At 41.8% G+C, this 72,089-nt stretch overlaps 2 protein-coding genes across 2 annotated transcripts; both read left to right on the top strand.

Annotated features, from left to right (window-relative positions):
* Positions 1-18,977: 18,977 nt before the first annotated feature.
* Positions 18,978-32,167, top strand: LOC124805742 (oxytocin-neurophysin 1-like). Its single transcript, XM_047266311.1, has 3 exons — positions 18,978-19,082; positions 24,866-25,070; positions 32,058-32,167. The coding sequence occupies exons 1-3, from the start codon at positions 18,978-18,980 to the stop codon at positions 32,165-32,167; spliced, it is 420 nt and encodes a 139-aa protein (XP_047122267.1).
* Positions 32,168-56,499: 24,332 nt separating this feature from the next.
* On the top strand, positions 56,500-69,916 carry LOC124805741 (oxytocin-neurophysin 1-like). Its single transcript, XM_047266310.1, has 3 exons — positions 56,500-56,604; positions 62,515-62,719; positions 69,783-69,916. Exons 1-3 carry the CDS (start codon positions 56,500-56,502, stop codon positions 69,893-69,895), a joined length of 423 nt encoding a protein of 140 aa, XP_047122266.1. The 3' UTR covers positions 69,896-69,916.
* Positions 69,917-72,089: the final 2,173 nt, after the last annotated feature.

Here is a 72,089-nt window from a genome sequence, read left to right as displayed (position 1 = left end):
CGTTTATAGCTCACAAGTTTCCACCACATCTAGATCTACATGATTAGGCTGTACCTAATGTATTTTTATGTCTTATCCTTTGAAACTATTAACTACAGATAAACTAATGATAATTATGAAATATTTCGTCGAAATTACGTTACAGACCGAACAAACATGATACAGAGAAATCAATACACCAGAATATTCGCAGGTGTATGCACTGTAACTATTCGTGGCATATTTTTCACATGCTTTTCAAGTCTTCCCAAATTTCGTTTTTGACTGTGTTACGGTGACTCAAAAATGGGTCTCGGCCCGAAACTATTCATCGAGTGAATAAAAAAATTAAAAATTTCAACTCCGGAGTGGTTTGTCGTCATACAGAGAAGGTTTATAAGTTAATGCGCAGTTCTATAAATCCCCCATAGTTATATGTAATCTAGAGGCGCCATGAGTATCCTGGAAAGTTACGTAATGTTCCTTATCGATGAGTATTGACAATTTGCTATTTCATATATATCTATAGTTTTATGTATGTATTGTCATGCTGTAGATGTAGGTATGCTACGTAAACTTTGTTAATAACTTGTTTAGTATTATTTGGATATTTCAATGAGAGGTTGCAAAATAAGTGCAATAGTTTTCTCTGTAATCTAGTATATTATGCATATGTGTACTTAGCTTTAAATTTGAACAGTGGCCGTTACTGGAATGTCTGTCTTGAATTCAGTAGTGTGTTATGTCACAGAAACCATTTAAGCACGAATTATAGGATATGTCGTCAGAAGGCCTTTGTCATTGTCTGTCTTTCGGAGCCTTTTGTCAGAGGTCAGTACTGGTGAGTCTGATGAGGAGTTCGTGGCTGATCAGTGAAATAAACTTTTTGTTTTACATTCCTGTTCTGAAAGTTCCGTAATTACAATGGTATCTAATAAGTGAATTCGCGTAATACATTAATTATCATAAAATTTGTTATTCCATTTGGTTACTAGTAGGTCACGATTGTCCAATATACGTTCGCAACATTTTGCATTTACAAATAAAGCCATAATTAAGAAAATTTAGGTTAGCATTGTTATCTTTCAGTATTTTATATATTATGATGTATATCCTATGTAAAAGTCTTATTTATTGTATACGCCAGTTTCAGCATAAAATAAGCAAGGTTTTGTGGATAGTTACTCATAAAAATGTTAAACTTTGAATTGTTAATTTAATAAATTTGCACTGTAGTTTTGCTGACTTGATTGTTAGAAAAACGTATAAATAGGAGGAGCATTAGGCTCAAGAATGGACAGTTGGAGACAGTTTTGAGACGCAACCACTGTCGCACTTCTAAGCAGTAATGTAATTATGTAATGCAGTCTTTCGACTATGTAGCCTGTTATGTGGAGTGAGCTCCCACTAAGAAGAAATAGTGCAGCTTGTCATAAATAAACCTCTACAAAACGACTTGGTACCTGGATTATTTCGTGGAATTCACGTAACTTGATACAGTTAGCAGATGAAATGGACCGAGGCAACGACTATTTCAGCAGCAGCAGCAGCAGCAGCAGCACGAAGCTGATTATTCCGAGCTACAGCGAACTACGATACGTACAAGAAATCAACTGAACTATATATGTGTCACTGCAGAACTAATTACTAAAGTGTAAACTGTTCTAGCAGTAAACATTTGCATTTCTATGAAAGTAATTCTTTGAGTGATGGAGTCCAATGTGATAAGTAACAGACACCCCCATGATCACACGTTTCTTGACATCTGTGGAACACAAGAATAACAACAAATTTTTGAGGTTTTTTGTTTAACTCAAATAATCTCTTTTCGATGTTGAAAATTTTCGCCACAGCACAATTTCACTGTCTCCCCAAGTAACAATAGTCTGGTTACAGCAGCTGCGAGCCATAGACTTTAACACTTCAATGGACTATAACTGTTTGTTGCAGTTGATATTTGTATTCTTTTGTTGAGAACTTGTACTTTTTCACAGTGGTTATTCAGGAGAACGAGTTTCAATTCTTGTCATAACTGATAGTGAGAAACTTTGCTTTCTGACTCTGAATCTATTCTGGTAACTATCGTGAATTACTGTGCGGTTTAAATAACTTTGCTCGCTAGTGTTTCTCTGATTAATGCTCTACTCAAACTTCATAATTAAATAGTGCTTGTTTTTATTTTGAATCTGCAGTTCATGTGAGCCACAATCCACATATCTGTGAATAGTATGTTGTAAACATTTATTTGGTTTAAACTATAACTATCTGGCTTCATCAGCATCATTAATCTTACGGGACTTATCCAGTCATATTGTTATTTACTTACATTTTTCGCTGAATTTTTCTTTACTAAAAATTGTTTAGGAATTAGTTCTATGTTACACGATCGGGTTTTAAAACGACGGAGCACCACCAGCTTCTCAGATACCACAACGAGTCAAGCCAACAAATTAGGTAGTGCGTTACTCACACCGATAGCGGCATATAAAACTAAGCTGCCGGTGCATTCGTAAGGGGATGTCCTACGTGTTTTACTTTGGTTCCTGGCGCTCAACACACGAAGAGACAAGCAGTCAGTCTTCAGTGATGCAGTGGAGTTAACGGCTAGTGTGCACGATAAGCAGTTAATTTAGTGCAGTAAAATATGGAGACATCGAGTTGTTGCATTCACAAAAGTAAGTCGTCTCAGATATGAACCTGCCGCGGATGCACGATTTTTTCGAGTCCAGATCTATGTCGTAACTGTTTGCACCACAAATCCAGCGAGAATTGTAGCCAAGAAATGTAACACGACGAGCAGTAGATGTATGTTTCACACGAGACGTTGACACAACTTAATTAATTATTGTTTAATTGTTTGTTAAGATACCGTAATGTGTTAACTGCTCACTGCTTACACGTCTATGTTTCGGTTAAGCAGGCGAAAACGTTTTTGTTTTATGGTTACACGTGTGAGGGGAGAAATGGTTACATTAGGAAAAGTTCATGTTAATTAGTTATGGACAACATCCCTGTCAAGATGAGTTGCTATAACATGTGTTCGTATTACTTGAAGCTAATTAGTTCCATTCTTTCAAGTAATTATGCATAGTACGTGTTGTTAAATAAAAAAAATTATTGGCAGTATAAATGTTTGTTCAGCAATATTAATGTGACGTAAAAGAAGAGACAGAGGAAATGCCTTCAGCCTATAGAAAAGTGATTATTTAGTTTATTAAGTTTTGCTCATCTACTGAGATAATCGCTTTTCCGTATATCGTGGTTAATTTGAGTTGTAGGAACTGTGTTTGCTTGCTTCAGTTTATTATTAAAGTCAAGAAATTAAATTTCAGGAAAATTCTTGTTAATGATTTTGGATGAATATACAGAAATAACTCTCAGCTTTTGTCATTCAGGACTATCGATCATGTTATTTAGCAAATAGTATGTTTTTTCGGGTGAAAAAAATCAAAAGATAGGGTTATACTATTCCTGCTCCTACTACTGAAGACACGCACTGTGGTTTATTGGATGTTTCGAAGTAATTGCAGCAACGCCTCAGACAAGAAGTGCAGTGTATGTCAAAAGTGGTTAGGAAAAAGACCCATTTAAGCAGCTACTAAGCTCTTCGAAATAATACGATTGCCTTAATAATAGTCCAAACAATTCGAGATCACGGTTAGACGTTATACAAATCTAAAATTACTAAAAGCTTTGTCATTGATGACATATTTGAATGTTTAGCATTACATAAATGTAACTAGCTCATTCAACTGTAAAAGCATGGCATTTCACTCAAGAGCTAAACTTCGTTCTAAATTAAATAATTTGTTTCGTGGAAGCTCTGATTTCTCTTACTCTTTACACCCAATATCCGTGAGGGTCAATAAAATGTTTTCGCATTCGGAGGAGAAAGTTAGTGATTGAAACGTCTAAAAAGATCTTCCTGCATCGAGAAATGCCTTTGTTTTAACGATTCCCACACCAACTCGTTTATCATCATCTGTGACACTTTCCCTATTTCTCGATAGTGCGAAGCGAGCTGCCCTTACTTGAACCTTTTCGTTGTCGTCCGATGGTTCTGTCTGGTAGGGAGCTCACAGTACACAGCAGTACTCCAGAAGACGAGGGACAAGGGTTGTGTAAGCAGTGCCTTTAGTAGGTTTGTTTCAGTTCCTAAGTGTTCTACCAAATAAAGCCGTCTTTGGTTCGCACAATTTCTATATTATGGCTCAATTTAGTTTGAAATAGTGACCCCAAGGTACTTATTGAATCTACAACTTATAAATGTTTTTATTCATCACCTAAGTAAAATATGATGCTTATTATTCTCCTGGAGAATCCCACACCTTCTTTTATTTCCGGTTGAATGCCACTTTATTGCAACACACACATACATTGTCTAAATCATTTTGCTATTACTTTGGACCTTCTGATACATCTACAAGAGTGTAAATAACAGACTCATCTGCAAACAATCTAAATAGGTTTCCTAAATAGGTTACACTAATTAAAAACAACTGTGGGCCTAGGGCACTTCCTTGAGGAACCTCAGTTATCACTTCAGTGTCATTAGATGACTTCCTGTCAATTGCTACGAACTGTGAAATTTCTGAGAAAAAATTAAGAATCCAGTCTCACAGAATTTTTTTTTGATTAGAGATTACTTGTGAATAAAAAGGAAGCAGTATGGAAAAAATTCTAAATCCGTGCTTGATACTTGACAATAGATCGTTTTCTTCGCGGTATGTCGTAATTTTATAACACAATATATCTCCCAGAATCCTACTACAAATCGATGTCGTGCCTACCCACTTACTTTATAATAGTGAGGCGGGACGAGTGATCTTGGCTTTCAAACAGCAAATGTTCAATATGAACAGGCGAGGTGTCGACAGAGTCAACTTTAACGCCGCTTCTAATTTTTTAGTGTTCTACATTGGTGAGTGGAAGAAATCAAGTCAAAGTACTTCACCTGCACCAACTCCAGATGGTGCTGCAATTCTGCATCGGGTACTGAAGCCACCCCACTCTGGCTCTATTATCAGTTTTCGCTCTCGGTTTCTAAAATGCTTTCGGGAGGGCTGCCCATAGTTAACATCCATGAGACGGAGTTGCCACTCATGTGGTATGTCGAGAGTACCAACGGATGTGCTGTCCCCACAGTGCCTCATACCCTGACATTGGCCACCCACTGTCCCTCCCTCTACATATCTTCTGGGCCCCTCCTTTACTGTGTACTGTAAATGCTAGCCACAGAGCAGTGTCAGCAGTTGCTTGTGCCTACCACGAAGCTCTTGCGTTCATCATACGGTTCTCTTCTATGTCAACCTGTTTAAAGAACAATTTAAAGGTATACATTGCTATAGACTTGGATCAGAATATTTTGTTTTCATCATTGACTTGTATGTCGTGGCTGACCTTAGCACAGTCACGGCAGCATTCGACTTTCTGTTTTAGTATATTACAACTGATGTCAGACTAGCGCCGATAGATTATACACATAAATTTTGCAAGAAACCGCATAGAAGTAGCTATGAAGCAATAGAGATGGTGTTCTGTGTGATCTGTCGGAACAGTAACATAACATGAATTAGAAGCAAACACAGTTGATAAGAAGACATACAGGGTGGGCAACAGTGCCATAACATATTGTAGTAGCAACTTATTCGACATTGTAAAAGACTCACAAGAGCAGTTTAACAGAATGGACAGTGTGTCAAAAAAAGGTTATAAGATGAAGATCAACAAAATTAAAACAAAAGCAATGGAGAGTAGCTGAATTAAATCAGGCATTGCTGATATAATTACATTAGGAGACTTGATGCTAAAAGACCTCGATGACTTTGTTAGCTCCCACCATGTTGGTAAAGTCTGATTACATGAAAGAAAGTCTACAAAAGGTTTCCTTGTTTCAAGTGCCTTCTTATAACATGAGAGCTTTGACTCATAAACTCTTATTAAACACTGAATGATTATATTTGCAAGGTACCCACTGCTGCTTCACTTTAACACTATGTGCAATGGATTTATAATCGGGACCTTTGCATAATTTCCCAAAGTTGAAAGCTACGTCAATTCCGCTTGGCCCAATGATTGATATTCAAACATTTAGTAAAATTATTAAATAAAATTTCTTTTTCAACAGATAATGCAACAAAATAATCAAAGGTTTGTCTATTCTTATAGAAAGAATATTCCGACTCAAATTTGAATTTTTATAGAACAAATTGGTTTATTTATTCAGCATTTCAGATATTTATAAGAACAAAGAAATTCACTTCTTTAAAGAAATATTAACGCGGCTGGTCTTTACACAGCAAGAAATTTGCATCAGATTCCCCAAAGTAAGTTAAACGCATCTGACTTTCTTATTAACAATGTAAAATTTAACGCATCTGACTCTGTATCTTTATTGATCGTTAACGCATCTGACTTTTTACTAAAACTATGGTCCCCTACAGAATGGTATCTCTTATTAACACAAGTGCCCACTTTTGGCTCGGAAGAAAAGGATATTCCACAACTGTACCCATTAATCAACATGCACACACAATTACTGATCCAACATATGCACAGGATAAAGGTAAGGATCGAGTCGTTAGCAGTTCCGATTGTCACCATACAGTAACTATCTCTACTCAAAATTATTCCACCGAAAACCAAATTAAATATAACTTCCGCGCCTATTTGAACATTCACTTTGATAGCCACTATTGTACTGCTGCCTACTCCCTACACAAATTCACCCTTTGAAATACGAAAACCCTTCCAAAATTACACATACAAAATACACACACTCAAGATGAGCTACTTACTTTGTTGCAGCAATAATTCATGGCTACGTTATCAGTTTACTAATCTCTTTCCCCGCTTTGCAATTTTAATTATTCAGAAAATATCCCCACGTGATTCTACATTTCAATAAACATAAATAAGCAAGCATTATCTTCTCTTGATTTGCTAAATTTCGACACACGCTTTCACACGAGATACCACGTGTCCTTAACAAAGGATCCACGTTACTAAATCTTTCAAGATAGCAGATACGTAGGAAAATTGAAAATTTATAAAAGTACATAATTTAACACGCATATTTCAGGTAATAGCACTCTTCCTACTTACATGCTATAGGTCCCTAGCACTCGTGCATCCACTAGTTATGAAATTGTTGATCAGCCCCACGTGGTGAGTGCCACACACACTTAAATATTTCATTTTTCCTAATGAACTTGCTTGCTCAAACAAATTATATTAAATTATTCACCGCGAAATTGTTATAAAACCCAAAAGTTGCAAATTACTATCACAAAGGAAAGCAACAACTTTACATCACCTACTACTGCACATTATCTACCTAAGTAAATTTCGCCCCCCAAAATATTAATATTACTTTATGTCTAGCTGCAAAAGAAGGTTGTTTACCTAATGTGAAACCATTTATCATAAATAAGGCACATTTCCCACAATTAAATCGAGCATGGCTCGACCCAACTCAGAAAAGCGTCCTCTCTCGTCCAAGGCTTCAGCAGCATCCCACGACTCGAACCCACGCTACCGTTCTGCTCACCTGACCGCTCATGGTGGGGGCGGCTCCTAACCAATCAGCGACTCAGAATTTCCCCAGTTTAAAGTTGCCGGTCAAATCTCCCTCCCACACAATGAGAAAGATCCCGCGCTTCCCCCCCCCCCCCCCCAAAGACTGAAACGTGAGTTTTGCAGACTGTTCAACCTTCCTACACCTCGCTACAGCCAAAGGCTGAAGTTTCAGAGCTTCTATAATCGCTGCCTATCGACTAGTTGTTCCCTATCGTACACCCACAATCGATAAATATCGTTCGATCCTTTTTATCTCCCCAAAGATTCTTCCTGCAGTTATTTTCATACATTCATTTCTTCTCCATCCTGCTGTGGACTCAATAGGATAAGGAAATATAGGGAACAGTGGGCATTCTTAAATTATTCAATCAACAATAACAGTTCGATTCAACGGGTCATTCTTTTAAAACTTGTTGTTGGTGTGCAGACGCCGACAGTAAGTCTGTGCTTAGTAAATTAAATGATATTATTACGACCGAAAAATGATGTTATTTCGATCAAACTCGTGTTCTCAGAAGAACACGATGATCAGTTGCATTAAGTATTGTTAGATTGTTAGAAATATAAATAAGAGTTGTCATTGCCAAAGACAACAGCCACCTCTCATCACTAACCACTTCCGTTAAAAAATGGACAGAGAATGGACTTGCCATGCGAGGGCATTCTCGCACTTTTTTTTTTAATATGATGTGAAAATTTGTTATATATGACCTATCACAAGGGAGACCCTAATCTCTGTACTGGTCCACATCCCAAGACATATAGCAGGCAATTTGTTTAAACTGTTAACAAAATATAAAAATAATAATTGAATACAAGATTGTCGACTTAGAGGACGTTAGAAGCTTGTCCGTCAACCCATATTATCAGAAATTTACCTAATTGCTGCCTGAGATTAACTGTCCATCTCACTCATATGGAAGTTTCCACAATGTCGGAAAAATACACTCCTGGAAATGGAAAAAAGAACACATTGACACCGGTGTGTCAGACCCACCATACTTGCTCCGGACACTGCGAGAGGGCTGTACAAGCAATGATCACACGCACGGCACAGCGGACACACCAGGAACCGCGGTGTTGGCCGTCCAATGGCGCTAGCTGCGCAGCATTTGTGCACCGCCGCCATCAGTGTCAGCCAGTTTGCCGTGGCATACGGAGCTCCATCGCAGTCTTTAACACTGGTAGCATGCCGCGACAGCGTGGACGTGAACCGTATGTGCAGTTGACGGACTTTGAGCGAGGGCGTATAGTGGGCATGCGGGAGGCCGGGTGGACGTACCGCCGAATTGCTCAACACGTGGGGCGTGAGGTCTCCACAGTACATCGATGTTGTCGCCAGTGGTCGGCGGAAGGTGCAAGTGCCCGTTGACCTGGGACCGGACCGCAGCGACGCACGGATGCACGCCAAGACCGTAGGATCCTACGCAGTGCCGTAGGGGACCGCACCGCCACTCCCCAGCAAATTAGGGACACTGTTTCTCCTGGGGTATCGGCGAGGACCATTCGCAACCGTCTCCATGAAGCTGGGCTACGGTCCCGCACACCGTTAGGCCGTCTTCCGCTCACGCCCCAACATCGTGCAGCCCGTCTCCAGTGGTGTCGCGACAGGCGTGAATGGAGGGACGAATGGAGACGTGTCGTCTTCAGCGATGAGAGTCGCTTCTGCCTTGGTGCCAATGATGGTCGTATGCGTGTTTGGCGCCGTGCAGGTGAGCGCCACAATCAGGACTGCATACGACCGAGGCACACAGGGCCAACACCCGGCATCATGGTGTGGGGAGCGATCTCCTACACTGGCCGTACACCACTGGTGATCGTCGAGGGGACACTGAATAGTGCACGGTACATCCAAACCGTCATCGAACCCATCGTTCTACCATTCCTAGACCGGCAAGGGAACTTGCTGTTCCAACAGGACAACGCACGTCCGCATGTATCCCGTGCCACCAAACGTGCTCTGGAAGGTGTAAGTCAACTACCCTGGCCAGCAAGATCTCCGGATCTGTCCCCCATTGAGCATGTTTGGGACTGGATGAAGCGTCGTCTCACGCGGTCTGCACGTCCAGCACGAACGCTGGTCCAACTGAGGCGCCAGGTGGAAATGGCATGGCAAGCCGTTCCACAGGACTACATCCAGCATCTCTACGATCGTCTCCATGGGAGAATAGCAGCCTGCATTGCTGCGAAAGGTGGATATACACTGTACTAGTGCCGACATTGTGCATGCTCTGTTGCCTGTGTCTATGTGCCTGTGGTTCTGTCAGTGTGATCATGTGATGTATCTGACCCCAGGAATGTGTCAATAAAGTTTCCCCTTCCTGGGACAATGAATTCACGGTGTTCTTATTTCAATTTCCATGAGTGTAATTACAGCTCTTAACAGTAATGACAAATTAGAAGGTAAATTACACAAAGGATATGTTACACGGCATTATTTTTATGTGCACTGGTACTAGTTGAGTGCCCCTTACAATGTCATATTGCTTATACTATTACGAATTTCTAACACAAAACAAAATACTTATTGAAATATATTATTTTCATATATAACTGGCTCTAGTTGATTGTCCTTTTAGTGTCATATTGCATTTACTCTTACGGATTTCTAACCCAAAACACAATGCATATTGAAAAACATTACTTTCATGTACACTGGCACTAGTTGAGTGTCCTTTTAGTGTCATATTGCATTTACTCTTTCAACTCCTATTTCTTAAAATTTATACATGTACACTCCACTCAACATCTCTCACTTTGTATAGCCCACAATAACTTCGTATGACATCTCACTTCAGTAAAATTTAGAAAAACAAAACACTATATGAAGATTGACTTTAGTGAGAAGTTCGCCATTATTTATATTCCCCTAAATCCAAAATACACCTCTTACTCCAAAATACAACCTTCACTCCAAAATAACTTAAAAATACTGATAAAGTACAAGGAATTATTTCGTTGACATTCACAGTTTGTCCATTGCTACAGTTAGCAAACATTTATATGTGATCACTCTCAATTGAACATTTTCACATGCATCCTACTGTTTTTCTTAAGTTCCGACCCACCTTGGCGTCTATGATTTTTCTTATATTGCCCTTAGTCTTGATCTCCACACAAAACACTATATCCACTAGTTACTACAGTTCCATCTAAATACTCCCCGTGTCTCTGTCATGCTGCTGAGCTTTGATGTGTGTATCATGGCAGTAAGCGCCCATTGTCCTTGCTCTGCCACGCTCGCCCGTGCCTCCTCTTGTACTGCCGTGCGCTTTCACTGTCTGTGCCATGTCGCGCCCATGCGTACCTCCGGTTGTGACATTTCTCTATTATCTGCACAAGCCAACAATTCTTAGTATTCGCCCTATCTTACAATCTTACTTATCCTACTTACGTACTATGAATCCCATGATTATCACTTTACACCTTAACCCCCAAAAGTTCTAATACTACAGATTTTTTATGTGACAAAAAACATCTTCAGTGACTTGTCACTTTCGTCACAACATTCATGCAATACCACACAGTAAATATTTCTTTCAATTTAAGTCACAAATTTACACGCGACTAAAAATTATCATCAGCGACGTCTCCTTATCTTACACATCAATCCCCAAAATTTTTAATACTACAAGTTTTTACATGACCAAAAAATCTTCAGTGGCTTGTCACTGTTGTCACTCCATTAATGTAGATCATAATACCACACGGAAAATATTCCTGTTACTTTGACTCTGTCTCTTACGTTTAGGTTGGGTCAAGGATTTAATGTTCAGGTTAGGGGATCCAGGCTAATCTCCTGGTTCACACATCACTCAGTATTTATGCATCATGTATACAGTCTTCTATCTATTTGTTTGGCCTCATAATTCCAAGACTCCCAGTCACATTCTCTGCTATCATGCATCCATATCAAAATCACTCACGTATGTAGTAGTCAGTTGTTCGCACAGTTTCACAGCATTAGACCTTTCTCACTCCTCCGTTGCACAAATAACAAAAAAATTATACCACCTGTTGCTCTTATAACTTGGCACCTTCTAATCTTCATTTTACTCAAACTGTCTGCCTCGCTCTTCTCGATGTCTTCCTTCTTTATTACTCCTAGACCTCAAGTTTCTCTACACATTAACATCACTACCTCCTGGAACATACATGTAGAAACAAAAAACTTAATACAACCATTCAAATATTGCAACATGTTGTCCCCATTTCTCTAGATGTTTTAATTAATCATTTTTACGACTGACTCATTAATTCTTCAATTTTAGTCTTTCATTGCCTCCGCTTTTCCGTTCTCTATCTCCCGTTGTATGTAGACCTCATTATTACTTTTCATTCCTCTCGTTCACCGTCGATTTGGACCCGTTCTGCCCTATTCATTATTAACAAAACCTCACATGCAAATAGCAATACCATAAAACTACCTAACGGCTCAGTATAGCCTACACAAACTTGCGCATACACAATATAATAAAGCTCGCCTCATCGCGGCCTCAAAACGTATCCTCAAAGACTCGCATCATTGCGGCATCAAAATAAAACATATAAAATTAGCACGACTAATTCACATAAAAATATCATTATTTCAATCCTACAACATGCCATCACTTGTATTTTCAGCTCACTTGATTCACGATTAGTCGTCCTTTGGCCTACATACTTCGCTTTATTTTTTACATTAATTCACCTCAGCCATGATATGTTCTTCTCTTAGTTCTATATTTCACTAACTGTTACATATTCTTACATTACATGTATGGTGTGTTCCCCTTGAATGTCTACTTCTTAAAGTTTCAACTTCCACTGCACTATTATGGATAACTCTCCTTACTCGAAATGGCCCGCAAAACAGGTTAAAGAATTTGTTTGTTTGAAACCGATGTTTCTTCCACAATCTGTGCGCTGTAATTAACACCTTATCTCCCCTCGATAACTCTATTTCTCTAATTTTTCCTTTTTGCCCTTTTACTTTCAAAATCTTCTGAAACTCTCTTCAATAGACACTCCAGGTACTGTGATTTCCATTACAGTGAATCCTGCACAACTGCCCTAACTCCTTAATAATCCGTTCACATGGATTGCTCACCGGGTGATAGCGTGATATGAAATTGGTTTGATCTTTCGCCTCCGCACATTCTCTGCTAAACTACAGCTCTATACTGAGGTCCATTATCAGAGACAATTTTTCGACCCCCCCCCCCCCCCTACTTAATTGATGAAATCTCTTTCTACTCCCCTAGCTACAGTTCTTGACGTGGCCCTCTTTAATGGCGTCAATGTGACATACTTTGACACTAGCTCAATCGTTACTAGCACGTACCTAATCCCTTCTATCGACATAGGCAGTGGCCCAAAAATGTTCGTCGCTGCTAGTTCTCTCAATCTATTCGGTACGACTGGATGGATGGGAGGTTTCGTTGAGACTGTTCACGGTATTGTTTTTTGGCAAGTAAGGCACTTCTTAAGAACCAATCTAACTCTCCTCTCCATGTTCATGAAATACACTGACTCCCTAAGACGTAAAATACATTTTTTAGATCCGTAATGTCCGCAGCAAAAGTCCACGTACCATATTACCTTGTTTACAAGTACTTCTGGTACACAAATGACCCAAATCTCTGACTTTTCTCTTCTAAAAAACAAAATATTATCCTTTATTCTGTAAAATTGATCGAGCTTTTGGTTATTTTGCTGCACTAGTTTATCTCTAACCATCCTCCAAACAAAGTCTCTCAGTTGGAAAATTCCTATTTCCCCTATAGCGTCTCTAATACAATTGTCAAATGGCACTTCACGCATATACATTAAATCAGTCTAGTTTTCCCTAATGTCTGTATCCTCAGTCTTGTGGTTCCCTAATGGGTTGCGAGATAGAGCATCTGCCACTACATTTTCCTTACCAGGTACATGTGCTACGAAATCCTGCAGGTACGGTGCCCATCTCATCAACCGTCTGTGTGTCAGTTTGGCGGACGACAAGAACACGAACGTTTTATAATCAGTGTAGATCTTAGTAAGCCGCCCGTACAAGTAGTACCGGAACTTACTAAATCCCCACACGATCGCCAAAGTCTCAAGCGCAGTAACCGAATAGTTTTTCTCAGCTTTGCTCGGTACTCGACTGGCAAAGGCTATTGGTTGCTGTATGATAGTTCCTCCTCGCTCGATTTCTTGGAACAGGGTCACTCTCAGCAAGAAACGTGAGCTATCGGTCGCCAAACAGAACTCCTTATCCAAATTTGGATGTCCTGGTAGAGGAGCCTCTAACAGTGCCATTTTTAATGAATCAAATTCGTCCTGCGCCACAGCATCCCAGGACCAAAAAGCCTTCTTTCCACTCAAGAAGTACAGTCGTGGTGTAGTCATTCCTTTGATTTGAATAAACCGCTTGTAGAAATTGATTAAACCCAGATAACCACGTATTTTTCGCTTTGTCTTCGGTACTGGAAAATCCGTAATAGCGTATAATTTATCCGGCTTCGGCCTAATCCCCTCTGGAGATATGACATGTCCTAAGAAATCTACCTGCTTCTTGCCAAACTCAGACTTACGCTGGTTCACAGTGACTCCAGAATTAGCAAAAGCATCTAAAAAAATTTCTAGCGTTCTGTTATGTTCGACCCAATTCTTCTCCGCTATGAGTACATCATCGATGTATAACGTTACTTTGTTTCTAATCTGTTCCGGAACACCGTGTCTAGTGCCCTAATGATTGCCGCTGACAATACGTTCAGGTCGAAGGGAAGCTTGCGGAATTGGAAGCACTTTCCATAGCATAAGAATGCCGAATACTTCCGATATGCTGTGCGGGGTCCAACTTCACCTGCCAGAAACTGCTCCGCAAATCGACAGAGCTTAGCACGCTTATCCGATGGAAAAGCTGTAACAACTCCTCAAGTGTTCCTGGCCGATCTATTTCCGATACTATGATTTTGTTAACCCCACGTGAATCCAGCACCAACCGGATGCTCTTGTCGTTTTTCTCAATACATACAAGAGGACTGTTGTACGGACTAACCGCTGGTTTGATTATCTCCTGTTCCAGCATGTTTTTAATGTCTTTTCCACCCGCTCTTTGTACACCAATGGTTTTGTATACCAGTGGAATTGAATATACCTGCGCCTTAAAGTGTTGGTGCGGTTTCACGCTGAATTTATACACGAACCCAGGTATGGTCCCAGTTGTTTGCTGACAGATCCTGGTGCGTCTTCTAAGAATTTCCCTAAGCTCTCTGTACTCGAAGGTCCCCTTCATGTGAACAATTTTGACATCTATCTCTTATTCTCTTATATCCTCAATTCGTAAACTGCTATTTACTTTCTCTTCTTGTTTATCCTCGGACCACATTTTCCCATCTCTTCTCATCTCCAACCCTAAACTCATTGTGAAGCAAAGCCCTACCTCTTTACATTCATCGAATTGTATTTGAACTTCTATGTCTTGATGTTGTGAAGTTACTCTATTCCTTTAGATGTCTACGTGCAGCTTATGTCTACTAAAAAAATCCACCCCTAGGATTCCCTCAAGCGTTGGAATTATCAATACCACAACATTGAACGTCTGTCCCACGTATTCGAACTCTACCTGTGCCCGCCTTTTTACCTCCACACACTTGTGTCCCAGAGCCCCTCTCACTATGGTCTTTTGTAATGGTAACAATGGCCACGTTTTGGTTGCGCTGCACGCTATAAATACATCTTCTTTCATTGCGCTCGTCTGACTCCACGAGTCCACTACAAACGGAATTATCACATTATTAATTTCTATGCTAATGATCGTCTGTCTCGCGTTTCTCTTGCGTCATTCTATTCCAGCATCGTCTCCCTAATTTCGCGGTAGTCTATTATAAAACTATTCCATACTACATTTCTGTCGTTAACAGCCCCGTCTCATAGTTGTCAAATTCTGTTTCTCCTGTCCTCATTACCTCTGTTCGCTTCTACTCCCAGGCCGGCCTCCCATCATTTCCATCACCATTACCTCTACTATCGTTGTATTGCCGTCGTTCACCACCATTATTATATGTCCTGTACTGTCCACCTCCATTATTTCCTTGATGCCAGCTGCTATTACTCTGGTACCTCCCCCCATCGCTTCTGCGATACCCATTCCGATTATTATCGTTTCTCTCATTACTATTTCGCGTGTTCTTCGACTGTTTCCCTTGATTGTTACCATAATTACTTTCTCTATTCAGCTCCTTAAGCAATTGCAGGAATTCCGTGGAATTCTTCATCCCTCTGCTGGCAATTACTACGTCACGCCTTAGTCTCCCAGGCAGTTTCGTTAAGCATATTCTAATTAATTCCGGGGCCTCATTTGGAGCATCTAAGTATCTGTTTCTCTTCAGCGTCTCGCTAAAATAGTGCACCGAATCCTTGTCATTGCACTCACTGATGTGGGGCATCATCAGGATATTTAGTTTGCCTGGCTCTGGATCGAGCTTGACCAGTGCTCCTCAAGAAACAGCCTACGGATATGATAAGCAAGCTGGGGTGGCAATCATTAAATGAAAGGCGTTTCTCGTTGCGGCGAAAAATTCTTACAGGATGATAAAATTCTTCTTTCAAATGGCACAGTACAATGCCGGAAAAAATTTGTACGTTTGGAAAGGCGATGTCGATGTTTATCCAATGGCGGTGTATGTCACCTTGGGGTAGTGGATGTACTGATAATGGTTTCAACGTCATGCGCCAATAGATGGTGTAGCTACCAGAGCACCATCCGTATCTAGCCTTTAATAGGGAATGCTCACAGCCAGAAGGCTCAGTGCAATGCAAACGTTTGAAGCAAGCAGGCAACCATGCCACGGAAACGCATTCGTGCTTCCTGCAACTGAGTAGGTTGGAAAGGGATCAGATTGGGGGGCTTCTGAGTGACGGGATGGTTCTTTCGGAGTACTGCCACACAACCTGGACGTACTGCAACGATGCTGGTGTCAGTGGTCATTAGAGGAGGTTCTGGACGACTACGCAGCGTAGACGCCCGCTAGGACCGTCGTATACGGCAGCAGTGGTAGATCATACAGCTAGCTACCCAAGCACGGATGGAAGGGCTTGTGACCGCAGACGTGTCAACATCAGCTGTTGCGATCCAGTTTTTAGCAGAGGGATTACGGCCACGTATACCTTTAGACCCTCTTCCACTCACACCACAGTATCAACGTGCTCGTCTCGACTGGTGTCGTCAAAGGATCACCTAGTAGATGGAATGGCGCTCCATGGTTTTCAGCGATGAAAGCTGATTCTGCCTGCATGCAAGGTGAAGCAAAATTCAAAATCTGAAATACTAAAAAAGATGAGAACGATTGAGAAAATACTGCTGGTTTTGAACAAAAATGCCACATTAACGCCCCTCGAAGTGGAGAAACATGAAATAAACTTAAAAAAGGTTAATTCAACTCTGATGGAAAGTGTATCACATTACTGTGCAGAGTGCCAACTGGAATGCCGAATTCCTAGCTCTGTGGCTGCATGTGTTGCTGTTTTTCACCCGGAGAAATAGTAAATTACTATCGTGATTCCGTTGTGCATTAAAGGGAGGGCCGTCCTTAACGGGTATTGCAGACGGATGACGCACCTATATTACTGCCGTGTTTACGTGTTGAAAACAGGCGATGGAATCTGTGCGCTAAGGTGTTAGACAGGTTGCTTTCTGTAGCTCTGAACGAGAAACAACGGAAAAAGACTGAAGACATTATTTCGGCTCGGTTTTCTAAAGGTCGCGTTTATCATGACTGCTGATCAACGCCGAAACTTCAGCTGCACCAAAAATTCGCTCTAATTTCCCACGAAGAGAGTGACCTCTAACAATACCCAAGACACCCAGTGATTGCGGCAGGGAAAGCGAATGGCCAACTTTGTTTTGTTGGGAGAAATTTAGGAAAGTATAGTTCATCCGTAAAGGAGGCCGCATATAACACGCTAGTGCGACCTATTCTTCAGTACTGCACGAGTATTTGGAATTCGCACTAGGTCAGATTAAAGGACGACATAGAAACAATTCAGAGGCGGGCTGCTAAACTTGTTACCGGCAGGTTCGAGCAACAAGCAAGTGTTACGGAGATGCTTCGGGAACTTAAATGGCAACCTCTGGAGGGAAGGCGACGTTCTTCTCAGGCAACAATGCTGAGAAAATTTAGAGAAGCTGCATTTGAACCTGACTCCAGAACGATGCTGCTGCCGCCAACATACTTTAAGCGAAAGGACGACGAAGGTAAAGTACGACAAGTTAGGGATCATACGGCTGGATATAAGCAAACGTTCTTATCTAGCTCCATCTGCGAGTGGAACAGGAAGGGAAACGACATGTCATAATACAGGGTACCCTTCGTCAGGCACCGTTTGGTGTCCTGCGGAGTATGTATGTAGATATGTAGATTTAGATAGAATTGCAGTTTTTCTCCTAGAAGTCTGCAGTTCACTGGAATCGCAGACATTGACTGCTACAAATTCGAGAGAATTCAGTAACGAATAAAGTGGCTGTACGCAGATTGCTTTCTCTTATACTATGACGCCGGTGAAAAAAACAGTACTTGAAAAAAATCCTTAACTAAATACATGAAGGACTGACATCATCCAACGACTGAATGTTACTCTAAGGGCTTACGTAAGCATTCAAAGTTAGTTTTCAGATTTTGCGCCTCGAGAACTGCACTGCTGTAGTAAAGATCTGACAGGACTAGAGACAGGACTAATGTCCGTTTACTTTCGGAAGAAAACAGCTTTCATATTTGTTTGTGTTACATGTAAGGAACAGAACGATTTCCCGCGTTCTGAAAGAGTTCGTTTTTCTCAATTTAAATGTCCATTAAAATTATGCCGAGCTCTTTTACTGTTTCTTTTTTTAATAGGGTAATTGGGTGACAGCTGCCGCTTAGTTTCTTTGCCTCTAAGCATCATTCTACGTTTACAGCCGGCCGAAGTGGCCGTGCGGTTAAAGGCGCTGCAGTCCAGAACCGCAAGTCCGCTACGGTCGCAGGTTCGAATCCTGCCTCGGGTATGGATGTTTGTGATGTCCTTAGGTTAGTTAGGTTTAACTAGTTCTAAGTTCTAGGGGACTAATGACCTCAGCAGTTGAGTCCCATAGTGCTCAGAGCCATTTGAACCATTTTGCCTACGTTTACACACACACACACACACACACACACACACACACACACACACACACACGTGTGTGTGTGTGGTAGAGAGATGGTTAGAAGCAAAGAGATTAAGGGACAGATGAAAGGATGTAGAGGGTTGGAGCATGAGTGGTTGTATTGCAGTCCAGAGGTGAAAAGAAACAGGGATGTGGGAGGGGGTTGGAAGCAGTGAGGACAAGATGGCCTGGACGGTGGGCATCGTTAGTATTCCAGTCTCGGACGGCTGTGGGGGTATAAAAGCGGTGGACGCGACTCGACCGGCACACAGCAGCCATGAGGTTCCAGCAAGCAGTACTGCTCATCGTAGCTGTCAGCATCGCGGCCGCCTGTCTCATCACCAACTGTCCCCGTGGGGGCAAGAGGGCCGGCCTGCAACACGTAAGGCGTCCATGTTCTCACTTGCTGCGCTGTCTACTGTTTCCATCTTAAAACTTCCCGCTATTTACACAGTTAACAAATTTATCAACTCTCTCCGAATTACCTTCACGTTATGTTTATTGTTAAGTCATCTCCCTCTGTTCGGGTGTGGTGAGTCTCTCCTCTTCAGCAGTACGGAAAGTTATTGTAAGGGTGACCGACATCAATAGCCTTTAGTTTCTGGTCCAAGTGTACTTCACCAGTAGGTACGCTATTTTGGTGCTCTGGCAGATCTTAGAAACGCCTGTTGCTTTTACCTATGTCGAACTTCGTGCGTCTGACTCAGCAACAATGAACTGCGTAGAATGGGGTGACTTGAATTGGACATGCGGTTCGTGCTAGTGAGAGGCTCCTTTATGTTGTCAGCACTGGGCTCGGTAAAGAGATACCATAATGCACCACTGACATTAGCGGCAGGCTGTCGCTAGTTGCAGTCTGGAATGTAAAAAAAAGAGCATCGGGTGGTTGTATTTCAGTCCTCGAGTGACTATTTCAAAAGTTATAATAATTACGTTACTGCAGTGCTTGCGTTGTTCAGAAGTACGATGCAATGTTCCTGATGGAACAGGCACTGTGGCGACTACAGCCGTTATGAAATACATGAAACGTATTCGCAGTTGCGAATATGGGCAACCATCAGCTGTATAATGGAATGACGGCAATGAAAAATTGTACCGGACTGGGACTCGAATGCGAATTTTTCTCTTATGGGGAGCGATTTCCTTACCATTAGACGATCCGAGAACGACTCACGGGTAGACATAGGGTTGACAACATGGGGAAGTTTGGGTTTGTCTATAAATCGAGCTCGGATACCCTAATGGTAAGAACCGGCCATCCGTGTCCGAGTCCCAGTATGGCACAAATTTTGATTTGCATCATTCCATTGTACTACAGTTGGGCGTCCATAATTGACCTACTGAGATCGCACTGAAACTGTCTAGACTTAATGACAAACTTCAGTCTGATTCTGACTTGTATACATCGTCACTATGTGATGCGTGTACTGCTAATAGTTGTCAGTAAGATAAGGCATCAGGCAGGCAAATGGAGACCGACAATGAGGCCACTTTCAAACTTGTCCAGTGGTGATAATGTTGTCTCAGACTAGCACGCGGCATCTCCGTGTCCGTCACCGTGATCATTCTGAAAATGTTCACGCCCCTTGTACACCCTGTCAGACCCTGCAACAACTCTAAATGTGAACAACACTAATGTACTCTGGTTAGCATTCTACTGGTCAGAGAGAATTGTAACTGTAATCATTTACATATCCGGTGATGGTGTGTACATCTATGAAGTCACACTGACAACTGACCATGTCTTCTGGATGCTCACTTTTTTTTGTCAGAGAGTGTAATATGGTCAGCCAACGGCGTTGCCGTTGTGGTAACACCAGTTTTCCTCAGATCACCGAATGTAAGCGCTGTCGGGCTGGGCTAGCACTTGGATGGGTGACCATCTGGTCTGCCGAGCTTTGTTGGCAAGTGGGGTGCTCAGCCTTGTGAAGTAAACTGAGGAGCTACTTGGTTGAGAAGTAGCGGCCCTGGTCTCGTAAACTGACATACGGCCAGGAAGCAGTATGCTGATGACATGCCCCTCCATTACCGCATCCAGTGACGTCTGTGGTCTATGGATGACACGGCGACCGGTCGCTACCGTTGTGCCCTCTTGGCCTGTTCGGGTGGAGTTTAGTTTTAGTGTAATATGATCAATTACATATTCAGAGGTGAGCTTTTTGTGCTGAGACGTAGATAACTGCTGCACCCTGCACATTGCAGCTGGCAGAATGATCCTCCTACCTCTCTTCACAGAATGGGTGTAGCAGAAAGCAGTACTGTATGTGCAACATGGTTACAGTGTGGGCTACTGTTCTTGCGTGCGCTTAAAGGCCAAAGCGTGTGCCTGGACCCACGCTTATAGTGTGGCCGGTACACTGGCAGCTGGTAGAATAGCATTCGTTCCCCGCTCCTCAGACTGTTCCAGAAGTGTCGATATTCCGCTTTTCACCTTCCCATGTTTGCCTATTAGCCGGGCAGACAAGCTGCTACACATTATCAGCAGAACGGGTAGTTTGCAAACCCATCTTCTAACTGCCGTACACTACATAGCAGTTTATTCTGTACTCCTTCATTACAGTGTTATGAGCAGACTTTGTCATTAATGAAAAGTCTTTTCATATCCGATTAGCACAAGATGAGGCTCAATGAAATATACGTTCATTTTTGGTCATTTTAGGCCAGAAAATGGTTGTCCTTTTCTTCCTTTTCAGCGTATTTCGGCTTTATTTATTTATTTCGATATGAAAAAATCTCTGAAACTTCACTCTCTTTCAAGTACTACTGGCTATTCTCAGTTCGAAGCATCATCAGGTTATCTCTAATGCATGTTTTCTGTAGTAAGCAGAACCGTCTCTAAAAGTCGAAATTCCTAAGAACCTGAAGATGTCTATTACACTGGAAGACCAACTGAAGTAAAGTTTTGGAAGTCTAGTTTCTGTAACCTTAGTGTGTTTCAGCCAGCTGAAAAAAAGAGATAAATCCGCCCAAACAGGCTTTTAAACCCACAAGCGCCACTGGATGCGGATGTGGAGGGAATGTGGTCAGCACACCGATCTTCCGGCCGTACGTCAGTTTACGAGACCGGAGCCGCTGCTTCTCTATCAAGTAGCTCCTCAGTTTGCCACACAAGCGCTGAGTGCACCCCACATGCCAGCAGCGCTCAGCAGGCCGGATGGTCACCCATCCAAGTGTTTTCCCAGCTCGAGAGTGTTTAACTTTGGTGTGTTGACGGGAACCGGAGCTACAACCGCGGCAAGGCCATTGTGTGACCCCAGTTATAGCAATTTTAATTACTTTTTCCAGGATGTATATTCCGGGTTCGCTGAAAAACAGTTCATTCTAAATTCCCCGAATGCATTTTAGCAGACAAGGAGTTCGTTTTTCATTTGATGTTGAGTTGAAAACTACATATACGATAGAAAAAGCTTTTCTTTCATACTAAACTTCCTAGCACTACGTGCATACCACCAGAATGTGATTTTTAATATCCACTGAGTGATATTCTTTTCCTATTTCAATCAATGCTTGCCTATATCCTGCTAAATGACCTCATGCCCTTAGCGTGCGTTTCTACCCACTTGTCAGCCACCGTGTCTTGTCCTTTTTCAAAAAATTTATGGAGTGAGGAAACTGCTGGTAAAATTTACAAACATCGCTTAAAATTCTCGAGGTTCCCGAATACGTGTTTAGTAACTGTTTACACAATTTCCGTTGCGAGACACATACTGATTTAGTTGAAACTGCCTCATGAACGCGAGAAAGCTATTTCCCTCCTGGACTTGGGCTCTGCTACTCGACTGGTATATATTCCGCAAATCTAATTTTCTCCTCAGCCTTCTTTGAGTTTGGTTTGTTCATTTTCCTGCTCCCACCGTTATGATAAATGAGCTGCAGCGTTGTTACCTATGCAAACATATCCCGGCTAGTGGCGTTGCACTGATAGCGCAGCCGGCCGTGGTGGCCGAGCGGTTCTAGGTGCTACAGTCGCTGGTTCGAATCCTGCCTCGGGCATGGATGTGGTTCAAATGGCTCTGAGCACTATGCAACTTAACTTCTGAGGTCATCAGTCGCCTAGAACTTAGAACTAATTAAACCAAACTAACCTAAGGACATCACACACATCCATGCCCGAGGCAGGATTCGAACCTGCGACCATAGCGGTCGCTCGGCTCCAGACTGTAGCGCCTAGAACCGCACGGCCACTCCGGCCGGCGGGCATGGACGTGTGTGATGTCCTTAGGTTAGGTTTAAGTAGTTCTAAGGGACTGATGACCTCAGATGTTAAGTCCCATAGTGCTCTGAACCATTTGAACCATTTGAACTGATAGCGCAACCTGTTGTCAGCTGCAGCAGGCTGAACGGGGTCCGTGAAGCTCGGGCTTGGAGAAACCCAAGTTAAGGGGCTCCGGAACGCCCTATACTTGCAATGTTAAAATAACGCTTATAAATTACATCTTTCCTCACAAAGTATTTGAGGTAGGAAGTTGAACTTTTTACAGATTATTTATTGGAATATGGGCTACAACTCAACACAGGGATTTTACAAAATTTTAATTCAGTTATTAAAGATGATTTTTTTTCAATTGTAATGAAAATTCACAACGTTTTTTTGCAATTTTTTATTTATATATTAAAAAATATACAGTTCTTTGGAAAAAGGCTGTGTTAAATTATGCAGAAGGTACTGTGTAACATTTACTGAAAGTTTGAAACAAATATGTTTGGAAGATCCTTAGAAAACATGTAATTAGTATGAGAAAATAAAAGTTTTGGGAATCGAGCGACAAAGATTGGATTAACTTTTTAGTGCATTCCAGGTCCATAGGATGGATTATCTTCATCCTCTGCAAACTCCTCCTCCAGCTTCCTCTTGTTCCTCCTCCTGTTTACTCTTGCTTGTATTTCTAGACTCTTTACAGCCCTGTCTGCAGCCCGAAGGCGTTCCTTGTCTAAAGCAAGCATCGCTCGTTGTTGTGTTCGTAGATTTTGCTACCATTTTCTTCAGTTGCAGTTACTGCAACACTATTCCAAAAGGTGGTCATGTATGAACACTTATCACATTTCAGTTGTATTTCACTAGCAAGTCTTACGTGCTTTATTATGGAGAGTTCCAGACCAACTTCACTACAATGAATACATCTTACACAGTTTGAAAAAATTCCTTTGAGAACCGACATATCAAATATTTCATTCACATCCGATTCGCCCATAAAACATTCATAGTTTTCACTCATTGAAGTATTTTCTTTCCCATTTTGACTGCTATGGGCAGATGTACTTGAGAGGTTAGGTTCACTCACTTGGTTATCGTCTTTATTGTTTACAGTAATAACACATACCTTTGGCTTTCCAACATTTCTCCTTTTCTTAAAAGCCTTCAGAGGATTTCTAATAACTTTACTTTTACTCATTATTATACTTCAACAAAACAGAGACTCAAGAAACAGAATTAATTACGAATATTTCCGAGATAACGACAGAGTAAATAAACATGAAACAATCGACAATCACACCAGCGATATATATTGAACCATCACAGGTTAGCCACAACACATACTTTATCTCACATCACTAAAATGTACCTGATGAACACGGACGTTAATAATAACACCATTTGACAGCAGTTTAACAGCGCCACAGTGGGTCACGCCCATGTAGAACACATTTCAAAAAAAATTAAAAATAGTTGTAGTCTTCGGAATTGAATAAATTATATATCTATTAAAAGGTAATAGTCTGCAGATTCAGAAAATGCAAAAAAGTAAAAATTGAACTTTTCATGATTTTGAGCCTTTCCGGAGCCCCTTAGCCTGCTGTGCTTCAGTACAGAGATACTTTGGAAATTTGTCAGAAGTTCCTATGGGACCGAAGTGCGGTTCCTAGGCTTACACACTACTCAATCTAACTTAAACTAACTACATATCCATGCCCAAGGGAGGACTCGAACCTCCGACGGATGGAGCCGCGCAAACCGTGACAAGGCGCCTGAGACCACGCGGCCACCTCACGCGGTCCACAGGTACTCTTGTGTCTCCGTCGCGACAGGCTGAGCGGCTTAAGTGGTTGCAGCGAAGAGAGGGGCAGGAAGGAGAATCCTTACACCTCTAAACTCTAGGCAGACTGGCTGCAGCCCGGACTGCTGTACTTGCAGCGCGGCTACAGCTTGGCCTGCTGGTGTTGCAGAGGTGCGCGCCGTGCGGCCCCGGAGGGCAGGGCGTGTGCCTGGGCCCACACATCTGCTGCGGCCCCCGCATGGGCTGCCGGCTGGCCAGCCCCGCGGACACCGCCGTCTGCCGCTCCACGGCGCCCTGCCCCCTGGACAGCCCCGAGATGCGCTGCGCCGGCGGCGTCGGCCGCTGCTCTGCGCCGGGAGTCTGCTGCTTCAAAGGTGAGCCACGTGGCCAGGCATGTCGGGCTACGGAATTATTCTTCATCCTTCTACATCTTCAATTAGCCATTGAGGGACAATGAGGCTCAGCTGGTTGCTTGATTCGTGTCACGGATTTCGCTAAAATAGTGACATATTTCCTGGTCATGAAGGGACTTCCTCTCCTTTTTAAGGTGCCATAGCTCAATCGGTAAAAACGCAACAGCTATAGGACCACCTCGTTGCCAGCCTGTCTGTCTTTCTTTTCGGCTGTTACAAACCCTTTTTTCTCAGGAAGAGATAGAAATATAAAGTTCAAATTTCTGTCGCACACGAAGGTCTACAGCCCCTTGGCGATATAAAAATTTGAAGCTTCAAAGTCAATGCAATGGACAGATATCGCCATTTATATCACATATTCTGATACTCGGAATCACTCTCATCGAAACCTATCCTTCTTCCCGTTGCCCTAGAATCATGGAATTTGACAAAAAGCAAGGTTTCACAATGAAACCAAAGTAAAAATCCGAAAATTTTTTTGTCATTTTTTATCTGACTCTCTGTCTGTACGTCAGTTTGTTAAGACCCTCTTTTCTCAGGAATACATAAACGTATGAAGTTGAAATTTATGTCACACACTTAGATCTACGGTCCCTTGGCGGTGTAAAAAATTTCAGGTTCTAAGTCAACGCTATTAAAAGATACGCCCATTTATGCCACATATTTTCCAACTCGGGAAGTGACTCACCGGTACTTGCTGTTGATCTAGAGTCATGAAATGTGGCAAAAAAGCAAGTTTACGAAGTGCCAACCAATGGAAAAAAGTGAACACGGTAAATTTGTAATCACATCACACGAAATTTTTTCTCATATGTTTTCTGTCTGTTCGTCCGGCCCTCTGTTGGGACCGAGCGAGGTGGCGCAGTGGTTAGATACTGGACTCGCATTCGGGAGGACGACGGTTCAATCCCGCGTCCGGCTATCCTGATTTAGGTATTCCGTGATTTCCCTAAATCGCTCCAGGCAAATGCCGGGATGACTCCTTTGAAAGGGCACGGCCGACTTCCTTCCCTAATCCGATGAGACCGATGACCTCGCTGTCTGGTCTCCTTCCCCAAAACAACCCAACCCCCAATCCCCCTCTGTTAACACTCCTTTTTCTTTGGAAAGTTTAGACGTATTTAGGTCATATGATGAAACCTACGGTCCCTAGGCAGTGTCAAGAGTTGAAACACAATCAAAAGATAAGGCCATGTATGTCACATATTTTCATAGTCACAGCCTTACTCAAAAAAGTCCATAAGGTACTTCCCATTTACCTAGGATCATGAAATTGACATTTGTTATCCGACGTCCGATTTGAAATTAAAACATTCTCTAAAGTGTTGGAATCCCTGGGACCGATATCTTGCACGTATCAGTGTCGATAACACTCAAACATGGTGGAGATTCTGGATTTGCAGAACGTGTGAGCTGTCTGTATACACATACGGGACTCTCCGTGCGCGAGTCCTATTTGCACCTGGCCAGTTTTTTTAGAGCAGGGATCGGTAACCTTTCAGTACCCGCGGTTTGCAGTGTCTTATACTAAACGCCTTGTGCAACTAATATTTCAGAGGTGGAAAAATAAGCAAAAATTCAGCACCCATTTTTGCTTTGTTGATAGCGTTATTAGAAATTAGTTTAAAATCAAATACGCTTACCAATTTAGTGAAATAAACCCATTGAACAGTTTTAAAGCATAATTTCGATTAGGAAGAAAAAAAAAAGAATTTTTATAGCTAAGCGGCAGAGAAAATTTAATTTTACATCTGTATCTACACCCTGCAAAACACTCTAAAGTGCGTGGCCGAGGGAACGTCCCATTGTAACAGTTTTAGGGTTTCTTCCGGTTCCATTCGCATATAGAGCAGGGGAAGAATGATTACTGAAATGGCTCCCTACGTTCTGTAATTAGTCCTGTCCTTCTCTGCATACGTTCGATATCCCCCGTCAGTCCTACTAGTAAGGGTCCCACACACTTGAGCAATATACTCGAATGAGTCCCACAAATAATTTGTAAGCAATCTCCTTTGTAAACTTTTTTCATGTCCCCAGTATTCTATCACCTGCTTTACCCACGATTGAGCCTATGTCTCATTCCATTTCGTATACCTACAAAGTGCTACACCCAAGGATTTGTATTAGTTGACCGATTCCATCTGTGACTCACTGATACTTTTGCATAGAGTAGTACGTTTATTCGTTTTGTGAAGTGTACAATTTTACATTTCTGAACATTTAAAGCAAGTTGCCAATCTTTACACCACTTTGTAGTCATATCAAGATGTGATTGGATATCTACGCAGCTTCTTTCAGACAGTACTTCATTACAAATAACGGCATCGTCAGCGAAAAGTATGAGGTTAGCGTCATTGTCTACAAGGCCATTAATATACAATATAAACAGCAAGGATCCCGACAAGCTTCTGCGGAGCCTTTCTGAAGTTCCTTCAACATCTGCCGATGATTCACGATAACAGTACGAGACTGGAATAGAAGGGAGAACCGACAGAGGTACTCAAAGTACCCTCCGCTACACACCGTCAGGTGGCTTGCGGAGTATGGATGTAGATGTGGAAGGTAATATGCTGAATCCCGTCCACCAAAAAATCTCCAACCCAGTCACAATGTTCGCTTGATACCCCATGCGATCATACTTTTGATAATAACCGTAGGTGTGGTACTGAGACAAATGCCACGTGGGAAAATCGCAAGTCCGGCTTCAAATAATCAATTTTTTCCGAATCCATGATGGTTAGCATGGAGAGGTCATTCTGCTCGAGATACCTCGTTGCACCTGATTTCAGAATATCTTCTAAGATTCTACAATAAACGGATGGTAAGAATACTGGACGACAGTTTCGTGGATCACTACCGCTGCCGTTGTTGCAGGTGGTTGTGACCTGTCCTTTCTTCTAATAACTGGACATATTTTTTGGGCGAGGAATTTTGCGTATCTTATGGTTAAAACAGGGGATAACTCAGCCACGAATTCAGTATGGAATCGGACCATATTCCATCAGGCTCTGGAACTTTGTTCATTTTTAATGATTTCAAGTGTTCCTCAACGCTATTGACACTAAGATCTATTTCATTCATCTTTCTAGTGGTACGAGAATAAAATTGGGGCATTAAGCCTGGATTTTCCTTCGTAAAGAATAAAAATTTGAAAACAGAATTAAGCATTTATGCTTTTGCTTTGCTGTCATCAATTTCAGTTACTGTCTGGTCTATGAGGGGGTGGGTCTCTGGAAAATAGTACTGTTATAATATGTTTGTCCTACTTTACGAGTTTACGTAAAGAAAAAAAAACAGTGCGGTTGATCGTGGTGATCGTTTGGATGTGTGTGAATTACTGCCAGACGAATGAGGTACAATATCTGTAAGTAGATACACAAGAAATACTATTTTCTCACAATAGCGACTAATAAATTCGAAGATATATTTTTCCGTTTCAGTAAAACCATTAAAAGACGACAGCAGGGCAAGATAAACAGAACAACACACACGCAGACATCGAATACAATGCTTGTACCAATGTAAATAACTGCACTTGAAAATTTAAATCATGTTTTCGAAAACCATCGATTATGACTAATAAAAGTAAGCTATGGAGTTGTATATGACTTCAGTCTTCCACACTTCTCTATAGAAGTAAAACATTTGCAATTATGTTTACAGTTCGTAGTAAGGTGGTTAGCGTTGCTGATTTTCGATTTGGGATTCCAGGTTCGATTCCCGATCGGATCCTCATCATTTAATCTCATCTTTATCGACGCGCTGAAGAGCCCTCAAACAGAAAGACCTTCGTTCTCATTCTTGTGATATTCATTGACACTTGCATTTGTGAACAAACGCTTGCTCATCTCGATGCAGTCGAGATTTACAGATTAACATTTGCAACTTTCAAGGCGCAAGCTCGAAAGTTCCGCTTACTATACAAATTATCTGTCCTTACAAAATGTAAACAAATAGTATAGTAGATCTACTTTATGTTTAAAACATTCGATTGAGCGACTTTTAAAGATAGTTTCCTCATGTTTTAAAGCTGACTTATGTGAGAGAGGTTCCATCTGAAAGAACGCTTATCAAATGAAATACGTGCCACTTTGCCGTTATTCAGGCGATCATGTAATCCTGTCTTTAAGATCTATGATTTCAGAAGGAGAAACTGTGAACGTAATTTTGACAAGCCTCTTTTAAAGTCAACTTTGCACCGCTAAGAGATTTCTATTGTGATGGTAAAGAATTTCAACTGGAGGTAAAGACTTGACAAAAAATTCCTCTCGATTTCTGAGGGGTCACCAGATAGATGTGCGTGTAGCGCTTGACGAGACGGAAGAGGTTATGGCACATTTATTATCCATCAATAACATTTTATTTCTCAGAATTGATTGGTGTAAGCTTTCCAGGTTTTTGGCAACACAGTTTAGAAAGAAAACTTTGCGTTCACAGTGAACAAATGTTCTGAGACGTCGTTCGCAGAGATTCACATTACTTCGATGACCAACTTCTGCTCACATGTCATACGTGGCTAAACTTTACCGCCCATAATTAGCAGTTCAAAAAATGGTGGAAACTCATCCTACTTTATGTATCTATCGCAGATGGAACTGCGATAAACCACCAGATCTTTTGAAGTTAAGTTTTCAATACGCAGACGTATCTAAATATGAGAGCTTGCTGAAAATTACTTCCTCCGAATTTCTTATGTGAAAACCCTTAATGCTTTGACTTTGTTGACGGGGCCACAACCTCACCTATGGTTGCACCGCTTCATTACTAGCAAAGTGAAGTGCTCCAAAGTGTTCTTTAAGTTTTCGAAACAGACGAAAATCGGATGGGGCCAAGATGGGACTGTTTGGAGGATGACAGATGACAGTGTGCCTAAGACGTCGGATTGTTGCAGATGTCGCAGCACCTCGTATGTGGTCCGGCACTGTCAGGCTGAAGGAGAGGTTACTCCATGTGTAGACGAGCTCTTCGGTTACAAACACGGTCACAGCAGTGTTACGTCACACACCGCCATGTTACACATGCTACAGTTCGGAGTCTTCTAGTAACAGAACGTTGCAACTTGCGTCAGTAAACGTTGGTTGGTTTGGGGAAGGAGACCAGACAGCGAGGTCATCGGTCTCATCGGATTAGGGAAGGACGGGGAAGGAAGTCGGCCGTGCCCTTTGAAAGGAACCATCCCGGCATTTGCCTGGAGCGATTTAGGGAAATCACGGAAAACCTAAATCAGGATGGCCGGACGCGGGATTGAACCGTCGTCCTCCCGAATGCGAGTCCAGTGGACGTCAGTAAAGCAGCAAAGTCGACCTAGTGATATGCATGACATATAATAACTCAACCGATATTGCGGACAGAATACAAAAATTCATTGACATTATTTTTCAGCACACCCTTGTAATATAGAAGCATTTCGTGATTAACGTTCAGTTTGTTACAGACGTCACAGCTGCTAATGTGCCGGTATTGTTCAACTTATCTCATGATTCCATTAATGTGTCTTGGGTCTTCTTGAGAATACTGAGGCCCTTCTTTGACATCAAAATTTTCAGACAGAAAACACTGTAATTAGTTTTGTGCTTATTGTACTGATCCTCATCATGGCCAGTAACATGAAAAAGCATTTTTGGCAGCTTGAAACGCATTCAACCTTTTTTTGTAAACAATTTTTAAAAGCTGTCCATTTTCTCTTATATTTTCACTCATGTTCAATATACAATGGTTTTTTTTGCTGTGTTGTGTCACATCCGAATAATGTTTCCAGAATTAGGTGATCATAAGTTTGTAAGTTTGTGGTAAGGATTATGGGACCAATCTGCTGAGGTCATCGGTCCCTAGGTTTACACACTACTTAATCTAACTTAAACTAATGTACACTAAGGACAACACACACAACCATGCCCGAGGGAGGACTCGTACATCCGACGAGGGGAGCCACGCGAGCCGTGACAAGACGCCTCAGACCGCACGGCTACCCCGCGCGGCTTTGTGATCACAAAGTCAGCTACTGCAGGTTTCGACATTCACATCAACGTTTCAATGTTTGAAAGGAAGTAAAGGATGGAAGACTAGTGTTTATCGCCCCGGAGGACAAGCTAGCATTAAGGAAGGATTAGGAAGGAAGTCGGCCGTGCCCTTTCAAACGAACCATCCCAGCATTTACCTTAAGCGATTTAGGAAAATCACGTGAATCTTAAATCTGGGTGGCCGGACACAGATCTGAACTGTCATCCTCGCGAATGCGAGTCCAGTGTGCTAACCCCTGCGCCACCTCACTCGGTCAGCTTAAAGAAAGACGTCGAAGCAATTCACAGGCACGCAGCAGGATTTATTACAAGTAGGTAATTTATTATATTCGATCGAGACGTGAGTTTAGAGGAAATGCTCCGTGAACCCAAATGGGAACTCCTGGGAGGAAGACTTTCTTTTCTCTACTGAGAAAATGTAGGAGACAGGCATTTACGACAGACTGTAGAACGATCCTAGTGCCACGAACATACATCTCACACAAGGACTGCGAACACAAGATAAGAGGGCTCAGTATTCGTGCGGAAGCATATAGATAGTCGTTTTTCCCTTCCTCCATTTGAGAGTGGAACAGGGACGGGAATGACTAGCAGTGGTGTAAGGTACCCTCCATCATGTACCGTATGGTGGCTTGCGGGATATGTATGTAGGTGTAGAAAATTGGTGCTGAGGTTTACACATTCCAATTCGTCGTAGCTAGCCAATGACATTTAATAATTACTCCAGTAATTTAAAATGACCCTCAGCGTAAAGAAATCCACCTTGAGTACATTACAGTGTGTTAATTCACCAACTACTTCTTTAGTAGGAAAAGACAATTCACACGTTCGTTAAAAAAAAAAACAATAAAATTCTGCTCTATTTTTTTCTGGTGCTATTGATTTCTTTGATATCTTGTAATAACGATGAAATAATTGTATGTTTCAGACTCATGCCACATTGATACTTCGTGTGTCGCTGATACAACTGAATCCGTCGATCGGTATCCTGTGGACACGTTTATTGTCAGCGACGGTGACCGCGACGAGAGAATATAATTTTGCAGCATGTAAAACTTGAAATTCTGATAATAAATGCAATTCTCAGAAAGACTCAAACTGTCTTTCATTTATACTTGTTATGTTTATTAGCAATATTCGACTTTTATTTTATTTATTTGTTTTTCTGAAACAAAACTACTGTACCATGGAACGAGTGAAGAGTGTACAGGGCACTGACTAAAAATTTGTAGTTCACAGAATGCTTATCAGGAAATAACAGTCGAGCAGAGAGACGGACGGTCAACAAAGTGATTCTCTAAGAGTTACATTTATAACGACCGAGGTTTGGAAACCTAAAACACGAATGCAATTCATGTACAATAGTATGTTCGGATATGAAAAAAGTAAATTCTTGGTGTAAGTCAGCAATCATATTAATGTTCATGAATAATTCTGCATCGTTTGTTTAAGGATACATGTTGCTTTCTTATTCCACATAACGTGTTAATACTTCAGCCATCTTCAGACACTATTACTGAGAACATTTAAGGATACATGTTGCTTTCTTATTCCACATAACGTGTTAATACTTCAGCCATCTTCAGACACTATTACTGAGAACAAAACTAACGTAAAATGAAAAGTAATGTGTAAAATGTAACGAAATGCAGGAGTTGGACGACTGATCTAATGACTAGCGTTGACACTGAACGAGAAATGACATTTTTTCCCTCATAAGTTTTCTGTTTCATCTGATGTGGCACGCCACGGCTCTCTCTACCACGCCAATATCAGGATTTTGTCCCATATGGCTCTCTATAGCAAAATTCACTCATGTCCTCATACACGTTCTATCATCCTGTCCATTAGTAGGAGAAGAAGAAGAAGGAGATGATTGATTATATATCAACAATTCCAAAGTTTTATTGTACTCAATCCATTCCCTTTGTCGTGAAACAGCTGTGAAATACGAGCTGGATCGAGTCCATACGTTGAGGACCAATCGATCCATAACTTTGAATAACTGAGATACAGTTTTGGTAGTAATCAAGAAATGTAAATGATCACTGGGCTTGTATGGTGATTGCGAATTTACAAATAATGCTCAGTTTATAGTGGCCTACTACACTACACTTCGGGCAAAAAGAAAAAAAATACTATTCAAGTAATTACCTCTAGATGAAGAACTCAGACATTTATGGTGGCAATTATGCCCTTTTGATTATTCTGATTTGGTGCCTCCCATTTGCAATGCTAAGTACTCCAACAAGCATGCAGTATTTGGGACAACTTGCTGTTGCCTTTTCTTTACGCGTAGATCATCCTGACGATATTGTCACTCATGAGAGCATAATTTGCGAACCGTGTTTTCACGTTTTGCAAGAAGGACTAAAGCATAACCTCAACAAGAGAAAATTTTTTGAAGCAAAAAGGAGGGCATATTTTGAATGCAAAAATGGTTCAAATGGCTCTGAGCACTATGGGACTTAACATCTGAGGTCATCAGTCCCGTAGAACATAGAACTATTTAAACCTAACTAACATAAGGACATCACACACATCCATGCCCGAGGCAGGATTCGAACCTGCGACCGTAGCAGTCGCGCGGTTCCGGACTGAATGGCCTAGAACCGCTCGGCCACCGCAGCCGGCGACAGCGTATGGTCTTGATCCAATGATCATTTCTATTATTAGAATCGGCTGTGAAAATACCGTACTGTATAATGCACGCTAACGATGAACGTATCATTCTGATATTTAAAACTAATTAAGAGGCTGTTGCGATAGGAATAAATTGGTATAGCACTCGAGAAAGCCCTTGACAGACTTATTTGACTGTGAAAGTGAGTCCGAATTATCCACGAGAATAGCGCATGAACAATACAGCCCTCTGAAAAACTTTTCTGAATAGAGTTGATATTACCGGGACTGTAACTGGTGTTGTAGCATCCACTCTCTATGTGTCAATCTTTCTTACTGTATTGGAACACTTCAGCATTTATAAGAATAGCAGAAAGGGAGGAGCCCGCGCTGAAGCTTCAGCCATGTGCTTTAAGTTATGATCTTTAAGCAAACATTGCTATCGCTAACCAGTCCACTTACCATTCCGTTTTGAGCACATTGGGAAATAAACCATTGCAGGTGCCTTGTTATGTTCATAAATACACTCCTGGAAATGGAAAAAAGAACACATTGACACCGGTGTGTCAGACCCACCATACTTGCTCCGGACACTGCGAGAGGGCTGTACAAGCAATGATCACACGCACGGCACAGCGGACACACCAGGAACCGCGGTGTTGACCGTCGAATGGCGCTAGCTGCGCAGCATTTGTGCACCGCCGCCATCAGTGTCAGCCAGTTTGCCGTGGCATACGGAGCTCCATCGCAGTCTTTAACGCTGGTAGCATGCCGCGACAGCGTGGACGTGAACCGTATGTGCAGTTGACGGACTTTGAGCGAGGGCGTATAGTGGGCATGCGGGAGGCCGGGTGGACGTACCGCCGAATTGCTCAACACGTGGGGCGTGAGGTCTCCACAGTACATCGATGTTGTCGCCAGTGGTCGGCGGAAGGTGCAAGTGCCCGTTGACCTGGGACCGGACCGCAGCGACGCACGGATGCACGCCAAGACCGTAGGATCCTACGCAGTGCCGTAGGGGACCCCACCGCCACTTCTCAGCAAATTAGGGACACTGTTGCTCCTGGGGTATCGGCGAGGACCATTCGTAACCGTCTCCATGAAGCTGGGCTACGGTCCCGCACACCGTTAGGCCGTCTTCCGCTCACGCCCCAACATCGTGCAGCCCGTCTCCAGTGGTGTCGCGACAGGCTTGAATGGAGGGACGAATGGAGACGTGTCGTCTTCAGCGATGAGAGTCGCTTCTGCCTTGGTGCCAATGATGGTCGTATGCTTGTTTGGCGCCGTGCAGGTGAGCGCCACAATCAGCACTGCATACGACCGAGGCACACAGGGTCAACACCCGGCATCATGGTGTGGGAAGCGATCTCCTACACTGGCCGTACACCACTGGTGATCGTCGAGGGGACACTGAATAGTGCACGGTACATCCAAACCGTCATCGAACCCATCGTTCTACCATTCCTAGACCGGCAAGGGAACTTGCTGTTCCAACAGGACAACGCACGTCCGCATGTATCCCGTGCCACCAAACGTGCTCTAGAAGGTGTAAGTCAACTACCCTGGCCAGCAAGATCTCCGGATCTGTCCCCCATTGAGCATGTTTGGGACTGGATGAAGCGTCGTCTCACGCGGTCTGCACGTCCAGCACGAACGCTGGTCCAACTGAGGCGCCAGGTGGAAATGGCATGGCAAGCCGTTCCACAGGACTACATCCAGCATCTCTACGATCGTCTTTGTCTATGTGCCTGTGGTTCTGTCAGTGTGATCATGTGATATATCTGACCCCAGGAATGTGTCAATAAAGTTTCCCCTTCCTGGGACAATGAATTCACGGTGTTCTTATTTCAATTTCCAGGAGTGTATAATAATAAACCCACGATTCGACAAAATAGAAATAATGCGTTTTCAACCGGATAACTATCTGTTGGCCACCATAATTCTACAGTCATCGATTGGACCACAGCAGAAGCTACTCACCATCCTGATCACCAAACATGTCCAAATATCCAATCAGAAAAAAACATAAGAAACTCCATTCTGGGCATTTCTCACACAATAGCACTAGTTTTCAGCTGTGGATGAGTTTTCTCTCCCGAGCACAAACAATAATCAATACTATACGGTCATCCACCAAGCTCTGCAACTGGAGGTTCTTAAGCTGCTGTACGTAAGCCTTTGGGGAAAGACCCATATGAAGAACCTAGACCGGACACATGTGTGCTGCGCATACACGCCAGTAGATACGTAGCAACTAGTCATGTGTGTGGTATATGTCAGCACCAGAGCTACATTCTCACCATGAACAACCCGGAGAACGAATTCACTGGGATTTCGTTGGCCATTTTGTGAAATCCAGCCGATTGATTGTGGTGGATGCATTGTTCAATTTTCCCTGTATTATTAATATGCAACCTACCTCCTCAGAAGCAACCGTTAACGCTTTAATTAAGATCCTGGCCTCAGTCACATACAGCTATCCAACGTTTACAGCTTACAAGTTTCCACCATATCTAGATCTACATGATTAGTCTGCATCGAATGCAATTTTAATGCCTTATTTGTGAAGCTGTTAACTACTGGTAATTATGAAATAGTTAGGTATATAGTCCACATCAATGAAACTGTGTTTCACATTACATTATTTTCGTTATTAATGTTTGGAAACAACTGATTTCTTCCTGTCGGCCGGTGTGGCCGTGCGGTTCTAGGCGCTTCAGTCTGGAACCGCGTGACCGCTACGGTCGCAGGTTCGAATCCTGCCTCGGGCATGGATGTGTGTGATGTCCTTAGGTTAGTTAGGTTTAAGTAGTTCTAAGTTCTAGGGGACTGATGACCACAGCTGTTAAGCCCCATAGTGCTCAGAGCCATTTGAACCATTTTTGATTTCTTCCTGAAGGAATTATCTTCTAGTAAATTTCTGAACATGGGCTTTAACTTCAAAAGTAGGAAGTGACATTATGAGAAGCAGGCTTGCGGGGCAACAGCAGTCGTGAGTATTTAACGGCTTATGCCAGCCTTCCAACCGAGCAGACGAAGTGAGCAAGGTGGGTGACGAATGTGAGGTATGTAGGTGCTTGAGCTCCAGATGGGATCGGAGTGTGCACGCTGACTGAAGGATGGAGATGATTCAATTGCAGCTAAGATGGATGAAATGAAAAGGAATATTATTTCTTTTCAACGAAATTACGTTACAGATCATACAAACATGGTACAGAAAAATCAATACACCAGAAAATTTGCAGCTGTATGCGCTGTAACTGTCCGTGGCATATTTTTGACGTGGTTTTCACGTCTTCGGTAATACCATTTTTGACTGTGCTACGATGATTCGAAAATGGGTCTCGGCCCGAAACTAGTCACCGAGTGAATAAAAAAATTAAAATTTGCAGCTCTGGAGTGGTTTTTCGTTACACAGAGAAGGTTTAAAAGTTAATGCGCAGTTCTATAAATCCCCCACAGTTATATGTAATCTAGAGGCGGCATGAGTGTCCTGGAAAGTTACGTAATATTCCTTATCCATGAGTATTCACAGTTTGCTGTTATATATAAATGTCTATAGTTTTATGTATGTATTGTCATGTTGTAGATGTAGGTATGCTACGTAACCTTTGTTAATAACTTGTTTAGTATTATTTGGATATTTCAATGAGAGGTTGCAAAATAAGTGCAATAGTTTTCACTGTAATGTAGTATATTATGCATATATGTACTTAGCTTTAAATTTGAACAGTGGTCGTTATTGGAATGTGTGTCTTGAAGTCAGTAGTGTGTGATGTCACAGAAACTATTTAAGCACGAGTGGTAGGATATGTCGTCAGAAGGCTTTGTCTGTGTCTTTCGGAGCCTTTTGTCAGAGGTCAGTACTGGTGAGTCTGATGAGGAGTTTGTGCCTGATCAGTGAAATAAACTTTTTGTTTAACATTCCTGTTCTGAAAGTTCCGTAATTATAATGGTATCTAATAAGTGAATTCGCGTAATACATTAAATATCATAAAATGGAGTGTCTATGGAACACAAGAATAACAACAAATTTTTGATGTTTTTTGTTTAAATCAAATAATCTCTTTTCGATGTTGAAAATTTTCGCCGTAGCAAAATTTCACTGTCTCCCCAAGTAACAATAGTTTGGTTACAGCAGCTGCGAGCCATAGACTTTAACACTTCAATGTATTACAACTGTTTGTTGCAGTTGATATTTGTAGTCCAGATTTATGTCGTAACTGCCTGCACCACAAATCCAGCGAGAATTGTAGCCAAGAAATGCAACACGATGAGCAGCAGTTACATGTTTCACACGAGACGCTAACACTACTTGATTAATTATTGTTTAATTGTTTTTTAAGATACCGTAATGTGTTAACTGCTCACTGCCTACACGTCTATGTTTCAGTTAAGCAGGCGAAAACGTTTTTGTTTTATAGTTACATGTGTGAGGGGAGGAACGGTTACGTTAGGAAAAGTTCATGTTAATTAGTTATGGACAACATCCTTGTCAAGATGATTTGTAATAACATGTGGTCGTATTACTTGAAGCTAATTAGTTCCTTTCTTTCAAGTAATTATGCATAGTCGTGTTGTTGAATAAAAAAATATTATTGGCAGTATAAATGTTTGTTCAGCAATATTAATGAGACGTAAAAGAAGAGACAGAGGAAATGCCTTCAGCCTATAGAAAAGTTTCTCAAGTTTCTTAAGTTATGCTCATCTACTGAGACAATCGTTTTGCCATAATTCGTGGTTAATTTGAGTTGTAGGAAACTGTGTTTGCTTGCTTCATGTTTTCATTAAAGCCAAGAAATTAAATTTCAGGAAAATCCTTGTTAATGATTTAGATGAATATACAGACCAACTCTCAGCTTTTGTCACTCGGGACTATCGATCATGTTCTTTAGCAAATAGTATTTTTTTTCAGGTGATAAAAATCAAAAGATAAGGTTATACTATTCCTGCTCCTACTGCTGAAGACACGCACTGTGGTTTATTGGATTTTTCGAAGTCATTGTAGCAATGCCTAAGACAAGAACAGCAGTGTATGTCAAAAGTGGTTAGGAAAAAGACCCATTTAAGCAGCTTCAAAATAATACGATTGCCTAAATCATAGTCCAAACAAATTTAGGTCACGGTTAGACATTCTACAATTCTAAAATTATTAAAAGCTTTGTCATAGATGACATATTTAAGTGTCTAGCATTACATAAATGTAACTAGCTCACTCAAGTGTAAAAGCATGGGACTTCACTCAAGAGCTAAACTTCGTTCTAAGTTAAATAATTTGTTTCGTGGAAGCTCTGATTTCTCTTCCCCTTTTCCCTGTATCCGTGAGGGTGAATAAAATGTTTTCGCATTGGGAAGAGAAAGTTAGTGATTGAAACGTCTAAAAAGATCTTCCAGCAACGAGAAATGCCTTTGTTTTAACGATTCCCGCACCAACTCGTTTATCATAATCTGTGACATTTTCGCCATTTCTCGAAAGTGCGAAACGAGCTGCCCTTATTTGAACCTTTTCGTTGTCGTCCGATGGTTCTGTCTGGTAGGGAGCTCATAGTACACAGCAGTACTCCAGAAAACGAGGGAGAAGGGTTGTGTAAGCAGTGCCTTTAGTAGATTTGTTTCAGTTCCTAAGTGTTCTACCAAATAAAGCCGCCCTTGGGTCTCACATTTTCTACATGATTGCTCGATTTTGTTTGTAATAGTGATCCCAAGGTACTTATTGAATCTACAACTTCTAAATGTGTGTTATTCATCACCTAAGCAAAATCTAATGCTTATTATTCTCGTGGAGAATCCCACATCTTCTTTTATTTCCGGTTAAATGCCACTTTATTGCAACACACAGATACATTGTCTAAATCATTTTGGTATTCCTTTGGACCTTCTGAGGAATCTGCAAGAGTGTAAACAACAAACTCATCTGCTAACAATCAAAATAGGTTTCCTAAACAGGTTACACTAATTAAAAACAACTGTGGGCCTAGGGCACTTCCTTGAGGAAACTCAGTTATCACTTCGGTGTCATTAGATGACTTCCTGTCAATTGCTACGAACTGTGAACTTTCTGGGAAAAAATTAAGAATCCAGTGTCACAGAATTTTTTTTTGATTAGAAATTACTTGTGAAGGATGGTGCCAGAAGCATTCTGAAAATCTAGAAACATGGAATCAAGATGAATCCCCTGTCGACTGACTTAGCGTGAATAAAAAGGCAGCAGTATGAAAAAAATTCTAAATCCGTGCTTGATACTTGACAATAGATCGTTTTCTTCGCGGTATGTCGTAATTTTAGAACACAATATATCTCCCAGAATCCTACTACAAATCGATGTCGTGCCTACCCACTTACTTTATAATAGTGAGGCGGGACGAGTGATCTTGGCTTTCAAACAGCAAATGTTCAATACGAACAGGCGAGGTGTCGACAGAGTCAACTTTAACGCCGTTTCTAATTCTTTAGTGTTCTACATTGGTGAGTGGAAGAAATCAAGTCAAAGTACTTCACATGCACCAACTCCGGATGGTGCTGCAATTCTGCATCGGGTACTGAAGCCACCCCACTCTGGCTCTATTATCAGTTTTCGCTCTCGGTCTCTAAAATGCTTTCGGGAGTGCTGCCCATAGTTAACATCCATGAGACGGAGTTGCCACTCATGTGGTATGTCGAGAGTACCAACGGATGTGCTGTCCCCACAGTGCCTCATACCCTGACATTGGCCACCCACTGCCCCTCCCTCTACATATCTTCTGGGCCCCTCCTTTACTGTGTACTGTAAATGCTAGCCACAGAGCAGTGTCAGCAGTTGCTTGTGCCTACCTCGAAGCTCTTGCGTTCTTCATATGGTTGTGTTCTATGTCAACCTGTTTAAAGAACAATTTAAAGGTATACATTGCTATAGACTTGGATTAGAATGTTTTGTTTTCATCATTGGCTTGTATGTCGTGGCTGACCTCAGCACAGTCACGGCAGCATTCGAATTTCTGTTTTAGTATATTACAACTGACTTTAACAGATGTCAGACTAGCGCCGATAGATTATACACATAAATCTTGCAAGAAACCGCATAGAAGTAGCTATGAAGCAATAGAGATGGTGTTGCGTATGTTCTGTCGGAACAGTAACATAACATGTATTAGAAGCAAACACAGTTGATAAGAAGACTAACAGGGTGAGCAACAGTGCCTTAACATTCAGTAGTCTTCAAAGGGTTTCCTTGTTTCAAGTGCCTTCCTATACCATGAGAGCTTTGAGTTATAAATTCTTATTAAACACTGTATGGTTATATCTGCAACGTACCCACTGCTGCTTCAGTTTAACACTATGTGCAATGGATTTACTATCGGGACCTTTGCATAATTTCCCAAAGTTGAAAGCTATGTCAATTCCGCTTGGCCCAATGATTGACATTCAAACATTTAGTAAAATTATTAAATAAAATTTCTTTTTCAACAGACAATAAAACAAAATAATGAAAGGTTTGTCTATTCTTATAGAAAGAATATTCCGGCTCAAATTTGAATTTTTATAGAACAAATTGGTTTATTCATTGAGCATTTCAGATATTTATAAGAACAAAGAAATTCACTTCTTTAAAGAAATATTAACGCGGATGATCTTTACACAGCATGAAATTTGCATGAGATTCCCCTATGTAATTTAAACGCATCTGACTTTCTTATTGACAGTGTAAAATTTAGCGCATCTGACTTTGTATCTTTATTTATCGCTAACGTATCTGACTTTTGACTAAAACTATGGTCCCCTACAGAATGGTATCGCTTATAAACACAAGTGCGAACTTTTGGATCGGAAGAAAAGGATATTCCACAACTGTACCCATTAATCAATATGCACATACAATTACTACACCAACATATGTCACCATACAGTAACTATCTCTACTCAGAAGTATTCCATCGAAAACCAAAATTATTATATATAATTTGATTTGATCATTCACTTTGATAACCACTATTGTACTGCTGCCTACTCCCGACACAAATTCACCCTTTGAAATATGAAAACCCTCCCAAAATTACACATACAAAATACACACACTCAAGATGAGCTACTTACTTTGTTGCAGCAAAAATTCATGGCTACGTTATCAGTTTACTAATCTCTTTCCCCGCTTTGCAATTTTAATTACTCAGAAAATCTCCCCACGTGACTCTACATTCAAGTAAACATGAATAAGGAAGCATTATCTTCCCTTGGTTTGCTAAATTTCGACACACGCTTTCACACGAGATACCACGTGTCGTTAACAAAGGATCCACGTTACTAAATCTTTCAACATTGCAGATATGTAAGAAAATTGAAAATATATAACAGTACTCAATTTAACACGCATATTTCATGTAATAGCACACTTCCTACTTACATGCTATAGGTCCCTAGCACTCGTGCATCTACTTGTTATAAAATTGGTGAGCGCCAGGTGTAAAACTAAGTAAATTGCCACACACACTTAAATCTTTCATTTTTTCTGATGAACTTTCTTGCTCAAACAAATCAGATTAAATTATGCACCGCGAAATTGTTATAAAACCACAAAGTTGCAAATTACTATCACAAAGGAAAGCAACCATTTTACATTACCTACTACTGCACATTATCTACCTAAGTGAATTTCGTCCCCCAAAATATTAATATTACTTTATGTCTAGCTGCAAAAGAAGGTTGTTTACCTAATGTGAAACCATTAATCATAAATAAGGTCCATTTCTCACAGTTAAATCGAGCATGGCTAGACTCATCTCAGACAAGCGTCCTCTCTCGTCCAAGTCTTCAGCAGCATCCCACGACTCGGACCCACTCTACCGTTCTGCTCACCTGACCGCTCATGGTGGGGGCGGCTCCTAACCAATCAGCGACTCAGAATTTCCCCAGTTTAAGGTTGCCGGTCAAACCTCCCTTCTACACAATGAGAAATATCCAGCGCTTTTCCTCCCAAAGACTGAAACTATCTGACTATCTGACCATCTAACCTACCTACACCCCGCTGCAACCAAAGGCTGAAGTTTCAGAGCTTCTATAATCGCTGCCTATCGACTAGTTGTTCCCTATCGTACACCCAGAATCGCTAAATATCGTTTGATCCTTATTATCTCCCCAAACATTCTTCCTGCAGTTATTTCCACACTTTCATTTCTTTCTCCCTCCTGCTGTGGACTCATTAGGATAAGGAAATATAGGAAACAGTGGGCATTCTTAACTTATTGAATCAATAAAAACAGTTCGATTCAACTGGTCATTCTTTTATAACTTGGTGTTGGTTTGCAGACACCGACAGTACGTCTGTGTTTAGTAAATTAAATGATATTATTATGACCTAAAAGTGATGTTATTTCGATCAAACTCGTGTTCTCAGAAGAACCCGATGATCAATTGCATTAAGTATTGTTAGATTGTCAGAAATATAAATAAGAATTGCCATTGCCAAAGACAACAGCCACCACTCATCACCAACCAATCCCGTTTAAAAAAATGGCCAGAGAGTGGACTTGCCATGCAAGAACATTCTCGCACATTTTATTAAAAATGATGTGAAAATTTGTTATGTATGACCTATCACAGAGGAGACCCTAATCTCTGTACTGGTCCACATCCCAAGACATATAGCAGGCAATTTGTTTAAACTGTTAGCAAAATATAAAAAAATAATTGAATACAAGATTGTTGACTTAAAGGACGTTAGTAGCTTGTCTGTTACCCCGTATTACAAGAAGTTTATCTAATTGCTGCCTGAGATTAACTGTCCATTTCACTCATATGGAAGTTTCCACAATGTCAGAAAATAATTACAGCTCTTAACAGTTATGACAAATTAGAAGGTAAATTACACAAAGGATATGTTACACCGCATTATTTTTATGTGCACTGGTACTAGTTGAGTGCCCCTTACAATGTCATATTACTTTTACTATTACGAATTTCTAACACAGAACAAAATACTTATTGAAAAATATTATTTTCACGTACACTGGCTCTAGCTGAACGTCCTTTTAGTGTCATATTGTATTTACTCTTACGAATTTCTAACCCAAAACACAATGCATATTGAAAAACATTATTTTGATGTACACTGGCACTAGTTGAGCGTCTTTAGTGTCATATTGCATTTACTCTTACAACTCCTAATTCTTATAATTTATACATGTACACTCCACTCAACATCTCTCACTTTGTATAGCCCACAGTAACTTCGTATGACATCTCACTTCAACAAAATTCAGAAAAACAAAACACTTTATCAGGATTGACTTTAGTGAGAACTTCACCACACTTTATACTCCCCTTAATCCAAAATACACCTCTTACTCCAAAATACAACCCTCAATCCGAAACAACATCAAAATACTGAAAAAGTACAAGGAATTATTTCGTTGACATCGTCAGGCTTCAAGTCCTGAATTCATAGTTTGTCCATTGCTACAGTTAGCAAATATTTATATATAATACTCTCAGTCGAACATTTTCACGTGCATCCTACTGTTTCCCTAAGGTTTCGACCCACCTTGGCGTCTATGATTTTTCTTATTTTGCCCTTAGTCTTGATCTCCACACAAAACACTATATCCACTAGTTACTACAGTTCCATCTAAATACTCCCCGTGTCTCTGTCATGCTGCTGAGCTTTGATGTGTGTATCATGGCAGTAAGCGCCCATTGTCCTTGCTCTGCCACGCTCGCCCGTGCCTCCTGGCGTACTGTCGCGCGCTTTCACTGTCTGTGCCATGGCACACCCATGCGTACCTCTGGTTGCGACATTTCTCTATTATTTGCACAAGCCAACAATTCTTAGTATTCTCCCTATCTTACAATCTTACTTATCCTACTTACGTACTAAGAACCCCATAATTATCACTTTACACCTTAACCCCCATAAGTTCTAATACTACAAATTTTTTATGTGACAAAAAACATCTGCAGTGGCTTGTCACTGTTATCATAACATTGATGCAATACCACATAGAAAATACTTCTTTCAGTTTAAATCACAAATTTACACGTGACGAAAAATTATCATCAGCGACTTCTTCTTATCTTACACATCAATCCCCAAAATTTTTAATACTACAGATTTTTACATCGCAAAAAAACTTCAGAGACTTTTCACTGTTGTCACAACGTTCATGTAATACCACACGGTGAATATTTCTTTCAGTTTAAATCACAAATTTGCATGTGCCTAAAATTATCCTCAGTGATTTTTCCCCTATCTTACACATCACCCTACAAAATTTTTAATATTACAAGTTGTTATGTGACAAAAAAACATCTTCAGTGACATTCATGTAATACCACATAGTAAATATTTCCTTCAGTTTAAATCACAAGTTTACATGTAACTAAAATTATCCGCAGTGACTTCTCCCTATCTTACACATAGCCCCCCAAAAGTTCTAACACTACAAAGTTTTATGGGACAAACAAAAAAACATCTTCAGTGAGTTGTCACTGTTGTCACTCCATTAATGTAGATCATAATACCACACGGAAAATATTTCTGTTACTTTGAATCTAACTGTCACTTACGTTTAGGTTGGGTCAAGGATTTAATGTTCAGGTTAGGCGATTCAGGCTAATCTCGTGGTTCACAGATCACTCAGCATTTATGCAACATGTATACAGTCTTCTATCTACTTGTTTGGCCTCATAATTCCAAGATTCCCAGTCACATTCTCTGCTATCATGCATCTATTCGAAGTCACTCACGTATGTAGTACTCAGTTTTTCGCTCAGATTCACAGCATTAGATCTTTTGTGCCTCCTCCTTTGCACAAATAACAAAAAAAATTATACCACCTGTTGCTCTTATAACTTGGCATCTTCTAATCTTCATTTTACTCAACCTGTCTGCCTCGTTCTTCTCGATGTCTTCCTACTTTATTACTCGTAGACCTCTAGTTTCTCTACACATAAACATCACTACCTCCTAGAACATACGTGTAGAAACAAAAAAAAATTAATACAACCATTAAAATATTGCAACATGTTGTCCCCCTTTCTCTAAATGTTTTTAATTAATCATTTTTACGACTGACTCAATAATTTTAGTCTTTCATTGCCTCCGCTTTTCCGTTCTCTATCTCCCGTTCTATGTTGACCTCATTATTACTTTTCATTCCTATCGTTCACCGTCCATTTGTACCCTTTCTGCAATATTCATTATTAACAAAATCTCACCTGCTCATAGAAATACCATAAAACTACCTAACGGCTCAGTATAGCCTACACAAACTTGCGCATACACAGTATAACAAAGCTCGCCTCATCGCGGCCTCAAAACGTATACTCAAAGACTCGCCTCATCGCGGCCTCAAAACGTATCCGCAAAGACTCGCATCATCGCGGCATCAAAATAAAACATATAAAATTAGCACGACTAATTCACATTAAAAATATCATTATTTCAGTCCTACAACATACCAACATGTATTTTCAGCTCATTTGGTTCACGATTAGTCGTCCTTTGGCGTAGATAATTCGTTTTATTTTTTACATTAATTCACCTCAGCCATAATTACTATTGTGAGTCTGTTCTCTTAGTTCTATATTTCATTAACTGTTACATATATGGAGTGCTCCCGTTGAATGTATACTTCTTAAAGTTTCAACTTCCACTGTATTCTTATGGATAACTCTCCTTACTCGAAATGGCCTGCAAAACAGGTTAAAGAATTTGTTTGTTTGAAACCGATATTTCTTGGACAATCTGTGCGCTATAATTAACACCTTATCTCCCCTAGATAACTCTATTTCTCTAATTTTCCCTTTTTGCCCTTTTTCTTCAGCCCTTTTTTAATTCCTTCAATAGCGCGTCTAACTATTTCCCTATGCCTTGTAATTGTGCCTTCTAGGTACGTTACAATATATCTAAAAATATCTGGTGCTGCTTGATTATACATGACAGTAACTGGCGCCATCACTGTTACACCACTTGGCATGACTTTCAAAATCTCCTCAAACTCTCTTAAATAGACACTCCAGGTCCTGTGATTTCGATTACAGTGAATCCTGCACAACTGCACTAACTCCTTAATAATCCGTCACATGGATTGCTCGCCTGGTGATAGAGTGATATGAAATTGGTTTGATCCTTCGCCTCCGCACATTCTCTGCTAAACTATAGATCTATACTGAGGTCCATTATCAGAGATCATTTTTTCGACCTCCCCCCCCACCCCCTACTTTATTGATGAAATCTCTTTCTACTCCCGTAGCTACAGTTCTTGCCGTGGCCCTCTTTAATGGCGTCAATGTGACATACTTTGACACTAGCTCAATCGTTACTAGCACGTACCTAAACTCTTCTATCGACATAGGCAGTGACCCAAAAATGTTCGTCGCTGCTAGTTCTCTCAATCTTTCCGGTACGACTGGATGGATGGGAGGTTTCGTTGACACTGTTATCGGTTTTGCTTTCTGGCAAGTAACGCATTGCTTACGAACCAGTCTAACTCTCCTCTCCATGTTCATGAAATACACCGACTCCCTAAGACGTAAAATACATTTTCTAGATCCGTAATGTCCGTAGCAAAAGTGCACGTAACATATTGCCGTGTTTACAAGTACATCTGGTACACAAATGACGCAAATCTCTGACTTTTCTCTTCTAAAAAACAAAATATTATCCTTTATCCTGCAAAATTGATCGAGCTTTTGGTTATTTTGCTGCACTCCCCGCACCGGCACCCCCCATGAACCACGGACCGTTGGTGGTGAGGCTTGCGTGCGTCAGCGATACAGATAGCCCTACCGTAGGTGCAACCACAACGGAGGGGTATCTGTTGAGAGGCCAGACAAACGTGTGGTTCCTGAAGAGGGGCAGCAGCCTTTTCAGTAGTTGCAGGGGCAACAGTTTGGATAATTGACTGATCTGGCCCTATAACATTAACCAAAATGGCCTTGCTGTTCTGGTACTGCGAACGGCTGAAAGCAAGGGGAAACTACAACCGTAATTTTTCCCGAGGGCGTGCAGCTTTACTGTATGATTAAATGATGATGGCGTCCTCTTGGGTAAAATATTCCGGAGTTAAAATAGCCCCCATTCGGATCTCCGGGCGGGGACTACTCAAGAGGACGTCGTTATCAGGAGAAGGAAAACTGGCGTTCTAAGGATCGGAGCGTGGAATGTCAGATCCCCTAATCGGGCAGGTAGGTTAGAAAATTTAAAAAGGGAAATAGATAGGTTAAAGTTAGATGTAATGGTAATTAGTGAAGTTCGGTGGCAGAAGGAACAATACTTTCGGTCAGGTGAATACAGGGTTGTAAACACAAAATCAAATAGGGGTAATGCAGGAGTAGGTTTAATAATGAATAGGAAAATTGGAATGCGGGTAAGCTACTACAAACAACATAGTGAACGCATTATTGTGGCTAAGATAGATACGAAGCCCACGCCTACTACAGTAGTACAAGTTTATATGCCAACTAGCTCTGCAGATGTCTAAGAAATTGAAGAAATGTATGATGAAATAAAAGAAATTATTCAGATTGTGAAGTGAGACGAAAATTTAATAGTCATGGGTGACTGGAATTCGAGAGTAGGAAAAGGGAGAGAAGGAAACATAGTAGGTGAATATGGATTGGGGGAAAGAAATGAAAGAGGAAGCCGTCTGGTAAAATTTTGCACAGGGCATAACCTAATCATAGCTAACACTTGGTTCAAGAATCATAAAAGAAGGTTGCACACATGGAAGAATCCTGGAAAGACTAGAAGGTTTCAGATAGGTTATATAATGGTAAGACAGAGATTTAGGAACCAGGTATTAAATTGTAAGACATTTCCAGGGGCACATGTGGACTCTGACCAAAGTCTATTGGTTATGAACTGGAGATTAAAACTGAAGAAACTGCAAAAAGGTGGGAATTTAAGGAGATGGGACCTGGACAAACTGATTAAACCAGAGCTTGTACAGAGTTTCAGGGAGAGCATAAGGGAACAATTGTCACAAATGGGGGAAAGAAATACAGTAGAAAAAGACTGGGTAGCTCTGAGGGATGAAGTAGTGAAGGCAGCAGAGGATCAAGTAGGTAAAAAGACGAGGGCTAGTAGAAATCCTTGGGTAACAGAAGAAATATTGAATTTAATTGATGAAAAGGAAAAAATATAAAAATGCAGTAAATGAGGCAGGCAAAAAGGAATACAAACGTCTCAAAAATGAGATCGACAGGAAGTGCAAAATGGCTAAGCAGGGATGGCTAGAGGACAAATGTAAGGATGTAGAGGCTTATCTCACTAGGGGTAAGATAGATACTGCCTACAGGAAAATTAAAGAGACCTTTGGAGAAAAGAGAACCACTTGTATGAATATCAAGAGCTCAGATAGAAACCCAGTTCTAAGCAAAGAGGGGAAAGCAGAAAGGTGGAAGGAGTATATAGAGGGTCTATACAAGGGCGATGTACTTGAGGACAATATCATGGAAAGGGAAGAGGATGTAGATGAAGATGAAATGGGAGATATGATACTGCGTGAAGAGTTTACTGAACACTGAAAGACCTAAGTCGAAACAAGGCCCCGGGAGTAGACAACATTCCATTAGAACTACTGACGGCCTTGGGAGAGCCAGTCCTGACAAAACCCTACCATCTGGTGAGCAAGATGTATGAGACAGACGAAATACCCTCAGATTTGAAGTAGAATATAATAATTCCAATCCCAAAGAAAGCAGGTGTTGACAGATGTGAAAGTTACCGAACAATCAGTTTAATAAGCCACAGCTGCAAAATACTAACGCGAATTCTTTACAGACGAATGGAAAAACTAGTAGAAGCCGTCCTTGGGGAATATCAGTTTGGATTCCGTAGAAGTATTGGAACACGTGAGGCAATACTGACCTTACAACTTATCTTAGAAGAAAGATTAAGGAAAGGGAAACCTACGTTTCTAGTATTTGTACACTTGGAGAAAGCTTTTGACAATGTTGACTGGAATACTCTCTTTCAAATTCTAAAGGTGGCAGGGTAAAGTACAGGGAGCGAAAGGCTATTTACCATTTGTACGGAAACCAGATGGCAGTTATAAGAGTCGAGGGACATGGAAGAGAAGCAGTGGTTGGGAAGGGAGTGAGACAGGGGTGTAGGCTCTCCCCGATGTTATTCAATCTGTATACTGAGCAAGCAGTAAAGGAAACAAAAGAAAAATTCGGAGTAGGTATTAAAATCCATGGAGAAGAAATAAAAACTTTAAGGTTCGCCGATGACATTATAATTCTGTCAGAGACAGCAAAGGACTTGGAAGAGCAGTTGAACGGAATGGACAGTATCTTGAAAGGAGGATATCAGATGAAAATCAACAAAAGCAAAACGAGGATAATGGAATGTAGTCGAATTAAGTGAGATGATGCTGAGGGAATTAGATTAGGAAATGAGACACTTAAAGTAGTAAAGGAGTTTTGCTATTTGGGGAGCAAAATAAGTGATGATGGTCGAAATAGGGAGGATATAAAATGTTGACTGGCAATGGCAAGAAAAGCATTTCTGAAGAAGAGAAATTTGTTAACATCGAGTATAGATTTAAGTGTCAGGAAGTCGTTTCTGAAAGTATGTGTATGGAGTGTAGCCATGTATGTAAGTGAAATATGGACGATAGATAGTTTGGACAAGAAGAGAAAAGGAGTTTTCGAAATGTGGTGCTACAGAAGAATGCTGAAGATTATATGGGTAGATCACATAACTAATGAGGAGGTATTGAATAAAATTGGGGAGAAGAGAAGTTTGTGGGACAACTTGACGAGAAGAAGGGACCGGTTGGTAGGACATGTTCTGAGGCATCAAGGGATCACAAATTTAGCATTGGAGGGCAGCGTGGAGGATAAAAATCGTAGAGGGAGACCAAGAGATGAATACGTTAAGCAGATTCAGAAGGATGTAGGTTGCAGTAAGTACTGGGAGATGTAGAATCTTGCACAGGATAGAGTAGCATGGAGAGCTGCATCAAACCAGTCTCAGGACTGAAGACCACAACGACAACAACAACAACAACAACAACAGTTTATCTCTAACTATCCTCCCAACAAAGTCTCTCAGCTGGAAAATTCCTATTGCCCCTGTGGCGTCTCTAATACAATTTTCAAATGGCTCTTCACGCATATACATTAAATCAGTCCAGTTTTCCCTAATGTCTGTATCCTCAGTCTTGTGGTTCCCTAATGGGTTGCGAGATAGAGCATCTGCCACTACATTTTCCTTACCAGGTATGTGTACTACGAAATCCTGCAGGTACGGTGCCCATCTCATCAACCGTCTGTGTGTCAGTTTGGCGGACGACAGGAACACGACCGCTTTATGGTCAGTGTAGATCTTAGTAAGCCGCCCGCACAAGTAGTACCGGAACTTACTAGATCGCCGCACGATCGCCAAAGTCTCAAGCGCAGTAACCGAATAGTTTTTCTCAGCCTTGCTCGGTACTCGACTGGCAAAGGCAAATGGTTGCTGTATGATAGTTCCTCCTCGCTCGATTTCTTGGAACAGGGTCACTCCCAGCCCGCAACGTGAGCTATCGGTCGCCAAACAGAACTCCTTATCCAAATTTGGATGTCCTGGTAGAGGAGCCTCTAACAGTGCCATTTTTAATGAAACAAATTCGTCCTGCGCCACAGCATCCCAGGGCCAAAAAGCCTTCTTTCCACTCAAGTAGTACAGTCGAGGCGTAGCCATTCCTTTGATTTGAATAAACCGCTTGTAGAAATTGAGTAAACCCAGATAACCACGTATTTGTCGCTTTGTCTTCGCTACCGGAAAATCCCTAATCGCGTATAATTTACCCGGGTTCGGCCTAGTCCCCTCTGGAGATATGACATGCCCTAAAAAAGCTATCTGCTTCTTGCCAAACTCTGACTTACGCAGGCTCACAGTGACTCCAGACTTAGCTAAAGCATCTAATAAAATTTCTAGCGTTCTATTACGTTCGACCCAATTCTTCTCCGCTATGAGTACATCATCGATGTATAACGTTACTTTGTTTCTAATCTGTTCCGGAATCACCAGTGCTCCTCAAGGAACAGCCTACAAAATTCCTCGAAAGTGACACATCTGTTTATCTTTTCTTGCATTATAGCACGGGCGTCATCGCGTAAATAATTACACACAAACTTAATTTGCTACGGTCGCAAGTTCGAATCCTGCCTCGGGCATGGATGTGTGAGAAGTCCTTAGGTTAGTTAGGTTTAGGTAGTTCTAAGTCCTAAGGGACTGATGACCTCACATGTTAAGTCCCATAGTGCTCAGAGCCATTTGAACCATTTGAGCCAAAGTTAATTCTTAACTTGTGCCCCCAAGAAGTCAATACAGAATCATGAAACGTAGCCACCCACATTTTCGGGTGTTGCGAAGCAGCGGCGTCAGGATAGTGCGTATAGTTCTGTACCGTCACGAAATGCTTTCTGCATTCCTCATCCACATTGTCCATCTGTTCTCTGCTAGTACTTTCTGCTCTATTCCCCGTCCTGTTTAGCCTGCATAGCCTCTCCCCTAATTCTGCCAAGTCTCTTTCTTCCGGATCTTTCAAACTGCTCCTTTAATGTAAATTGTCGTTAGTACGCCTTACTGCTACAGTTGTTTCCAATTTAGGTGGACGGATAAGGTAAGGACGGAGGAGGTTCTGCACAGAAACGGAGGAGAAAAGAATATGTAGAAAATACTGACAATAAGAACGGTCAGGGTGACAGTACATCTGTTAAGACATCAGGGAATAATTTCCATGGTACTAGGGGGACCTGCAGAGGGTACAAACTGTGGAAGAAGAGAGAGATTGGTATACATCGAGCAAATAATTTATGACGTAGGTTGCAAGTGCTACTCTGAGATGAAGAGGTCGCCACAGGAGAGGAATTGGTGGTGGAAAGGATCAAACCAGCCAGAAGACTGATGACTGGTAAATGAGCGGGGAATAATATGGTATATTGGAATCATAAATAAATAAAATCTGCTTTCAAAAAGAAAATGTGTTGTCTCATTAATTGAAGGGAATTCGAATTAATTTTAAGTTAGTGCGGCATTAAATCTTAAGCTCCACGTATTGGTCTTCTTGGTTCATTCAGTACCAAGGGGCTGCCGTGTCATACTCTGCCATATGACGTCATTAGAATGCCATATGGAGTGCCAGGGGGTCAGCACACCTCTGTCCCTGCCTTTATCGGGTTCCCCGACCTAGAAGCCACTAGTACTCGCTCAAGTAGCTCCTCAAATAGCATCGCGAGGCGGGGTGCGACCCATTCCAGTCCTGCCACCAAGGAACATTACCTGGCCGCACAGGCAACTGAAGACAGGACCTCCACATAACAGTCAGCCACACTGACCACTGAGCGACGGAGACGGACAGTGAGGAAGGACAAATCGTTTTGCATTATCAAGAAATAAGGGAGAGAGTGGCACGGATATGATAAGCAAGCTGGGGTGGCAATCATTAAATGAAAGGCGTTTCTCGCTGCGGCGAAATCTTTTTACAGGATGATCAACTTCCTCTTTCAAATGTCAAAATACAATGCCGGAAAAAAATTAGTACATTTGGAACGACGACTTCGATTTTGATCCAATGACGGTGTATGTCACCTTGGGGCAGTGGATGTACTGATAATGGTTTCAACGTCAACCGCCAATAGATGGTGTAGCAGCATAGCTACCAGAGCACCATCTATATCTAGCCTTTAATAGGGAAAGCCAGAAGGCTCAGTGTAATGGAAACGTTTGAAGAGAGCACGCAACCATGCCACGGAGACAAACTCGTGCTTCCTGCAACTGAGCAAGTTTGAAAGGGATCAAACTGTGGGCTTCTGAGTGGCGGGATGGTTCTTTCGGAGAACTGCCGCACAACATGGACGTACTGTAACGATGCTGGTGTCCGTGGTCATTAGAGGAGGTTCTGGACGTCTACGCAGCGTCGACACCCGCAAGGATCGTCGTATACGACAGCGTGCCAGATCATACAGCTACCACAGCTCGGATAGAAGGGATGTCACCTCAGACGTGTCAACACCAGCTGATGGAACCGGTTTTTAGCAGAGGAATTACGGCCACGTCTACCTCTAAACCCTCTTCCACTCACACCACAGCATCAACGTGCACGCGTCGTCAAACGATCACCTAGAAGATGAAATGGCGCTCCGTGGTTTTCAGCATTGAAAGTTGATTCTGCCTTCATGAATGATGAAGCAAAATTGAAAATGTGAAGTAGGATAAAAGATCAGACTGACTGAGAAAATACTGCTGGTTTTCAACAAAAATGCCACATTTATACCTCTCGAAGTGGGGCTAATTCAACTCTGATGGAAAGTATAGCTTGCAAAGCTTCGCAACCGTTAAAGTTAATGGATTTATTGTTTACTTTTGTAGTTTGTGTTTATTTACTATCGACAGAAGCTGAACGAAATGTATTTTGAAAGCTACATTTTTTCGGTTGGATATGTAATGCCTATTCTAGGGCCACATTAGAGCTGGATAAATGTGCAAAAACTCTCAACACCTTCCTCAAATTCGTGGGTGGAATCAACTTTTAGCAGCCTAGGGCTGCACCAAGATATTCCTCGGGTCTCCAGTGCATCACATCACTGTGCAGAGCGCCAACTGGAATGCCGAATTCCTAGCTCTGTGACTGCATGTGTTGCTGTTTGGCACCTGGAGAAATGGTAAATTTCTAGTGGAAATTTCTTGTGGAATATTTTCAAACATTCCCGCTTCGTCTCGTATAGTTTCATTGACTTCCGACAGGTGGCAGCGCTGTACGGAGCTGTTAAAATGGCGTCTGTAACGGATGTGCGTTGCAAACAACGGGCAGTGATCGAGTTTCTTTTGGCGGAAAACCAGGGCATCTCAGATATTCATAGGCGCTTGCAGAATGTCTACGGTGATCTGGCCGTGGACAAAAGCACGGTGAGTCGTTGGGCAAAGCGTGTGTCATCATCGCCGCAAGGTCAAGCAAGACTGTCTGATCTCCCGCGTGCGGGCCGGCCGTGCACAGCCGTGACTCCTGCAATGGTGGAGCGTGCGAACGCACTCGTTCGAGATGATCGACGGATCACCATCAAACAACTCAGTGCTCAACTTGACATCTCTGTTGGTAGTGCTGTCACAATTGTTCACCAGTTGGGATATTCAAAGGTTTGTTCCCGCTGGGTCCCTCGTTGTCTAACCGAACACCATAAAGAACAAAGGAGAACCATCTGTGCGGAATTGCTTGCTCGTCATGTGGATGAGGGTGACAATTTCTTGTCAAAGATTGTTACAGGCGATGAAACATGGGTTCATCACTTCGAACCTGAAACAAAACGGCAATCAATGGAGTGGCGCCACACCCACTCCCCTACCAAGAAAAAGTTTAAAGCCATATCCTCAGCCGGTAAAGTCATGGTTACAGTCTTCTGGGACGCTGAAGGTGTTATTCTGTTCGATGTCCTTCCCCATGGTCAAACGATCAACTCTGAAGTGTATTGTGCTACTCTTCAGAAATTGAAGAAACGACTTCAGCGTGTTCGTAGGCACAAAAATCTGAACGAACTTCTCCTTCTTCATGACAACGCAAGACCTCACACAAGTCTTCACACCCGAGAGGAGCTCACAAAACTTCAGTGGACTGTTCTTCCTCATGCACCATACAGCCCCGATCTCGCACCGTCGGATTTCCATATGTTTGGCCCAATGAAGGACGCAATCCGTGGGAGGCACTACGCGGATGATGAAGAAGTTATTGATGCAGTACGACGTTGGCTCCGACATCGACCAGTGGAATGGTACCGTGCAGGCATACAGGCCCTCATTTCAAGGTGGCGTAAGGCCGTAGCATTGAATGGAGATTACGTTAAAAAATAGTGTTGTGTAGCTAAAAGATTGGGGAATTACCTGGTGTATTTCAATGCTGAATAAAACAACCCCTGTTTCAGAAAAAAATGTATTGCATTACTTATTGAACTGCCCTCGTAGATATGTAGATTTAGATAGAATTGCAGTTTTTCTCCTAGAAGTCTGCAGTTCACTGGAGTCGCGGACATTGAGTGGTACATATTCGAGAGAATTCAGTAACGAATAAAATGGCTGTACCCAGAGTGCCCTCCCTTGGATTATGACACCGGTGAAGAAAACAGTACCTGAAAAAAATCCTTAACTGAATACATGAAGGACTGACATCATCGAACAACTGAATGTTACTCTAAGGTCTTACGTAAGGATTCAAAGTTAGCTAGAGTCGTCTAGTTTTCAGATTTTGCGCCTCGAGAACTGCACTGCTCTAGTAAAGATCTGGCAGGACTAGAGACTGGACTAATGTCCGTTTACTTTCGGAAGAAAACAGCTTTCATATTTGTTTGTGTTACGTGTAGGGAACAGAACGATTTCCCGCGTTCAGCAAGAGTTCGTTTTTCTCAATTTAAATGTCCATTAAAATTATGCCGAGCTCTTTTACTGTTTCTTTTTTTTTAATAGAGTAATTGGGTGACAGCTGCCGCTTAGTTTCTTTGCTTCTAAGCATCATTCTACGTTTACACACACACACACACACACACACACACACACGTGTGTGTGGTAGAGAGATGGTTAGAAGCAAAGAGATTAAGGGACAGATGAAAGGATGTAGAGGGTTGGAGGATGAGTGGTTGTATTGCTGTCCAGAGGTGAAAAGAAACAGGGATGTGGGAGGGGGTTGGAAGCAGTGAGGACAAGATGGCCTGGACGGTGGGCATCGTTAGTATTCCAGTCCCGGACGGCTGTGGGGGTATAAAAGCGGTGGACGCGACTCGACCGGCACACAGCAGCCATGAGGTTCCAGCTAGCAGTACTGCTCACCGTAGCTGTCAGCATCGCGGCCGCCTGTCTCATCACCAACTGTCCCCGTGGGGGCAAGAGGGCCGGCCTGCAACACGTAAGGCGTCCATATTCTCACTTGCTGCGCTGTCTACTGTTTCCATCTGAAAACTTCCCGCTATTTACACAATTAACAAATTTATCAACTCTCTCTAAATAGTTTTCACGTTATATTTACCGTTAAGTCATCTCTCTCTGTTCGGGTTTGGTGAGTCTGTCCTCTTCAGCAGTACGGAAAGTTCTTGTAAGGGTGACCCACATCAATAGCCTTTAGTTTCTGACCCAAGTGTACTTCTCCAGTAGGTACGCAATCTTAGTGTTCTGGAAGATCTTAGAAACGCCTGCTGCTTTTACCTATGTCGAACTTCGTGACTCTGACTCAGCAACAATGACGAACTGCGTGGAATGGAGAGACTTGAATTGGACATGCGGTACGTGCTAGTGAGAGGCTCCTTTATGTTGTCAGCAATGGGCTCGGTAGAGAGATACCATAATACACATTATACAACATTAGGGGTAGGCTGTCGCTAGTTGCAGTCTGGAATGTAAAAGAAAAGAGCATCGGGTGGTTGTATTTCAGTCCTCGAGTGACTATTTCAGAAGTTATAATAATTACGTTATTGCAGTGCCTGCGTTGTTCAGAAGTACGATGCAATGTTCCTGATGGAACAGGCACTGTGGCGACTGCAGCCGTTATGAAATACATGAAACGTATTTGCAGTTGCGAATATGGGCAACCATCAGCTGTATAATGGAATGCTGACAATGAAAAATTGTGCCGGACTGGGACTCGAATGCGAATTTTTCTCTTATGGGGAGCGATTTCCTTAACATTAGGCGATCCGAGAACGACTCACGGGTAGACATAGGGTTGACAACATGGGGAAGTTTGGGTTTGTCTATAAATCGAGCTCGGATACCCTAATGGTAAGAACCGGCCATCCGGGTTCGAGTCCCAGTATGGCACAAATTTTGATTTGCATCATTCCATTGTACTACTGATGGGCGTCCATAATTGACCTATTGAGATCGCACTGAAACTGTCTAGACTTAATGACAAACTTCAGTCTGATTCTGACTTGTATATATCGTCACTATGTGATGCGTGTACAGCTAATAGTTGTCAGTAAGATAAGGCATCAGGCAGGCAAATGGAGACCGACAATGAGGCCACTTTCAAACTTGTCCAGTGGTGATAATGTTGTCTCAGACTAGCACGCGGCATCTCCGTGTCCGTCACCGTGATCATTCTGAAAATGTTCACGCCCCTTGTACACCCTGTCAGACCCTGTAACATTTCTAAATGTGAACAACACTAACGTACTCTGGTTAGCATTCTACTGGTCAGAGAGAATTGTATCTGTAATCACTTACATATCCGGTGATGGTGTGTACATCTATGAAGTCACACTGACAACTGACAATGTCTTCCGGATGCTCACTTTTTTTTGTCAGAGAGTGTAATACGATCAGGCAACGGCGTTGCCGTTGTGGTAACACCAGTTTTCCTCAGATCACCGAATGTAAGCGCTGTCGGGCTGGGCTAGCACTTGGATGGGTGACCATCTGGTCTGCCGAGCTTTGTGGCAAGTGGGGTGCTCAGCCCTTGTGAAGTAAACTGAGGAGCTACTTGGTTGAGAAGTACCGCCCCTGGTCTCGTAAACTGACATACGGCCGGGAAGCGGTATGCTAACGACATGCCCCTCCATATCCGCATCCAGTGACGTCTGTGGTCTGAGGATGACACGGCGACCGGTCGCTACCGTTGTGCCCTCTTGGCCTGTTCGGGTGGAGTTTAGTTTTAGTGTAATATGATCAATTATTAGAGTAGCATGGAGAGCTGCATCAAACCAGTCTCAGGACTGAAGACCACAACAACAACAACATGATCAATTATATATTCAGAGATGAGCTTTTTGTGCTGGGACCTAGATAACTGCTGCACCCTGCACATTGCAGCTGGCAGAATGATCCTCTTACCTCTCTTCACAGAATGGGTGTAGCAGAAAGCAGTACTGTATGTGCAACATGGTTACAGTGTGGGCTACTGTTCTTGCAGAAGTGTCGACACGTGCGCTTAAAGGCCAAAGCGCGTGCCTGGATCCACGCTAATAGTGTGGCTGGCACACTGGCAGCTGGTAGAATAGCATTCGCTCCCCACTCCTCAGACTCTTCCAGAAGTGTCGATATTCCGCTTTTCACCTTCCCATGTTTGCCTATTAGCCAGGCAGACAAGCTGCTACACATTATCAGCAGAACGGGTAGTTTGCAAACCCATCTTCTAACTGCCGTACACTACATAGCAGTTTATTCTGTACTCCTTCATTACAGTGTTATGAGCAGACTTTGTCATTAATGATAAGTCTTTTCATATCCGATTAGCACAAGATGAGGCTCAATGAAATATACGTTCATTTTTGGTCATTTTAGGCCAGAAAATGGTGAATTTTATTTGTCCTTTTCTTCCTTTTCAGCGTATTTCGGCTTTATTTATTTATTTCGATATGAAAAAATCTCTGAAACTTCACTCTCTTTCAAGTACTACTGGCTATTCTCAGTTCGAAGCATCATCAGGTTATCTCTAATGCATGTTTTCTGTAGTAATCAGAACCGTCTCTAAAAGTCGAAATTCCTAAGAACCTGAAGATATCTATTACACTGGAAGACCAACTGAAGTAAAGTTTTGGAAGTTTAGTTTCTGTAACCTTAGTGTGTTTCAGCCAGCTGAAAAAAAGAGATAAATCCGCCCAAACAGGCTTTTAAACCCAACGGTACCGACCGGCTACTGTGTCATCCTCAGCCCACAAGCGCCACTGGATGCGGATGTGGAGGGAATGTGGTCAGCACACCGATCTTCCGGCCGTACGTCAGTTTACGAGACCGGAGCCGCTCCTTCTCTATCAAGTAGCTCCTCAGTTTGCCACACAAGCGCTGAGTGCACCCCAGATGCCAACAGCGCTCAGTAGACCGGATGGTCACCCATCCCAGCTCGAGAGTGCTTAACTTTGGTGTGTTGACGGGAACCGGAGCTACAACCGCGGCAAGGCCATTGTGTGACCCCAGTTATAGCAATTTTAATTACTTTTTCCAGGTGTATATTCCGGGTTCGCTGAAAAACAGTTCATTCTAAATTCCCCGAATGCATTTTAGCAGACAAGGAGTTCGTTTTTCATTTGATGTTGAGTTGAAAACTACATATACGATAGAAAAAGCTTTTCTTTCATACTAAACTTCCTAGCACTACGTGCATACCACCAGAATGTGATTTTTAATATCCACTGAGTGATATTCTTTTCCTATTTCAATCAATGCTTGCCTATATCCTGCTAAATGACCTCATGCCCTTAGCGTGCGTTTCTACCCACTTGTCAGCCACCGTGTCTTGTCCTTTTTCAAAAAATTTATGGAGTGAGGAAACTGCTGGTAAAATTTACAAACATCGCTTAAAATTCTCGAGGTTCCCGAATACGTGTTTAGTAACTGTTTACACAATTTCCGTTGCGAGACACATACTGATTTAGTTGAAACTGCCTCATGAACGCGAGAAAGCTATTTCCCTCCTGGACTTGGGCTCTGCTACTCGACTGGTATATATTCCGCAAATCTAATTTTCTCCTCAGCCTTCTTTGAGTTTGGTTTGTTCATTTTCCTGCTCCCACCGTTATGATAAATGAGCTGCAGCGTTGTTACCTATGCAAACATATCCCGGCTAGTGACGTTGCACTGATAGCGCAGCCGGCCGTGGTGGCCGAGCGGTTCTAGGTGCTACAGTCGCTGGTTCGAATCCTGCCTCGGGCATGGATGTGGTTCAAATGGCTCTGAGCACTATGCAACTTAACTTCTGAGGTCATCAGTCGCCTAGAACTTAGAACTAATTAAACCAAACTAACCTAAGGACATCACCCACATCCATGCCCGAGGCAGGATTCGAACCTGCGACCATAGCGGTCGCTCGGCTCCAGACTGTAGCGCCTAGAACCGCACGGCCACTCCGGCCGGCGGGCATGGACGTGTGTGATGTCCTTAGGTTAGGTTTAAGTAGTTCTAAGGGACTGATGACCTCAGATGTTAAGTCCCATAGTGCTCTGAACCATTTGAACCATTTGAACTGATAGCGCAACCTGTTGTCAGCTGCAGCAGGCTGAACGGGGTCCGTGAAGCTCGGGCTTGAGGAAACCCAAGTTAAGGGGCTCCGGAACGCCCTATACTTGCAATGTTAAAATAACGCTTAAAAATTACATCTTTCCTCACAAAGTATTTGAGGTAGGAAGTTGAACTTTTTACAGATTATTTATTGGAATATGGGCTACAACTCAACACAGGGATTTTACAAAATTTTAATTCAGTTATTAAAGATGATTTTTTTCAATTGTGATGAAAATTCACAACATTTTTTGCAATTTTTTATTTATATATTAAAAAATATACAGTTCTTTGGAAAAAGGCTGTGTTAAATTATGCAGAAGGTACTGTGTAACATTTACTGAAAGTTTGAAACAAATATGTTTGGAAGATCCTTAGAAAACATGTAATTAGTATGAGAAAATAAAAGTTTTGGGAATCGAGCGACAAAGATTGGATTAACTTTTTAGTGCATTCCAGGTCCATAGGATGGATTATCTTCATCCTCTGCAAACTCCTCCTCCAGCTTCCTCTTGTTCCTCCTCCTGTTTACTCTTGCTTGTATTTCTAGACTCTTTACAGCCCTGTCTGCAGCCCGAAGGCGTTCCTTGTCTAAAGCAAGCATCGCTCGTTGTTGTGTTCGTAGATTTTGCTACCATTTTCTTCAGTTGCAGTTACTGCAACACTGTTCCAAAAGGTGGTCATGTATGAACACTTATCACATTTCAGTTGTATTTCACTAGCAAGTCCTACGTGCTTTATTATGGAGAGTTCCAGACCAACTTCACTACAATGAATACATCTTACACAGTTTGAAAAAATTCCTTTGAGAACCGACATATCAAATATTTCATTCACATCCGATTCGCCCATAAAACATTCATAGTTTTCACTCATTGAAGTATTTTCTTTCCCACTTTGACTGCTATGGGCAGGTGTACTTGAGAGGTTAGGTTCACTCACTTGGTTATCGTCTTTATTGTTTACAGTAATAACACATACCTTTGGCTTTCCAACATTTCTCCTTTTCTTAAAAGCCTTCAGAGGATTTCTAATAACTTTACTTTTACTCATTATTATACTTCAACAAAACAGAGACTCAAGAAACAGAATTAATTACGAATATTTCCGAGATAACGACAGAGTAAATAAACATGAAACAATCGACAATCACACCAGCGATATATATTGAACCATCACAGGTTAGCCACAACACATACTTTATCTCACATCACTAAAATGTACCTGATGAACACGGACGTTAATAATAACACCATTTGACAGCAGTTTAACAGCGCCACAGTGGGTCACGCCCATGTAGAACACATTTCAAAAAAAATTAAAAATAGTTGTAGTCTTCGGAATTGAATAAATTATATATCTATTAAAAGGTAATAGTCTGCAGATTCAGAAAATGCAAAAAAGTAAAAATTGAACTTTTCATGATTTTGAGCCTTTCCGGAGCCCCTTAACCTGCTGTGCTTCAGTACAGAGATACTTTGGAAATTTGTCAGAAGTTCCTATGGGACCAAAGTGCGGTTCCTAGGCGTACACACTACTTAATCTAACTTAAACTAACTACATATCCATGCCCAAGGGAGGACTCGAACCTCCGACGGATGGAGCCGCGCAAACCGTGACAAGGCGCCTGAGACCACGCGGCCACCTCACGCGGTCCACAGGTACTCTTGTGTCTCCGTCGCGACAGGCTGAGCGGCTTAAGTGGTTGCAGCGAAGAGAGGGGCAGGAAGGAGAATCCTTACACCTCTAAACTCTAGGCAGACTGGCTGCAGCCCGGACTGCTGTACTTGCAGCGCGGCTACAGCTTGGCCTGCTGGTGTTGCAGAGGTGCGCGCCGTGCGGCCCCGGAGGGCAGGGCGTGTGCCTGGGCCCACACATCTGCTGCGGCCCCCGCATGGGCTGCCGGCTGGCCAGCCCCGCGGACACCGCCGTCTGCCGCTCCACGGCGCCCTGCCCCCTGGACAGCCCCGAGATGCGCTGCGCCGGCGGCGTCGGCCGCTGCTCTGCGCCGGGAGTCTGCTGCTTCAAAGGTGAGCCACGTGGCCAGGCATGTCGGGCTACGGAATTATTCTTCATCCTTCTACATCTTCAATTAGCCATTGAGGGACAATGAGGCTCAGCTGGTTGCTTGATTCGTGTCACGGATTTCGCTAAAATAGTGACATATTTCCTGGTCATGAAGGGACTTCCTCTCCTTTTTAAGGTGCCATAGCTCAATCGGTAAAAACGCAACTGCTATAGGACCACCTCTTTGCCAGCCTGTCTGTCTTTCTTTTCGGCTGTTACAAACCCTTTTTTCTCAGGAAGAGATAGAAATATAAAGTTCAAATTTGTGTCGCACACGAAGGTCTACAGCCCCTTGGCGATATAAAAATTTGAAGCTTCTAAGTCAATGCAATCGACAGATATCGCCATTTATATCGCATATTCTGATACTTCCAATCACACTCATCGAAACCTATCCTTCTTCCCGTTGCCCTAGAATCATGGAATTTGACAAAAAGCAAGGTTTCACAATGAAACCAAAGTAAAAATCCGAAAATTTTTTTGTCATTTTTTATCTGACTCTCTGTCTGTACGTCAGTTTGTTAAGACCCTCTTTTCTCAGGAATACATAAACGTATCAAGTTGAAATTTATGTCACACACTTAGATCTACGGTCCCTTGGCGCTGTAAAAAATTTCAGGTTCTAAGTCAACGCTATTAAAAGATACGCCCATTTATGCCACATATTTTCCAACTCGGGAAGTGACTCACCGGTACTTGCTGTTGATCTAGAGTCATGAAATGTGGCAAAAAAGCAAGTTTACGAAGTGCCAACCAATGGAAAAAAGTGAACACGGTAAATTTGTAATCACATCACACGAAATTTTTTCTCATATGTTTTCTGTCTGTTCGTCCGGCCCTCTGTTGGGAGCGAGCGAGGTGGCGCAGTGGTTAGATACTGGACTCGCATTCGGGAGGACGACGGTTCAATCCCGCGTCCGGCCATCCTGATTTAGGTATTCCGTGATTTCCCTAAATCGCTCCAGGCAAATGCCGGGATGACTCCTTTGAAAGGGCACGGCCGACTTCCTTCCCTAATCCGATGAGACCGATGACCTCGCTGTCTGGTCTCCTTCCCCAAAACAACCCAACCCCCAATCCCCCTCTGTTAACACTCCTTTTTCTTTGGAAAGTTTAGACGTATTTAGGTCATGAAACCTACGGTCCCTAGGCAGTGTCAAAAGTTGAAACACAATCAAAAGATAAGGCCATGTATGTCACATATTTTCATAGTCACAGCCTTACTCAAAAAAGCCTATAAGGTCTTCCCATTTACCTAGGATCATGAAATTCGGCGAGAAGTAAGATTTCACAGTAAAGGGAAAGGATAACACCCGAAAACTGATAATTTGTAATTATATCAAACGAAAAAAATACGTCTTTTGACATTTGTTATCCGACGTCCGATTTGAAATTAAAACATTCTCTAAAGTGTTGGAATCCCTGGGACCGATATCTTGCACGTATCAGTGTCGATAACACTCAAACATGGTGGAGATTCTGGATTTGCGGAACGTGTAAGCTGTCTGTATACACATACGGGACCCTCAGTGCGCGAGTCCTATTTGCACCTGGCCAGTTTTTTTAGAGCAGGGATCGGTAACCTTTCAGTACCCGCGGTTTGCAGTGTCTAATACTAAACGCCTTGTGCAACTAATATTTCAGAGGTGTTGAAGAAAAATAAGCAAAAATTCAGCAACCTTTTTTGCTTTGTTGATAGCGTCATTAGAAATTAGTTTAAAATCAAATACGCTTACCAATTTAGTGAAATAAACCCATTGAACAGTTTTAAATCATAATTTCGATTAGGAAGAAAAAAATAAGAATTTTTATAGCTAAGCGGCAGAGAAAATTTAATTTTACATCTGTATCTACGCCCTGCAAAACACTCTAAAGTGCGTGGCCGAGGGAACGTCCCATTGTAACAGTTTTTAGGGTTTCTTCCGGTTCCATTCGCATATAGAGCAGGGGAAGAATGATTACTGAAATGGCTCCCTACGTTCTGTAATTAGTCCTGTCCTTCTCTGCATACGTTCGATATCCCCCGTTAGTCCTACTAGTAAGGGTCCCACACACTTGAGCAATATACTCGAATGAGTCCCACAAATAATTTGTAAGCAATCTCCTTTGTAAACTGTTTTCATGTCCCCAGTATTCTATCACCTGCTTTACCCACGATTGAGCCTATGTCTCATTCCATTTCGTATCCCTACAAAGTGCTACACCCAAGGATTTGTATTAGTTGACCGATTCCATCTGTGACTCACTGATACTTTTGCATAGAGTAGTACGTTTATTCGTTTTGTGAAGTGTACAATTTTACATTTCTGAACATTTAAAGCAAGTTGCCAATCTTCACACCACTTTGTAGTCATATCAAGATGTGATTGGATATCTACGCAGCTTCTTTCAGACAGTACTTCGTTACAAATAACGGCATCGTCAGCGAAAAGTATGAGGTTAGCGTCATTGTCTACAAGGCCATTAATATACAATATAAACAGCAAGGATGCCGACCCAGCTTCTGCGGAGCCTTTCTGAAGTTCCTTCAACATCTGCCGATGTTTCACGATAACAATACGAGACTGGAATAGAAGGGAGAACCGACAGAGGTACTCAAAGTACCCTCCGCTACACACCGTCAGGTGGCTTGCGGAGTATGGATGTAGATGTAGATGTGGAAGGTAATATGCTGAATGCCGTCCACCAAAAAATCTCCAACCCAGTCACAACGTTCGCTTGATACCCCATGCGATCATACTTTTGATAATAACCGTAGGTGTGGTACTGAGACAAATGCCACGTGGGAAAAGTGCAAGTCCGGCTTCAAATAATCAATTTTTTCCGAATCCATGATGGTTAGCATGGAGGAGGTCATTCTGTTCGAGATACCTCGTTGCACCTGAGTTCAGAATATCTTCTAAGATTCTACAATAAACGGATGGTAAGAATACTGGACGACAGTTTCGTGGATCACTACCGCTGCCGTTGTTGCAGGTGGTTGTGACCTGTCCTTTCTTCTAATAACTGGACATATTTTTTGGGCGAGGAATTTTGCGTATCTTATGGTTAAAAGAGGGGATAACTCAGCCACGAATTCAGTACGGAATCGGACCATATTCCATCAGGCTCTGGAACGTTGTTCATTTTTAATGATTTCATGTGTTCCTCAACGCTATTGACACTAAGATCTATTTCATTCATCTTTCTAGTGGTACGAGAATAAAATTGGGGCATTAAGCCTGGATTATCCTTCGTAGAGAAAAAAATTTGAAAACAGAATTAAGCATTTATGCTTTTGCTTTGCTGTCATCAATTTCAGTTACTTTCTGGTCTATGAGGGGGTGGGACTCTGGAAAATAGTACTGTTATAATATGTTTGTCCTACTTTACGAGTTTACGTAAAGAAAAAAAACAGTGCGGGTGATCGTGGTGATCGTTTGGATGTGTGTGAATTACTGCCAGACGAATGAGGTACAATATCTGTAAGTAGATACACAAGAAATACTATTTTCTCACAATAGCGCCTAATAAATTCGAAGATATATTTTTCCGTTTCAGTAAAACCATTAAAAGACGACAGCAGGGCAAGATAAACAGAACAACACACACGCAGACATCGAATACAATGCTTGTACCAATGTAAATAACTGCACTTGAAAATTTAAATCATGTTTTCGAAAACGATCGATTATGACTAATAAAAGTAAGCTATGGAGTTGTATATGACTTCAGTCTTCCACACTTCTCTATAGAAGTAAAACATTTGCAATTATGTTTACAGTTCGTAGTAAGGTGGTTAGCGTTGCTGATTTTAGATTTGGGATTCCAGGTTCGATTCCCGATCGGATCCTCATCATTTAATCTCATCTTTATCGACGCGCTGAAGAGCCCTCAAACAGAAAGACCTTCGTTCTCATTCTTGTGATATTCATTGACACTTGCATTTGTGAACAAACGCTAGCTCATCTCGATGCAGTCGAGATTTACAGATTAACATTTGCAACTTTCAAGGCGCAAGCTCGAAAGTTCCGCTTACTATACAAATTATCTGTCCTTACAAAATGTAAAGAAATAGTATAGTAGATCTACTTTATGTTTAAAACATTCCATTGAGCGACTTTTAAAGATAGTTTCCTCATGTTTTAAAGCTGACTTATGTGAGAGAGGTTCCATCTGAAAGAACGCTTATCAAATGAAATACGTGCCACTTTGCCGTTATTCAGGCGATCATGTAATCCTGTCTTTAAGATCTATGATTTCAGAAGGAGAAACTGTGAACGTAATTTTGACAAGCCTCTTTTAAAGTCAACTTTGCACCGCTAAGAGATTTCTATTGTGATGGTAAAGAATTTCAACTGGAGGTAAAGACTTGACAAAAAATTCCTCTCGATTTCTGAGGGGTCACCAGATAGATGTGCGTGTAGCGCTTGACGAGACGGAAGAGGTTATGGCACATTTATTATCCATCAATAACATTTTATTTCTCAGAATTGATTGGTGTAAGCTTTGCAGATTTTTGGCAACACAGTTTAGAAAGAAAACTTTGCGTTCACAATGAACAAATGTTCTGAGACGTCGTTCGCAGAGATTCACATTACTTCGATGACCAACTTCTCCTCACATGTCATACGTGGCTAAACTTTACCGCCCATAATTAGCAGTTCAAAAAATGGTGGAAACTCATCCTACTTCATCTATCTATCGCAGATGGAACTGCGATAAACCACCAGATCTTTTGAAGTTAAGTTTTCAATACGCAGACGTATCTAAATATGAGAGCTTGCTGAAAATTACTTCCTCCGAATTTCTTATGTGAAAACCCTTAATGCTTTGACTTTGTTGACGGGGCCACAACCTCACCTATGGTTGCACCGCTTCATTACCAGCAAAGTGAAGTGCTCCAAAGTGTTCTTTAAGTTTTCGAAACAGACGAAAATCGGATGGGGCCAAGATGGGACTGTTTGGAGGATGACAGATGACAGTGTGCCTAAGACGTCGGCTTGTTGCAGATGTCGCAGCACCTCGTATGTGGTCCGGCACTGTCAGGCTGAAGGAGAGCTCTTCGGTTACAAACACGGTCACAGCAGTGTTACGTCACACACCGCCATGTTACACATGCTACAGTTCGGAGTCTTCTAGTAACAGAACGTTGCAACTTGCGTCAGTAAACGTTGGTTGGTTTGGGGAAGGAGACCAGACAGCGAGGTCATCGGTCTCATCGGATTAGGGACGGACGGGGAAGGACGTCGGCCGTGCCCTTTGAAAGGAACCATCCCGGCATTTGCCTGGAGCGATTTAGGGAAATCACGGAAAACCTAAATCAGGATGGCCGGACGCGGGATTGAACCGTCGTCCTCCCGAATGCGAGTCCAGTGGACGTCAGTAAAGCAGCAAAGTCGACCTAGTGATATGCATGACATATAATAACTCAACCGATATTGCGGACAGAATACAAAAATTCATTGACATTATTTTTCAGCACACCCTTGTAATATAGAAGCATTTCGTGATTAACGTTCAGTTTGTTACAGACGTCACAGCTGCTAATGTGCCGGTATTGTTCAACTTATCTCATGATTCCATTAATGTGTCTTGGGTCTTCTTGAGAATACTGAGGCCCTTCTTTGACATCAAAATTTTCAGACAGAAAACACTGTAATTAGTTTTGTGCTTATTGTACTGATCCTCATCATGGTCAGTAACATGAAAAAGCATTTTTGGCAGCTTGAAACGCATTCAACCTTTTTTTGTAAACAATTTTTAAAAGCTGTCCATTTTCTCTTATATTTTCACTCATGTTCAATATACAATGGTTTTTTTTGCTGTGCTGTGTCACATCCGAATAATGTTTCCAGAATTATGTGATCATACGTTTGGAAGTTTGTGGTAAGGATTATGGGACCAATCTGCTGAGGTCATCGGTCCCCAGGTTTACACACTACTTAATCTAACTTAAACTAATGTACACTAAGGACAACACACACAACCATGCCCGAGGGAGGACTCGTACATCCGACGAGGGGAGCCACGCGAGCCGTGACAAGACGCCTCAGACCGCACGGCTACCCCGCGCGGCTTTGTGATCACAAAGACAGCTACTGCAGGTTTCGACATTCACATCAACGTTTCAATGTTTGAAAGGAAGTAAAGGATGGAAGACTAGTGTTTATCGCCCCGGAGGACAAGCTAGCATTAAGGAAGGATTAGGAAGGAAGTCGGCCGTGCCCTTTCAAACGAACCATCCCAGCATTTACCTTAAGCGATTTAGGAAAATCACGTGAATCTTAAATCTGGGTGGCCGGACACAGATCTGAACTGTCATCCTCGCGAATGCGAGTCCAGTGTGCTAACCCCTGCGCCACCTCACTCGGTCAGCTTAAAGAAAGACGTCGAAGCAATTCACAGGCACGCAGCAGGATTTATTACAAGTAGGTAATTTATTATATTCGATCGAGACGTGAGTTTAGAGGAAATGCTCCGTGAACCCAAATGGGAACTCCTGGGAGGAAGACTTTCTTTTCTCTACTGAGAAAATTTAGGAGACAGGCATTTACGACAGACTGTAGAACGATCCTAGTGCCACGAACATACATCTCACACAAGGACTGCGAACACAAGATAAGAGGGCTCAGTATTCGTGCGGAAGCATATAGATAGTCGTTTTTTCCTTCCTCCATTTGAGAGTGGAACAGGGACGGGAATGACTAGCAGTGGTGTAGGGTACCCTCCATCATGTACCGTATAGTGGCTTGCGGGATATGTATGTAGGTGTAGAAAATTGGTGCTGAGGTTTACACATTCCAATTCGTCGTAGCTAGCCAATGACATTTAATAATTACTCCAGTAATTTAAAATGACCCTCAGCGTAAAGAAATCCACCTTGAGTACATTACAGTGTGTTAATTCACCAACTACTTCTTTAGTAGGAAAAGACAATTCACACGTTCGTTAAAAAAAAAACAATAAAATTCTGCTCTATTTTTTTCTGGTGCTATTGATTTCTTTGATATCTTGTAATAACGATGAAATAATTGTATGTTTCAGACTCATGCCACATTGATACTTCGTGTGTCGCTGATACAACTGAATCCGTCGATCGGTATCCTGTGGACACGTTTATTGTCAGCGACGGTGACCGCGACGAGATGAGAATATAATTTTGCAGCATGTAAAACTTGAAATTCTGATAATAAATGCAATTCTCAGAAAGACTCAAACTGTCTTTCATTTATACTTGTTATGTTTATTAGCAATATTCGACTTTTATTTTATTTATTTGTTTTTCTGAAACAAAACTACTGTACCATGGAACGAGTGAAGAGTGTACAGGGCACTGACTAAAAATTTGTAGTTCACAGAATGCTTATCAGGAAATAACAGTCGAGCAGAGAGACGGACGGTCAACAAAGTGATTCTCTAAGAGTTACATTTATAACGACCGAGGTTTGGAAACCTAAAACACGAATGCAATTCATGTACAATAGTATGTTCGGATATGAAAAAAGTAAATTCTTGGTGTAAGTCAGCAATCATATTAATGTTCATGAATAATTCTGCATCGTTTGTTTAAGGATACATGTTGCTTTCTTATTCCACATAACGTGTTAATACTTCAGCCATCTTCAGACACTATTACTGAGAACATTTAAGGATACATGTTGCTTTCTTATTCCACATAACGTGTTAATACTTCAGCCATCTTCAGACACTATTACTGAGAACAAAACTAACGTAAAATGAAAAGTAATGTGTAAAATGTAACGAAATGCAGGAGTTGGACGACTGATCTAATGACTAGCGTTGACACTGAACGAGAAATGACATTTTTTCCCTCATAAGTTTTCTGTTTCATCTGATGGGCCAGCCACGGCTCTCTCTACCACGCCAATATAAGGATTTTGTCCCATATGACTCTCTATAGCAAAATTCACTCATGTCCTCATACACGTTCTATCATCCTGTCCATTAGTAGGAGAAGAAGAAGAAGGAGATGATTGATTATATATCAACAATTCCAAAGTTTTATTGTACTCAATCCATTCCCTTTGTCGTGAAACAGCTGTGAAATACGAGCTGGATCGAGTCCATACGTTGAGGACCAATCGATCCATAACTTTGAATAACTGAGATACAGTTTTGGTAGTAATCAAGAAATGTAAATGATCACTGGGCTTGTATGGTGATTGCGAATTTACAAATAATGCTCAGTTTATAGTGGCCTACTACACTACACTTCGGGCAAAAAGAAAAAAAATACTATTCAAGTAATTACCTCTACATGAAGAACTCAGACATTTATGGTGGCAATTATGCCCTTTTGATTATTCTGATTTGGTGCCTCCCATTTGCAATGCTAAGTACTCCAACAAGCATGCAGTATTTGGGACAACTTGCTGTTGCCTTTTCTTTACGCGTAGATCATCCTGACGATATTGTCACTCATGAGAGCATAATTTGCGAACCGTGTTTTCACGTTTTGCAAGAAGGACTAAAGCATAACCTCAACAAGAGAAAATTTTTTGAAGCAAAAAGGAGGGCATATTTTGAATGCAAAAATGGTTCAAATGGCTCTGAGCACTATGGGACTTAACATCTGAGGTCATCAGTCCCGTAGAACATAGAACTATTTAAACCTAACTAACATAAGGACATCACACACATCCATGCCCGAGGCAGGATTCGAACCTGCGACCGTAGCAGTCGCGCGGTTCCGGACTGAATGGCCTAGAACCGCTCGGCCACCGCAGCCGGCGACAGCGTATGGTCTTGATCCAATGATCATTTCTATTATTAGAATCGGCTGTGAAAATACCGTACTGTATAATGCACGCTAACGATGAACGTATCATTCTGATATTTAAAACTAATTAAGAGGCTGTTGCGATAGGAATAAATTGGTATAGCACTCGAGAAAGCCCTTGACAGACTTATTTGACTGTGAAAGTGAGTCCGAATTATCCACGAGAATAGCGCATGAACAATACAGCCCTCTGAAAAACTTTTCTGAATAGAGTTGATATTACCGGGACTGTAACTGGTGTTGTAGCATCCACTCTCTATGTGTCAATCTTTCTTACTGTATTGGAACACTTCAGCATTTATAAGAATAGCAGAAAGGGAGGAGCCCGCGCTGAAGCTTCAGCCATGTGCTTTAAGTTATGATCTTTAAGCAAACATTGCTATCGCTAACCAGTCCACTTACCATTCCGTTTTGAGCACATTGGGAAATAAACCATTGCAGGTGCCTTGTTATGTTCATAAATACACTCCTGGAAATGGAAAAAAGAACACATTGACACCGGTGTGTCAGACCCACCATACTTGCTCCGGACACTGCGAGAGGGCTGTACA

This window comes from Schistocerca piceifrons, chromosome 7 (genome assembly GCF_021461385.2).
Source record: "Schistocerca piceifrons isolate TAMUIC-IGC-003096 chromosome 7, iqSchPice1.1, whole genome shotgun sequence".
In the NCBI taxonomy this organism is placed as follows: Eukaryota; Metazoa; Arthropoda; class Insecta; order Orthoptera; family Acrididae; genus Schistocerca; species Schistocerca piceifrons.
This window is presented reverse-complemented; position numbering and strand designations above follow the sequence as displayed.

Excerpts from the sequence above, each read along its gene's own strand:
- LOC124805742 (XM_047266311.1), top strand. The coding sequence starts at position 18,978 with ATGAGGTTCCAGCAAGCAGTACTGCTCATCGTAGCTGTCAGCATCGCG. Across the intron at positions 19,083-24,865 it reads AGAGGGCCGGCCTGCAACAC|AGGTGCGCGCCGTGCGGCCC; the intron begins GTAAGGCGTCCA and ends CTGGTGTTGCAG. Across the intron at positions 25,071-32,057 it reads GGGAGTCTGCTGCTTCAAAG|ACTCATGCCACATTGATACT; the intron begins GTGAGCCACGTG and ends TGTATGTTTCAG.
- LOC124805741 (XM_047266310.1), top strand. The coding sequence starts at position 56,500 with ATGAGGTTCCAGCTAGCAGTACTGCTCACCGTAGCTGTCAGCATCGCG. Across the intron at positions 56,605-62,514 it reads AGAGGGCCGGCCTGCAACAC|AGGTGCGCGCCGTGCGGCCC; the intron begins GTAAGGCGTCCA and ends CTGGTGTTGCAG. Across the intron at positions 62,720-69,782 it reads GGGAGTCTGCTGCTTCAAAG|ACTCATGCCACATTGATACT; the intron begins GTGAGCCACGTG and ends TGTATGTTTCAG.